Source organism: Centropristis striata, chromosome 14, assembly GCF_030273125.1.
Source record: "Centropristis striata isolate RG_2023a ecotype Rhode Island chromosome 14, C.striata_1.0, whole genome shotgun sequence".
NCBI lineage: Eukaryota > Metazoa > Chordata > Actinopteri > Perciformes > Serranidae > Centropristis > Centropristis striata.
Genome location: NC_081530.1, coordinates 32,818,169 through 32,890,257, shown reverse-complemented (window position 1 = coordinate 32,890,257; position 72,089 = coordinate 32,818,169). Strand labels below are relative to the sequence as shown.

At 39.7% G+C, this 72,089-nt stretch overlaps 1 protein-coding gene and 1 long non-coding RNA gene across 2 annotated transcripts; one reads left to right on the top strand and one right to left on the bottom strand.

The window, feature by feature from the left end:
- Positions 1-7,041: 7,041 nt before the first annotated feature.
- Positions 7,042-8,543, bottom strand: LOC131985080 (uncharacterized). The gene is made up of 3 exons (XR_009395613.1): positions 8,478-8,543; positions 7,715-7,752; positions 7,042-7,629 (listed from the first exon to the last, which is right to left on the bottom strand). It is a non-coding gene; the product is annotated as an uncharacterized LOC131985080 (long non-coding RNA).
- Positions 8,544-29,074: 20,531 nt separating this feature from the next.
- Positions 29,075-69,134, top strand: LOC131985068 (uncharacterized). Its single transcript, XM_059350105.1, has 7 exons — positions 29,075-29,124; positions 64,288-64,662; positions 64,993-65,160; positions 65,336-65,434; positions 66,667-66,704; positions 66,780-66,938; positions 68,398-69,134. Exons 2-7 carry the CDS (start codon positions 64,422-64,424, stop codon positions 68,524-68,526), a joined length of 834 nt encoding a protein of 277 aa, XP_059206088.1. The 5' UTR covers positions 29,075-29,124; positions 64,288-64,421; the 3' UTR covers positions 68,527-69,134.
- The last annotated feature ends 2,955 nt before the right edge of the window (positions 69,135-72,089 follow it).

The following is a 72,089-nucleotide window of genomic DNA, read 5'->3' as shown; positions in this document are numbered from 1 at the left end:
GCAATAAAAAACTTTTAGTGGTCAGAAACAGACCAGAATCAGTATAAAGACAGATCTTCTACAGTTTTCCCTCCTTTCTTTAATATTTTTTAAAATGTATTTATTAAATTACATAAACTGCTATAATTGCTGCATGCATCGTGCAAATACAAATAAATGGGCACATATCAACATTGACCCCTGTCAAGTCAAGTCAAATTTATTTCTAAAGTGCATTTACAGACAGCTGAGCCGCACCAAAGTGCTTCACATAAAAGTGCATAAAGTGCAATGAAATACAGGATTGACAAAGGTGAAAGCAACAAAAAGGGTTAAAAGACACTGCAAGAGTTAAAATAATTTAAAAGAGGAAGGGATACTTTTTAAAGGCACTGAGGGATTACTAGAGGACACTATTCTCTAGCACTTGCAGGAGGAAAACTTTAATCGAAGGCAAGAAAAAAGAGGTGGGTCTTCAAGTGAGACTTAAAAAACATGCAGATTAATTATATGACATTGCACCTGTAGGTGGCGCCACAGCAACACAATTAACTTTTAAAAGTCTCACTTTTCATCAGTCTGTGAGGGCTGGTTGGTTTCTAAACATGATGTCATGACAGTTGTTATGAAGAGAATATTTTCAGATAAAATCAAGCTATATTACCCTTTATCCAGGTGTTGACAGTGATGCTGATCATGATGATTAAATAGAGGAATACAATCACCGGACGAACAACCATTCTCAACAGAAAAACAGTTTCTGGAAGACAAGAAACATTCAGAATGAGACAACATTTGAACTTTTGATCTGTTTCATCTTTTTCATCAAATTGCACTTTTAGTTTCTGTGTTTCTTCAGTGTCTGTACCTGTTTCTGTCAGAGGTGTTGAAGGTTCAGTTGTTGCTGCCTGTGATGTTCGTGTTGTTGTAGCTGTGGTTGTTGTTGTGGTTGCTGCATCCTCCTTGTCACCTTCATGACCCGGGTGTGGATAATCAGTTAAGGATAATAAATTAATTAATGTCTTCTTGTTTGTCTTTGAGTTCTTTACACATTTAAATAAATCTGCCAATTTATTTAGATCTATTTCATCTTACCCTTGTTGACCTTTCCGGGTCGTTGTGACCCGGAAAGATGATGAAGTGTTAATCTTTGAGCATTGGAGCTGACTTTTCCTTACTTTAAAATTAGTTCATGACCTCATGACATTAGTTTTATGCTCTGTATTTGTCCTCTGTTTCACTCTGAAGGTGACAAGGAAGCAGCAGCAACAACCACAGCAACAAGAAGACGAACATCACAGGCAGCAACAACTGAACCTTCAACACCTCTGACAGAAACAGGTACAGACACTGCAGACTACACTGAAGAAACACAGAAACTAAAAGTGCAATTCGATGAGAAAGATAAAAAAATAAAAAAAGTATTCCTCTTTTTTTTTTTTTTTTTAACATTTAAGTTACTACTACAAATATGATCAGCATCACTGTCAACACCTGGATAAAGGGTAATATAGCTTGATTTTATCTGAAAATATTCTGCAGTTCTGCTTCTTAATGCACTCTAATAACGTCATGTTTAGAAACCAACCAGCCCTCCCAGACTGATGAAAAGTGAGACTTTTAAAAAATTAATCGTGTTGCTGTGGCGCCACCTACAGGTGCAATGTCATCTAATTAATCTGCAGGGGTCAAAGTTGATATGTGACCATTTATTTGCAGTTGCATGATGCATTCAGCAATTAAACCTCTTTAATGAAAACACACTACGGAGAGGGCTAATTAAACTAAAAAAGGCAGCCTTTTAGGTATTTTGCAGACAGAGAAAGTGGACAGTCATGTCTAATAATTACCACAAGATCACTATGAACATATTGTTTTAAATGCGGATTATTAAAAAAAAAAAAAAAGTTTTCTTCTCTCTTTTGCAGCTCGTCACATTGAAGCGACACAAAATGATCTCTGATCCTCCAACATTAGTCATTTCTTACTCTGCAGTGTAACTTTTACTATACCTGCTTTAAGTTGTTCTTATTTGAGTTCTTTGGCTCTTTAATTGTATCTAAATGTAATTTTATGTAAATCACTCTGAATTGTCTTTTTGCTGAAATGTGACATACAACCATACCTCCATCTCCGCAACATCAACCGCCTCCGCCCCTCTGTTACACCCCACACAGCTGCCATCCTGGTCCACAGTCTCTTCACTTCCCGACTTGACTACTGCAACTCTCTCCTGTTTGGACTTCCGCAAAAAACTCTTCACAAACTACAACTGGTACAGAACTCAGCAGCCCGCATCATCACAAGGACCCCATCCAGTCACCACATCACACCAATCCTCCAGCAGCTCCACTGGCTCCCAATCACACACCGCATCCAGTACAAGACTCTACTGCTCACCTTCAAGGCCATTCACAACCTCGCCCCTCCATACCTCTCTGACCTCCTCCACATTGCCACACCCGCCCGCCCACTCAGATCATCTTCCTCCACCCACCTCTCCGTCCCCCCTGCCCGCCTGGTTACCATGGGGAGCAGAGCTTTCAGTCGCTCTGCTCCCTTGCTCTGGAATTCCCTTCCCCCTTCCCTTCGCAACATCACATCTCTCAATCAATTCAAATCACAACTCAAGACATACCTGTTCAGACTCACTCACTCCATCTGATCCTCCGCACCAACCCCCCTGCTATATTGTAATCTATTTGTAAATGTTTTCTATGATATTTGAATGTATCCGATTGTATTTGGTTTAATGTATTTCTATTCTTATTTTCATCTTTATTTAACAAATTGTATGATGTTCTGCTTTGTTTTTTCCATGTTGTAAGGCAACCTTGAGTGCCTTGAAAGGCACCCTATCAAATAAAATGCATTATTATTATTATTATTATTATTATTATTATTATATTCAGCATGAAGTCAGAAGAGTTTTAGGGTTATTTTTCATGAAAACCCTGTGTACAAAGGAAACATTTTAAGAGGATCACATTTGGTGAGTTTGAACATGTGACGACAGATATTTTTCCTGTGTGAGACAAACTGTGTGTGCACAAGAATAAACAAATTAAAGAACAAAAAACAAAACAACTACAAGCGACACTGAAAATGCCTCGGTCATTTTGTGATGAGCTCAGTTAATGTAAAGGTTAAATGTCTTGTTACAAATATCATTATTTATAATACAATGTTTACTTGTAATAGTGGATATATCCTTTCAAAATAAAATCATTGGTTCATTGGGTGCCTGAGAGCGGCCCTGAACGTCTGTGACTTTTAGTGAAGCAGGTTAAATTCTTTATAAATTAAAATAAAATCAGTGACGGAAAACAACACAGAGACATGCAGAAGTACATCAGAAAGTTTATCAGCTACAGAACCAGGAAGTAAACATGAAAACACTGAATATTAAAGATAAAGTGTGATGTTACCTGATGGGATCACCGTCAGCTCCACAGCTGCTTCATTGTTACACAAATATCTTCCAGAGTCGGAGATGGAAACTCTGTGGATGTACAGGGACTTAAATATATCTACCACTACAGTGAATCGTTTAAACAGGTCGTTGTGTCTTACTACCCGGTCGCCATCAGCGATCAGTAACTCAACTTTGTTTCCATTTGTCTCTCTGCTCCACGTCACTTTACCCTCCACAGAGTGAGGACAGGGCAGAAATGGAGAATTCTTTTCTTCTACTATTTTACGGATTATTTCTGCAAAAGAAACAGATTTTACAATAAATAAGAAAGTCCACTTTTAACTGTCAAATGCCGAGATTGCACATAAATTATTACCTTGTTCATTGGTGTCATTACATTATAGGTCAAGTTGAGTAAAATATATAAATATAAGCAATAAGAATCAGATGAAGACTAACTGGTTAATATGAAAAGTTCTTACCTGCAGAGACATTAGAGCCCAGAACAAAGAGCAACAGGCAGCTGAAGATATTCACCCTCATCTTCGTACAGACTGAAATGATTCAGGACACAGAGTCACTTCTGACTTCAGCTTCTGTTTCACGTGAGAACAGGAACTGTGTGTTATATGTGTGAGTTGCTCAAACAACACCATCCCCTCAACACACCTCGTGTCTCTTTGTGGTTGACCACTGATGTTTCTCTTTCATGATGACTATAAATACATGTGCATCAGTGAGGACAGGGAGGCAGGTTTCTTTATTAGCTCTCCTGCAGCCCGGCCTGTTAGTCAGAGTGTTGTGTTGTTAGTTAAACTGATTTTATTGTCTTTGTGCTTCATGTGTCTCTGTGTATTTAATCTTTCTGTGGCTGCATTCAAGTAAGACTTTATCAGAAGTTTAGTTTATTTGTATGTCACATTTCAGCAGAAAGACAATTCAGAGTGATTTACATAAAACATAAAAGGCCACAAAAAATGCTAAAGCAAGGAATCATAAAATTACATTTAGATACAATAAAATAGCCAAAAGGCTCAAAATAAGAACAAGTTAAAGCAGGTATATTATGAGTTACAGTGCAGTGTAAGAAATGACTAATGTTGGAGGATCAGAGATCATTTTGTGTCGCTTCTATGAGATGAGCTGCAAAAGAGAGAAGATGAAAAAAAAAGTTTTCATGATCAGCGTCAACATTTAAAGCGATATGTTCAGGGTTATTATTAGACATGACTTTCCACTTTCTCTGTCTGTCTGCAAAATACCTAAAAGACTGGCTTTTTTATTTTCATCAGCTCTTTTCTTCCTGTGTTTCCATTAAAGAGGTGATCAGTTTCTGGTGCAGATCCAACAGCAGCAACAGTGCCACCATGTGGTCGTTTATAGAACAGTTGAGTTCAGCAATAAAAAACTTTTAGTGGTCAGAAACAGACCAGAATCAGTATAAACCACAGACATGTGACCCAGACAGATCTGCAATTTTCCCTCTTTAATTCATATTTTCTAAAATCTATTCATTAAATAACATAAACTGCTATAATTGCTGAATGCATCATGCAACTGCAGATAAATTGCCACATATCAACATTGACCCCTGCAGATTAATTAGATGGCATTGCACCTTCAGAGTGAGACAGAGGAAATAATACAGAGTATAAAACTAATGTCATGAGGTCATGAACTCATTTTAAAGTAAGGAAAAGTTAGCTCACACATTAACTCTTTATATCTTTATCATAAAATTATTTAGTTGAAGTCGTATCTTTGTTAGGCGACCCTCTTGCTGTGAGGCACTGTGTAACCCCTCATTACTTCAATATCTTTTAATATTATTCTCATATTTAAAAAAATGTGTTGTTGTCGTTGTTAAGCTTTATTTTCTACTGAATATAATCTACAGTCTAAGTCATGGGTCTCAAACTCATGGCCCGCGGGCCAATTGCGGCCCTCGTGACGATATTTTGTGGCCCCCACCTTGATATGAAAGTTTAATGTGAGTTTTATATGAATGGCACTTTACTGTGTTGTGTGTGGAAGGTCCCTTTAATTACTTTTTTAAATAATTTGGTGTCTTTTTTTGAGTAATATTGTGTCTTTTTTTGTCATTTTGTGTCTTTTTAAAGTAATTTCATTTAAATTTTTTCTGTCATTTTGTGTCTTTTTGGTCATTTTGATACTGCCTCCAGCGGCCCCCAGGTAATTTGAGTTTGAGAACCCTAGTAATTCAAATTATTTATTTTATTTAATTTTGAATTGCAAATCAGTTTTTGATGACTCATTTTAAACACAAAAAAATATTCTAATAATGCCAGAAAACTGCCAATGTCAATTCATGTCAAGTTTATTTTCATAAAAAATATGCATGTTATTTTTGTATGTAAGTGCAAAAGAAGATATTCAGATATCAGCAGATGCGATAAACACAAAGAGCTTATGAAGACGTCTCTTCTTCAAATATATGTACTTTTTTTTTGAGCAGTCACTATAGTTTGGCGTCAAACATTTTCAATCACACTATAAAACAATTTTAATAAAATTGGTGACCAATAACTGACTCATTTTTACTTCATTAGATGGAGAAAAACAGTTATCAAAACAACTTCGGCGCTCTAGAAAATGTGTAGGTGAGTTTACTCGAGTCGTCTTCAGTCTGCAAGAAAAATAAGAGGAAAGAGCATTTCTTATGTTGGTTCTCTAAGTTCACACACAAAGATTTATCTCCAAATCTCTCAGTTAACCCTTTGATGCTCAACATATTGACCCCTCTTCTAATGCACAACATGGGTCAAAAATGACCCTCATTCATTCCCATGTTATTTAATGCTGCTGTGTTTCTTTTATATCAACATGTTTTATGATTGAATATTCCAAGTATTCTTTTAATATCTTGTTTTTGATAACAACAGATCATTATTTCCATTCTGCCTCTCATACTTTATGAAGAAAAAACGTTTTTGTATTATTACATAGCTAACTACTTGGCTAAGTAGCTTGCTAAGCTAACTACATAGCCAAGAAGTTAGCTAAGTCGTTAGCTTAGCAAGAAACTTAGCCAAGAAGTTAGCTAGGTACTTAGCTTAGTACGCTACTTAGCCAAGAAGTAAGCTAAGTAGTTAGCTTAGCACGCTACTTAGCTAAATACTTAGCCAAGAAGTTAGCTAAGTAGCTAGCTTAGCAAGCTACTTAGCTAAAAAATGGATATGGGTCATTTTTGACCCATGTTGTGCATTAGAAGAGTCAAAAAAGGGACAAAAAGGGATTTTATTAAAAAATAAATAAAGGAAAACATAAAATTAGGATGTATGATGATCAAAAACAAACTAATTGAGGAAACCCTGGAATACTGAATGATGAAGTTAATTTATTGCAAAGATATAGAACATAAAAACTCTGTCGGGTCATTTTAGACCCATGTTGGGCATCAAAGGGTTAATATTGAACCGAGTATCTGTACGTCTCTCTGTTCACACTTAAACACCCAGTCTGAGGACTTCCTCCTTAAAAAGAAAATACTTGAGAAACAATTACAAATTGGCTTGGTTTCTCTTTTTAAAACAAGGCAGCAAGTTACTCAGAAAATGATGTCAAGGATATTTTAAGAACTGACAACATGTTTAAAAGAACGAAGAGCAATCCTTCTCTCTGTTCTTCCACAGCAAAAACATTTCAACACAACACATTATCATATTGATTCAAAACAGCAATAAGAACAAAAGACATGAAACAAATCTGTAGAAAATGTCTGCAGGGGTTTGTTCTTGTCTATAGTTTTAAAATTCTTAGAAATGATCATTTCAGGACCCGTGTCCTCTGTATAAATGTCCTGTTCTGTCTTCACTTTATGCCGTATTTCTGTTTGTTCTCGACAAGTTTCTCTTGAAAATGAGACCCCATGCCTCAACGAAATGACCTGTATAAATAAATGTTAAATACATTTTTAAAAGTCTTTAACCATAAGATTTTGACCCGGCCCACAGATAAGAGGATAAAAATGGATGGATGGATGGTTCAGTACTGGTTCAATGGTCTTCTATCTATTGTTACTCCCCTATTAGTCAAGTTATTTTTAGTAGATGAAGTGTAAAGATTTCTGAACTGAAATCCCACCACAGTTTTTACCTACTTTCTGCTGAGAACTTGCTGCAGGAAAGCTGCTAAAAAGTGTAAACTGTAGATATTTGTGCAGCAGGAGATCTGCTCCGTCTCTCCTCCTCTCTGTTCTCAGACAATCTGTTGAGCTGCAGGACAATAAAAAGAGGTTTATATTAATATCAGCTTGATTCACAAACAATAATAATAATACAAAGATTGACTCAAACTCACCTCTATAGCATTAACATATTCAGGTTCCACAGGAGGTTCTGAAAAACACACAGCTCAGAAGATTATCATCTGGAACAACAGATACAATGAGTTTTCTGGGTTTTTGGTTTGAGATGCAGATGTTCAGTTTCCTTCCTTGTGTGTTTGTGTGTGTGTGTGTGTGTGTGTGTGTGTGTGTGTTGATGTACTTCCTACATAGTGAGGACTAGAACACGTTTTTAACCAACAGAGTGAGGACATTTCGGCCAGTCCTCACTTCTTTAAAGGCTTTTTTTTGTTGAGATTTCAGACTTTGTTTTAAGGGTTAAAGGTTACATGATAATGATAATTAACTGAAACTGTATTGTGTGGTTAGAAAACTAACTAAAATTATAGTGAAAATGTCCTTCGTTTTCGTCTTTGTCAACTTTTTTCATACATAATGAAGATGGATCAGACAAAGGAAATAAAGACAAAATTTACTGTTACCTCTTTTAATCTCCCACCAACAAATACCCCATTACAAAAAACTACAACTAATAAAAACTAAACTAAAACTAAAGCATTTAAAAAAAATAAATACTAAACTAAAACTAGCAAACTTTTAAAACTAAAACTAATGAGAAATCCCAAACTACTATAACCTTGCTAGGGAATTCACTGTTACAATGAGGGTCCTCACAAAGATAGAAGTACAAGAGTGTATGTGTGTGTGTGTGTGTGTGTGTGTGTATGTGTGCGTGTGTGTGTGTGTGTGTGTGTGTGTGTGTGTGTGTGGTCTCACCTCTGTGTTTTCTCTTCCAGCAGAATATCAGAGCAGCCGCTGATGACACGATCACCACGACAACCAGAGTCAGACGCACGTAGAACGCCACTGAAAATAAAAAATAAATACATAAACAAATAAATGATGAGATATAATTCAACTGTTAAATTTATCTAAAATCTAAAATATTTTGGCTCTGAAATAAATCAACATCGGAAACAAGAATTCACCAGAAAAGAAAACATAATTAATACACTGTGACTTTAGAAACATTATTTGAAAGTTGATTTACTTTTTACTAACTATTAAAAATGATATAATTTATGTTTTATAACAGTTTTTTGTTGCTGACATTATATACTATTTTAAGAATAAGTTAATGATTCCTAAATTATTATATTTTATATAATTATTTTCCTGTAGGTGTCAACTTTCAACTGATGATGATAATATCTGGTTAGTGATGGTGGATTATGAAGCATCCAGTTACATTAATTTGGCCCGATTAAATGTTTTGTTAGTGATCTATAGAAGACTGATAATCAGTGATAATTGATATATTAAAAATACTTAACATAGAATATAAAATGTTTCAATGTGTGCGACAATAAACTGTAAAACTAACATAAATTACAGCATCATGATTAAAATACAGAACATTATTAGTTATGGTTGTTTCGAGTAAAACAAGTTTAATTTTATTTAATGTTTATTCATCCTGGTTATTACAAAGTGTGAACCAAAACTCAGACAATAAAACAGAAATGAAATGAATGATGTTTACGTATATTAAATGTTTAAATGAGGTTTGGTGGCATGTCCGACTGTGGACGTGATGACGTCAGTGACGGCAAGATGGCGGCGCGCATTGTTGCAGCGGCTTACGGCTCCCCCATTTCAGTGCTCTTCTTTCTGTTTTTTTTACTTTTGTGTGCTTTAGTTACTTCTGTGCACCATCTGTACCTGTACTGCGAGAGGACAGTACACCCGCCAGTCGCTTTTGGATATTGGGTTCCAGCACCAGATATCTGTCTCGAGCGACTTTCACAACACACACAACATCCCAGACGACATAGCGAGACCGCCGGGTTCTCCGTGGATTGTTGTCGGGCGCAGACGGAGGAGGGAGAGGAAGCAGAAGCGGGGCTGCAGGTCCGGCGTTATGCTCAGGCTACGTAAACAACCACACAAGCCACCTCTTCCTAGCCTGTATCTCTCCAACGCCAGATCCCTGGTACATAAAACGGACTACCTGGATCTACAACTTGCTGGAAACCGCTATGTTCGTGACTGCTGTGTGGTGATTGTCACCGAAACCTGGCTTCATCCGGACATACCCGACGCTAGTGTGCAGCTAGCAGGCCGCACTCTGCACCGCAGGGACAGGACTAAAGACTCCGGTAAGAGCAGAGGGGGGGGGGGGGGGGGGGCTCTGTATTTACGTGCACAACAACTGGTGTAACAACGGGACAATCATAGACAGACACTGCTCCCCAGATGTCGAGTACATGTCCGTAAGGTGCCGGCCTTTTTTCCCCCCGAGAGAGCTAACTGTTATGATCATCATGGCTGTATATATCCCACCAGACGCCAGTGTAAACACAGCGCTCTCTCTCCTGCTGAACACCATAAACAAACAACAACGGGCCCACCCCAACGGTGTTCATATTATTGCAGGGGACTTTAATAAGGCCAACTTAAAGACTGTACAACATCAAGCATGCATACAGAGCCATACCCCTCCCCCACCTCGGTCAGTCAGACCATCTCTCCCTCCTGCTTTCCCCAGCCTACACCCCCCTCAGACGCAGAGTCAGGCTCACCACAAAGACTGTTACTACCTGGCCTGACGATGCACTCTTCAAACTCCAAGACTGCTTCCAACAGACAGACTGGGACCTATTCAAACATCTGGACCTGGACACACACACAGGAACGGTGCTGGACTACATTAAATTCTGCATTGGGAATGTGACTGTGGACAAAACCATCCGGGTTTCCCCAAACCTGAAACCCTGGATGACCAGCCAGGTCCGCACACTCCTCAGGGCCCGCGACGCTGCCTTCAGGTCAGGGGACAGTGCTCTGTACAGAGCTGCTCGAGCTGACCTGAAAAGAGGACTAAAAACAGCCAAGACAGACCACAGGAGGCGGATAGAGTCTCACCTGGCCAGCAACAACGCACGGGAGGTGTGTCGGGGCATACGTGACGTCACAAACTTCAGAGGTTGTGACGCGTCAACAGCAGACATGAGCGCATCACTGGCAGAGGAGCTAAACAGCTTCTTTGCCCGGTTTGGATCACACCAGCAGCACTCATCTGTTCAAGCCATGCCCCCACCCCCATCTGGTTCCTACACCACTCCATTCACTGTACAGGAGCACAATGTCAGACGGTTGCTCCTGGCAGTGAACCCCAAGAAGGCTGCCGGCCCAGACGGAGTACCTGGCAAGGTGCTCAGAGCGTGTGCCAACCAGCTCGCCCCCACCTTCACCAGGATTTTCAACCTCTCCCTGGCCCAGGCAGTCATCCCGTCCTGCCTGAAATCCGCCACAATAATCCCAGTGCCGAAGAAGTCTCCCATCACCAGCCTGAATGATTACCGTCCAGTGGCCCTCACTCCGGTAATTATGAAGTGCTTCGAGAGACTAGTTCTCCAGCACATCAAGGACTATCTCCCCCCAGACTTCGACCCTCACCAGTTCGCATACCGGACAAACAGATCCACAGAAGACGCCATCGCTGTAGCTCTCCACACTGTGAGACTTGGCCCCCACCTCTCCTCCACCCGCACGCTGAGCATCGGCTCCCCACAGGGCTGTGTGCTGAGCCCCCTCCTCTACTGCCTCTACACCCACGACTGCAAACCGGCCCACAACAACAACCTCATCGTCAAATTTGCCGATGACACTACAGTGGTCGGACTCATCTCCGGGGGTGATGAGGCCGCCTACAGAGAGGAGGTCCTGAAGCTGGCAGCCTGGTGTTCAGAGAACAACCTCGCTCTGAACACCAAGAAGACCAGAGAGATCATCATCGACTTCAGGAAGCACAGCACCGACCCAGCCCCCCTTCACATCAACGGCGAGTGCGTGGAAAGGGTCCATACCATCAGGTTTCTCGGCGTCCTCATCTCTGCTGATATCTCCTGGTCAGTAAACACCACCACCATCATCAAGAAGGCTCAGCAGCGGCTACACCTCCTGAGAGTCCTCAGGAAGCACAAACTCAACTCCAACCTGCTGCTGACCTTCTACCACTCATCCATCGAGAGCCTGCTGACATACTGCATTACAATCTGGTATGGCAGCTGCACCGCTGCAGACAGGGAGAGGCTGCACAGAGTCATAAAGGCAGCACAAAAGATCATCCGCTGCCCTCTCCCTCCCTGATGGACATCTACACCTCCCGCTGCCTCAACAGAGCCAGAGCAATCACCAAGGACAGCTCCCACCCTGGCTCCGCCCTGTTCGACCTGCTGCCCTCAGGGAGGCGCTACAGGTGTATGAAGGCCAGAACAAACAGACTCAAGAACAGCTTCTTTCCCAAGGCCATAATCACCCTAAACTGCAGTATGAACTGATCTTCCCTCTTGTGCAATACCTCCAAACAAGTGCAATATCTCACATGTATATGGACCATATTTTTTTTTTCACTACTGCAATTCAAAGTGTGCACCTTATGTCTGTTTGTATATTATTTGTATATTATTATTATTATTTCTGAGACATTGTCTCTCGCACTGACTTGATGGTGTTTATTAATCTCATTGTACCCAGGTACAGTGACAATAAAAGTGATTCTGATTCTGATTCTGATTATGTACCTGGGCCATCAGCTGGTGTTGCAGGTTGAGACGACTCGGTGGTTTCAGGTGAGGAGCTTCCTGAAGTGGAGCCTGAACTCTGTGTTGTAGGTTCGGGAGTCCTGATTGGTTTTGGAGAGGTTGAAGCTGTGAAACATGAAACAAAACAAAAAAAACAATGAAACAAGTTTGTGTAACATTTAGATTTTCAATGCATTTCTAATAATACAGCTATATGCAGACGATAATCAATGTGTTGGGTGCAACAATATTCAAATCAGCTGTGACAGTCTGAGTTCATCAGATATTTTACAGACGAGTTGCTGGTTTTAAAGGAGCATTTTTCAGTGTTCACCATGATGAAAATATGCAGCTCTAAATATGATTGTTAGACTGAACATCAGCAGCTGTCAGTCAACAGTTCATTCTGACTCTCAGTAGAAACTCACCGTCTTTGACTTGGATCTCAAAGTCATAGTCGTTTGTGAAGAAAATTCCTGACAAACGACATCTGTACCGTCCTGAGTCAGACTTAGTCAGATCTGTGATGGTCACATACAGAGTGTCATATTCTATAATAGATCCTTCTTTATATTCAATGCTGTATCTGCCACTCTGAGCTCTGTCCTCTTCTGTCTCAACAAGAATGTCTCCTTCTCCACATTCATCTTTACAGAACATCCTCTTCCATGCAGGGAAATAGAAGGAGTAGCCAACTGTGATGTCTTCTCCTTCAGTTACTGTACGGATGTTTTCTGCATTGGAGAAACCAGTGTTTCCATCTCTCAGTGCTGTTGAAAAAATGAACAATCAATAGTTATTATCTGTTCTTTCTGTAAGATGTTGGCGTCTGGTTTGCTTCACATTTACACAGATCCACAGAGACATACTGGGAGCTGCCCAGTTTAACCAGTCTGTGACTGAAATCCATCAGATATTTTATTTGCTTTGTTTCAGTGCATCAGATTCATTCAAACATTCAGACTGATTGATCCAGTGAATATTTATTAAAACACATGGACACATTACTGTGTGTCCAGCAAGGTTATTATAGTTAACGAAAATTAACGAAATGACGAAAACTAGAATTGAAAAAACATTTCAGTTAACTGAAATAAAAATAAAAACAAGCGTTTTTAAACTGTGTTGTGTGGTTACAAAACTAACTAAAACTAACTATAATTATAGTGAAAATGTCCTTCGTTTTGTCAACTTTTTTTTAGGTAAACCTTTTTGGTTGATATGAAATCTATTTCATCTATCTGGTTTTATGACTTTTTTGAATTTCACACCCAACAAATACCCCATGACAAAAAAACTAAAACTAACATTAAAACTTATAAAAACTTAACTAAAACTAAGCATTTTCCAAAAAATAAAAACTAATGAAAACTAGCAAACTCACTCTATAAACTAATGAAAACTAACTGCATTTGAAAACAAAAATTCACAACAAAATTAAAACTAAAGCTAATGGGGCGTCCCGGTGGCTCACACCGGTAGAGCACTGACCATGTATACGGTGTGCTGCGGTGGAGCCGGGTTCGAATCCGTCCTGAGCTCCCTTTGCCGCATGTCTTCCCCTCTATCACCCCCTTTCAATCTCTCACTATCAATAAAGCAACAAAATGCCAAAAAAATAATCTTTTAAAAAAAAAACTAAAGCTAATGAAAAGTCCAAAACTATTATTAACTTGGTGTCCAGACAGAATTTTAGATTCAGTCAGTGGAAAAGGAAACAAGACAAACCACTGCCGCTAACTGATGAAAGTCACTTTTCAGGTCGTGTCAGAAGGAAAATAACAGCAAGAACTGGACTTTCTGTTCAGATTGTTTTGTGAAAATCAACATGAGCATCAAACTGGTTCGACTGACACAAGGCAAGAATTGGCTACTGTTAGTTTTACTGTACAACTGTTAAATGCACAAACAATACTGAGTGAATGGTATGTTAATGAATAAACGGATCATTTGTTTTCATTTGTGACCGACTGAAACTGGATCCCACTGACCCAACGCTGGCCTGTTATAACAAACCTACATCTAAACATCTCTCCTACAGAATTATACAATCAATAGTTTCTATCTTTCTGTAAGATCATGGATGGATTACTCAATGTGTCAAGGGCCCACTGACTTCTCCAACAAAACGTCTCTAAAATAGACTCAAACAGAGCAGGAGGGAACTAAACATGACCACAAAGAAGCAGAACGGACAGAAAAAGGCTTCAAAGATACTAAAGCAACAACGAAGAGATGCAAAACAGACAACAGACAAAAAAAATAATTACAAAAAGATCAAAGTATTTTTTTTAAATGTGGTTTCATCTCTGTGTCTTTTTGGTCATTTCCAATAGAGAGATGTGTACAGACTATAAAGAGACACAAAACAAACACAAAAATGGGTTGAACAATTTAAAAAAGTGCCTCTTGGAGGAGAGGTGGAGCCTGTCTCTCAAAAGTATAATAACAAGTTTGTTTGTTTGTGGGTGTTTGTTCCCTTTTTTTTTTTTCTTGACCACTTCTTGTTTGCTACCAAAGCTGCAAGCAACATCTTTTTGCTGCAGTTCTTTTTCTGTTTTTTTTCTTTCAAAAGATTAACAAAATGCAAGTTAACAAGCTGCATCGGCTCCGTGTCGATCTGAAAATGTTGCCATTTATTTTGGTTTCTCTATTACTCTGTAAGAAATCTTTTGGGTTTATTTGTTTTTTTTTTTGCTAAATCTATAATACAGGTAGTTTCCTGCTTTCAGGTTCAGTTACAGTCAGACTGAAGCAACAGAAAAAATAACTGTACAACAGTTGATTAAAAAAACAACTATAAATAGAGACAATATTACAAATAGTGACTAAATGTACTCACAGAGGAAGAAGAAGAAGCAGATCAAAGTGTGACGGGCGTCCATGTTTGATGCTCTGATAGTTTAACGCTGCCTCTCTCTTCTGTCTTCTGTCAAACCAGGAACTTGTCACTTCTTTAAATGATGGAGCCCCTCCTCCAAACACGTCACACACTGAGCGCTACTCTCCTCCCATCTTTATTCATTTTATTTCCTCTGCAGAAACAATTACCTGCAAGTTTGTGTTGTTTTTACATAAAAGCTAGACTAAGGTTCATGTACCAGCATTAATGTTTTGTTTATAAAAATAACTTCAGTGTCTATACTTAAGTAACATGTACAGTATATACTGTCTCTCTTATATGTCTTCCAAAAATCTGTCACTTTCACAAGCATCAAATACTAATCAACTTTCAATAATTCCTGAAAAACAAAACTGAGCATTTCAGAATAAAAGCTACACCATAAACAGCAAAATGTTACAATTTCAGTTGATTTTGCTGTTTTAACTCAGGTGTATTCTTGTATGAGAATAAACTCTTTTTGCCTTCAACTCAATTTCTTGAGCTTTATTCCTCCAGAAATAAGTAGCTAATCTTTTCTGATAGAGGCTGAATGTTGGGGGCCCACAGGTCTATGCACGCAGTTAATCTCTCTAGAGCCTCTTTACTTTAAAAACACACAAAGGTTCAGTTAAAATAACAGGGTTGGGCATACATTTTTTATTTTATTTCAAACAGCAGTACAGAGAAACACTCCTTTCGGACAAAACTTCAGTTTCAGAGTCATGATAATTGACTGTTCGAGAACGCTCCGCCCCCTTAGTTACTGTTGTAATACCTCTGACAGGTAGGCCGCCCATTCACAAAATGCTCCAAAGATTAAAATAAAATTTAGTTCAAAATGTCCTGTTGGGACGTTATGTTCAACATTGATATATACAATACAGGGCTGTACATTAACTGTTTTTGCTTATAGCACTGGTGCTACAGACAATTGATAGTTTGGTAGCATCATCCGCAAAATCTCCATCATTGGTATGTAACTGTAGTTACAAACACCTCATCTGTAGGCTACACTCTAGAAAACATGTAAAACAAGATTAATCATCCATAGCACAGACTGATGTAGCATGTGCTATAGGCTACATCTGTATTTTTACTGTACTGTGACTTATTGTGAAGGACTGAATAAAACCGGAACCAGACCGGGTGTGTTGATAACGATGGTTGATAACAGTGATAGTTATTTGGCTTACCCAGAATCCAATTTCCCCCGAAAAACTCAGCAGCTCATTGTTTTACAGAGAAGAGATGCAAGTGACCGATCCATGAAAACGATAGCGCTAGGCTAATTCACCAGCGTTAGCGTCCTTTAGCCGACGCCGGTAAACAAAGGCTAACGTACACAGTTAAAAATATATACGGTTTGAAAGATAAGAAACTAGACTCTAGTTTCACACCACTTAATTAATTGGAAACATAACATAAAAATGTAAATTAGAAGTTCATGTGACATTTTGACAGAATGTTAGGCAATAGCTGGCCGATGTGGGATTCGGTCATGCTAGCTATTAGCACTGTTCAGCCCTGTATTATGTTAAGCTCCTAGCAACATTGCTAGCTAGCTTAGCATGCTAATTTTACAGACGGTGTCATTAACATTAGTTTGTTGGAATAGTTCTGCCCTAGTTGACAGGAACCATAGCTGGTAAATCCGGTTTGGGTTATCTCATGTAACAGCTCGACAATCATTAGTTAGCTCATGTTTGCTAGCTAGCAGCTTAACTCTGAGCAGACATTTGTGTGTCTGTTGATCTTTGAGATATGAAGTTGGGAGTGGGCTCTCCCACACTGTTTGATCCACAGCCAGCAACGACTCCTCCTGCTAAACTCTGAGGGTACCTGGTGTCAGACCGTTTCACCTTGTTGCTCAGAGCTCAAAGCTTGAAGGACCTTCTTCTCTTAGTAACGGTTGCTAAGGTACGATTGGACGAGGAGCGTTCGGGGGAGAAGTTTTGCGAACTTTCAATCAATGTCAAGTTCATTGACTATTTGGTATCAAAAGATCAGGAATTCAAACATTTAGAGGCCATTGTTTTTATAAAGAGTATATTTATTACCTGAACAAACAAAATATAGTAAAAAAATATACAAAATAAATATAGTATATAACTTCAATTTTTGCAAATGCAATTAACATAACGAGCTTATAGAAACATCTAAAAACGTGAGTATTTGTACTTTTTTTTTTTCTGAAGTCGGTACAGTTTGGCTTTTGTTTTTTTGTTTCTTAAATCAGTGAGAACAAGTTTGAGCTATAACTGAATTATTTAAGATAGTAGCTATCCAAATAACTTAATTTCTCAGAAATGTATGAATAAATGGAAATAAAATATGTGAATGTTACTCATTCTAACAATTCTAACATCTCCTCTTCCACCAACATGCATCTAGATCTGTTCTGCTTTTCAAACAAAAATTAATAGCATCACAACTACAAAAATCTGTTTTTCTTCAGCCTGAAGTGGGAACCAAAGTGGACGTGGTTGGAAGGAGAGAAAGGGGCCTTGCACATTATAGTTTTCTTATTATTAATATTTGGTTTAAATATCTGTTATAGCAGAACAAAAGCTTACAGGTAATTAATGCTGACTGCTTACAACTGGTGGAAACGTGGGCTGGCACCAGTATAAGAGAGTAAATCAACGGTGTTTAAGCTTTTCTATTGCAGAGTAACAGTGGAGTACAGAGGAGGGGAAGCATCGTTTTTGTGAGTGTCGTCCCAGCTCTACTCTACCCGTGGGACAGAGTAGACGACGTTATCTGCGTCACCACGGGGGGCGCTGTGGAGCGAGGCAGCTGCATCGCTGGGAAAACCCACCGTAGAGTAGGTGAGTTTACTGGAGTCGTCTTCAGTCTGCAAATAAACAGAGAGAAGTTTGTTATTTAGCACATCAGGACCTAAGTCTGCCTAGAAAAACTTCCTCTGAAACCTCAGCATTGTTTTCTGAAAAACTGCACAGAATGTCAACGTGTCCTAAATCATTTATTTCTCAGCCTCTGTAGCAGATAGAGACATGAAATAAAAAAAACATTTTCAAAGCTTAAACCCTTAACTTTAACTGTAGAGCATAACCTTTGCCCTATAATCCATTAAGATTTTTTTTTTTTTATCTTTGAACCTCATAAAAAATATGAAGAATTATCAAATTTCTCAGTTTCTGTAGCACATAAATCACCTGAAAGCTTAAAAAATGGGCTTTAACTGTAACTCGTTGCCTTGTCCTAGAAAGAATCAACATTTTCTTTTAAACATTAAAAAAAAATAAAACAAACAATCAGTGTTAGAGCAATAACAATATGACAGTTTGTTCACAGTGTAGCAGTTAGTGTACATCATTATCACCGTCAATCAATCAGCAGTATTCAGCACAGGAGAGCAAGTGTAACAGCTGGATTCAAACTCGCCACAGCAAAAATAACAAGCAATGAAGCGAGCGACACGCCACTCGAGGTCCTCAGTCTTTGTTATCTTTCTTATGAGAATATCTCTCCACTACATATAGAATAAATGTTATAGGATGTCAGCAATCCCATAACATATTCTATATGTAGTGGAGAAATATTCTCTACTCAGAGAACCAGGGTTACCTTGTAACCCAACGTTATCTCGACGTCAGCATCCAGGTAACATTTTGTTTTTGTCGATCTCGTTTGGAGGGTAGAATTTTTCAAGATTTTACTTCCAAAATTCCTACTTTGTACAAGTGTTTGATTAACTGTTGATGATTGAGGAAAAGTTGTTTCACCTGCCTTATTCTTTTATTCTTTAACTGCCTGATTAGCTGCTGAACTGCTCCATCCTGATTATGACATTGTTGAAATATAAATGTTTAAAGAAGTATTTTCACAAGACGAGAGAGGTAGCACTGCCAGTATAGTCTGAGTAAGATCGTCACTGTTTAAAAGTATTTATTAGTCCAATGTGCTTCATATCAGGCTAATGAGGTGGTAAATATGACAGTAGCCTCTGTCAAGAAAGAGGCAGAGAGAGAGAAACTTGATAAATATGTTTGAGAATTTTGCTGTAATGAAGTTTTCACTTATACAGCAATATTCTCTCTCTCTCTCTCTCTCTCCTCAAACAACTTCTTCCTCAAAACAACGGAAGCTTCTGTCTGTAGATACGATCATTAACTGGCCTGTTTCCTGTTTCTTAAAAGGTTAGTCATCTCTCTTGATGAGCAAAGTAGACACATATGGAGCTCACTCTCCTGTACTATTAAATAAGGTTGTTGGGCGTTGCCTGAAAGCCTTCCACAGGTTTAACTTACATTCTTCTGAGAAGTGGCTGCAGTGGCAAAGCTGTATGTATCATCTGAGGTTTCGGCTTCATTTGGTTTTGCGTACTTGGCGTAAGTGTAAACTGTAGATATTTCTACAGGAGATCTGCTCTCTCTGTCCTCTCTGATCTCCTCATACACTCTGTTGGCCTGCAGCAGGAGAACAAACGTTTCTATTAATATCAGCACAAATATAACACATGTTCCAAAATTACTCAAACTCACCTCTGTGACATCAGCGTACTCAGTTTCCATAGGAGGTGCTGAAAAACATGGAGTTCAGAGGTTAAAGATCTCTCTTGATACAAAATGTTCCAGTAACTCTGAACCACAGGAGCCAAACTCAGGAACTAAAAGTCAGATTTGTTGTTAGATTTGGCAACTTAGCAACACTTTTTATTTGGACTTTTATTTAGACGGGCAATTGGGTCAGGAATCTAGTTTCCCAAAGTCAATTTTTACTTACTTATACACTCACTGACCATTTATTTAGGTACACCTGTTCAACTGCTTGTTAATGCAAGTATCTAATCAGCCAATCATATGACAGCAGCTCAATGCATTTCGGCATGTAGACATGTTTAAGAGGAGCTACTAAAGTTCAAACTGAGCATCAGAATGGGGAAGGTGAAAGGGCCACGGGGGCTACTGCCGGTGTGTGTACACTATGATGAGATTCTTCAGAGGTTTCTAACAATTAATACTAGTAATGTTATGATTCTGTGTGTGTGTAACCCGATCAAACTGCACATTTGTAGCGGGACGAGATTGTGTCCGGAAGAGGAAGAAGAAAAAAATCCACAGTATAACAATAGTGCTCGATGCGATTGCCCCGTGGCCCTAACTAAGGCCCTAAAATTCATAAAAACAGACACCAGACATTGCAATAAATAGACAATAAATAGATGACATACATAAGTGTGAGAGAGGTGGCGTGGGGGAGGAAACACCATAAATTAACTGCTCATGCCTGTTGATGGTTCTTGAGTACATTGTAGCCTCACCTTTGGGGCGTCTGTCTCTCTTCCTGCAGTATATCAGCAAAGCTACTAAAAATACGATGAACATGACGACCAGAGTCAGACCCACATACAGCAGGACACCTGTTGGAGCAGGGGAACAAGTTTGTTTTATTCATTATGAAATATATCTGAGTATAAAGGTTATAAAAAGATTATAAAAGAAAAAATGTGCTGTAAAAGCACAAACATTCATGTTCTTGTATAAAGACAGTAAACAAACTAAACATACCATCATCAGCTGGTTGTTCCTGCTGAGACTGTGTGGTGGATTCAGGTGAGGAGCTTCCTGAACTGGAGCCTGAACTCTGTGTTGTAGGTTGAGACGACTCAGTGGTTTCAGGTGAGGCTGATGAAGGTGAGGAGCTTCCTGAAGTGGAGCCTGAACTCTGTGTTGTTGTCTCTGTGGAGGCTGGTGGGACTGAAGGAGGTCGGGGAGTCTGCTTTGGTTTTTCAGAGGTTGGAGCTGTGAAACACAAAACAAAAAACAATGAAACAATCAAATTAAGATTGAACAGAGACAAAAAGGTTTGTGGTTTTTAGATTTTTACATTTCCAATGCATTTCTAATAATACAGCTATATGCAGACGATAATCAATGTGTTGGGTGCAACAATATTCAAATCAGCTGTGACAGTCTGAGTTCATCAGATATTTTACAGATGAGTTGTTGGTTTTAAAGGAGCATTTTTCAGTGTTCACCATGATGAAAATATGCAGCTCTAAATATGATTGTTAGACTGAACATCAGCAGCTGTCAGTCAACAGTTCATTCTGACTCTCAGTAGAAACTCACCGTCTTTGACTCGGATCTCAAAGTCATAGTTGACTGAGAAGAACGGGGCAGTTCTGACCAAACGACATCTGTACCGTCCTGAGTCAGACTTAGTCAGCTCTGTGATGGTCACATACAGAATATAAGAGTCTAGAAAAGATCCTTCTTTATATTCAATGCTGTATCTGCCACTCTGAGCTCTGTCCTCTTCTGTCTCAACAAGAATGTCTCCTTCTCCACATTCGTCTTTACAGAACATCCTCTTCTTTCCAGAGAAAAAGAAGGAGCAGACAACTGTGATGTTTTCTCCTTCAGTTACTGTACGGATGTTTTCTGCATTGATGAAACCAGTGTTTCCATCTCTCAGTGCTGTTGAAAAAATGAACAATCAATAATTATTATCTATTCTTTCTGTAAGATGTTGGCGTCTGGTTTGCTTCACATTTACTCAGATCCACAGAGACATACTGGGAGCTGCCCAGTTTAACCAGTCTGTGACTGTGTTGTGAACATTTAAATCCATCAGATATTTTATTTTCTTTCTTTCAGTGCATCAGAATCATTCAAACATTCAGGCTGATGTTCCACGATTGATCCAGTGAACATTTATTAAAACACATGGACACATTACTGTGTGTCCAGCAAGATTATTATAGGTAACGAAAACTAACGAAATGACGAAAACTAGAATTGAAAAAACATTTCAGTTAACTGAAATAAAAATAAAAACAAGAGTTTTTTTTTAAAAATGATAACTAACTGAAACTGTATTGTGTGGTTACAAAACAAACTAAAACTAACTAAAATTATAGTGAAAATGTCTTTCGTTTTCGTCTTTGTCCACCTTTTTTTTTAGGTAAACCTTTTTGTTGATATGAAATCTATTTCATCTATCTGGTTTTATGACTTAATAAACTTATTGGGGCTGAGATGGATCAGACAAAGGAAATAAAGGAAACATTTATTGTGACTTTTTTAAATCTCACACCCAACAAATACCCCATTACAAAAAAAACTAAACCTAACATTAAAACTAAACTAAAACTAAGCATTTTCCCAAAAAATAAAAACTAATGAAAACTAGCAAACTCACTCTATAAACTAATGAAAACTAGTTGCATTTGAAAACAAAAATTCACAACGAAAAAAATGAAAACTAAAACTAATGAAAAGTCCAAAACTATTATTAACTTGATGTCCAGACAGAATTTTAGATTAGGTCAGTGGAAAAGGAAACAAGACAAACCGCTGCCGCTAACTGATGAAAGTCACTTTTCAGGTCGTGTCAGAAGGAAAATAACAGCAAGAACTGGACTTTCTGTTCAGATTGTTTTGGGAAAATCAACATGAGCATCAAACTGGTTCGACTGACACAAGGCAAGAATTGGCTCCTGTTAGTTTTACTGTACAACTGTTAAATGCACAAACAATACTGAGTGAATGGTATGTTAATGAATAAACGGATCATTTGTTTTCATTTGTGACCGACTGAAACTGGATCCCACTGACCCAACGCTGGCCTGTTATAACAAACCTACATCTAAACATCTCTCCTACAGAATTATACAATCAATAGTTTCTATCTTTCTGTAAGATCATGGATGGATTACTCAATGTGTCAAGGGCCCACTGACTTCTCCAACAAAACATCTCTAAAATAGACTCAAACAGAGCAGGAGGGAACTAAACATGACCACAAAGAAGCAGAACGGACAGAAAAAGGCTACAAAGATACTAAAGCAACAACGAAGAGATGCAAAACAGACAACAGACAAAGAAAATAATTACAAAAAAATGTGGTTTCATCTCTGTGTCTTTTTGGTCATTTCCAATAGAGAGATGTGTACAGACTATAAAGAGACACAAAACAACCACAAAAATGGGTTGAACAATTTAAAAAAGTGCCTCTTGGAGGAGAGGTGGAGCCTGTCTCTCTAAAGTATGAGAACAAGTTTGTTTGTTTGTGGGTGTTTGTTCCCTTTTTTTTTCTTGACCGCTTCTTGTTTGCGACCAAAGCTTTAAGCAACACCTTTTTGCTGCAGTTCTTTTTCTGTTTTGTTTTCAAAGATTAACAAAATGCAAGTTAACAAGCTGCATCGGCTCCGTGTCGATCTGAAAATGTTGCCATTTATTTTGGTTTCTCTATTAATCTGTAAGAAATCTTTTGGGTTTGTTTGTTTATTTTTGTTGCTAAATCTATAATACAGCTAGTTTCCTGCTTTCAGGTTCAGTTACAGTCAGACTGAAGCAACAGAAAAAACAACTGTACAACAGTTCATTAAAAAAACAACTATAAATAGAGACAATATTACAAATAGTGACTAAATGTACTCACAGAGGAAGAAGAAGAAGCAGATCAAAGTGTGACGGGCGTCCATGTTTGATGCTCTGATAGTTTAACGCTGCCTCTCTCTTCTGTCTTCTGTCAAACCAGGAACTTGTCACTTCTTTAAATGATGGAGCCCCTCCTCCAAACACGTCACACACTGAGCGCTACTCTCCTCCCATCTTTATTCATTTTCTTTCCTCCGCAGAAACAATTACCTGCACGTTTGTGTTGTTTTTACACAAAAGCTAAAAGTGTTAGATTTCCAGTGTTGGTGTTGTATGTTAAAAATACAGTGTTGATTCAACACTTGCTTAGTTTAATTCAACTATGTGAGAGTTAAATCCTCAAAAGGGTTGGTGTTAATCCAGGGAGTTAAATCCAAACAACTCTGTTAAGTGTTGATTTTAAAATCAACACTTAACAGAGTTGTTCCCAGAATTTCAACGGATCTGTGACGTGTTTGCCTAAAGAGCGGGACGACTGACTGCAGCATGGACAGTGTGGACTACGACTCTGTGCTCCCTTCGACTTCACTGAGTATCTTTTGGTAAGTAAATGGAAGACAGCATGCCTATTTAATAATAGTTCCTATGCAGTAGTATTTTATGTGTCTATAATAAGTCTCACGGAGTCCTGTCTGTAGCTGATATCATGACAAGGTAGGCTAAGTCCCATTAGTATGGTTGTTCTATGCTATTTTTTTAAGTGTGCATTTTAGTTCCTTTTGCACTTGTGTACAAAAGGAACTAAAAGGAAAGAAACAAGTGATAACACATTATCACTTGTTTCTTTCCTTTTAGTTTCTTTTGTACACAAGTGCATATACATTTTTATATATATATATATATATATATATCTATGTACAACTGCTAATTTTTTGTGAGAGGTTAACGTTTAAGCTAGCTAAAGTAATGTAGCATGCGCACGAGGCGTCCTGTTAATTGAATATTCTCTGTCGGAAAAATCTTTAGGCCATGAAGTGCGCAGTGACGGTGTTGGCTTTACACCTCAAAATGTCTAGCGATGGAATAGAGAGCCGGGGCTGAGCCGGGGGTTGGGCTCCTGCTTGCCCAGGGACAGCTGCCAAAAGCTGCCCTGTGAGCCGGGTGGCATGTTGCTGCTGGAGGACTGTTACAGCTGTAGGCTTCCTGGAGAAATACACACCAAGCTCTGCTTTAAACACAGCTTTTTTACGGGCAGGAGTAGTTTAAAAAAAAATCTTTACTTTAGCTTCTCAATTTAACATTAGCCGCATCTAATACTGGAGTCATCTGCATCAGTGTTGGTAATACTACTACTTGACAGGAACCATAGCTGGTAAATCCGGTTTGGGTTATCTTATGTAACAGCTAGACAATCGTTAGTTAGCTCATGTTTGCTAGCTAGCAGCTTAACTCTGAGCAGACATTTGTTTGTCTGTTGATCTTTGAGATATTAAGTTGGGAGTGGGCTCTCCCACACTGTTTAATCCACAGCCAGCAACGACTCCTCCTGCTAAACTCTGAGGGTACCTGGTGTCAGACCGTTTCACCTTGTTGCTCAGAGCTCAAAGCTTGAAGGACCTTCTTCTCTTAGTAACGGTTGCGAAGGTACGATTGGACGAAGTTCGTTCAGGGGAAGGAGTTTTGCGAACGGTCAACTAATGTCAAGTTTATTTATAATTTTTTAAAAATGTGTTAATTGTTCCATGACTATTTGTTATCAAAGGATCAGGAATTCAAACATTTAGAGGCCAATGTTTTATAAAGAGTATATTTATTACCTGAACAAACAAAACATAGTAAAAAATATACAAAATAAATATAGTATATAACTATAATTTTTGCAAATGCAATTTGCAAAGAGCTTATAGACACAAATGCAATTTTTGCAAAGAGCTTATAGAAGCAGCTAAAAACATGAGTATTTGTACTTATTTATTTCCTGAACAGTCGGTGCAGTTTGGCTTTTGTTTTTTTGTTTTTTAAATCAGTAAGAACAAGTTTGAGCTATAACTGAATTAATTGAAGATAATAGCTATTAAAATAACTTCAGTCCTCTGAAATGTATAAATAAATAGAAATAAAATATATGTGAATGTTACTCAATCAAACTATTCTAACATCTCCTCTTCCACCAACATGCATCTAGATCTGTTCTGCTTTTCAACCAAAAATAAATAGCATCACACCTTAAAAAAATCTGTTTTTCTTCAGCCTGAAGTGGGAACCAAAGTGGACGTTTAGTTTTCTGCGTGTTCTTATTATTAATGTTTGGTTTAAATATCTGTTATAGCAGAACAAAAGCTTACAAGTAATTAATGATGACTGCTTACAACTGGTGGAAACGTGGGCTGGCACCAGTATAAGAGAGTAAATCAACGGTGTTTAAGCTTTTCTATTGCAGAGTAACAGTGGAGTACAGAGGAGGGGAAGCATCGTTGTTGTGAGTGTCGTCCCAGCTCGCCTCTACCCGCGGGACAGAGTAGACGACGTTATCTGCGTCACCACGGGGGGCGCTGTGGAGCGAGGCAGCTGCACCGCTGGGAAAACCCACCGTAGAGTAGGTGAGTTTACTGGAGTCGTCTTCAGTCTGCAAATAAACAGAGAGAAGTTTGTTATTTAGCACATTAGGACCTAAGTCTGCTTAGAAAAACTTCCTCTGAAACCTCAGCATTGTTTTCTGAAAAACTGCACAGAATGTCAACGTGTCCTAAATCATTTATTTCTCAGCCTCTGTAGCAGATAGAGACATGAAATTAAAAAAACATTTTCAAAGCTTAAACCCTTAACTTTAACTGTAGAGCATAACCTTTGCCCTAAAATTCATTAAGATTTTTTTTTTAAACTATGAAACTCATAAAAAATATGAAGAATTACCAAATTTCTCAGTCTCGGTAGCAGATAAATCACCTGAAAGCTTAAAAAATGGGCTTTAACTGTAACTCGATGCCTTGTCCTAGAAAGAATCAATATTTTTTTAAACCTTAAAAACAATAAAACAAACAATCAGTGTTAGAGCAATAACAATATGACAGTTTGTTCACAGTGTAGCAGTTAGTGTACATCATTATCACCGTCAATCAATCACCAGTATTCAGCACAGGAGAGCAAGTGTAACAGCTGGATTCAAACTCGCCACAGCAAAAATAACAAGCAATGAAGCGAGCGATACGCCACTCAAGGTCCTCAGTCTTTGTTATCTTTCTTATGAGAATATCTCTCCACTACATATAAAATATATGTTATAGGATGTCAGCAATCCCATAACATATATTCTATATGTAGTGGAGAGATATTCTCTACTCAGAGAACCAGGGTTACCTTGTAACCCAACGTTATCTCGACGTCAGCATCCAGGTAACATTTTGTTTTCGTCGATCTCGTTTGGAGGGTAGAATTTTTCAAGCTTTACTTCCAAAATTCCTACTTTGTACAAGTGTTTGATTAACTGTTGATGATTGAGGAAAAGTTGTTTCACCTGCCTTATTCTTTTATTCTTTTACAGCCTGATTAGCTGCTGAACTGCTCCATCCTGATTATGACATTGTTGAAATATAAATGTTTAAAGAAGTATTTTCACAAGACGAGAGAGGTAGCACTGCCAGTATAGTCTGAGTAAGATCGTCACTGTTTAAAAGTATTTATTTGTCCAATGTGTTTCATATCAGGCTAATGAGGTGGTAAATATGACAGTAGCCTCTGTCAAGAAAGAGGCAGAGAGAGAGAAACTTGATAAATATGTTTGAGAATTTTGCTCTGATGAAGTCTTCACTTATACAGCAATATTCTCCATAGCACCTTGTTTCTCTCTCTCCTCAAACAACTTCTTCCACAAAACAACGGAAGCTTCTGTCTTTAGATACGATCATTAACTGGCCTGTTTCCTGTTTCTTAAAAGGTTAGTCATCTCTCTTGATGAGCAAAGTAGACACATATGGAGCTCACTCTCCTGTACTATTAAATAAGGTTGTTGGGCGTTGCCTGAAAACCTTCCACAGGTTTAACTTACATTCTTCTGAGAAGTGGCTGCAGTGGCAAAGCTGTATGTATCATCTGAGGTTTCGGCTTCATTTGGTTTTGCGTACTTGGCGTAAGTGTAAACTGTAGGTATTTCTACAGGAGATCTGCTCTCTCTGTCCTCTCTGATCTCCTCATACACTCTGTTGGCCTGCAGCAGGAGAACAAAAGTTTCTATTAATATCAGCACAAATATAACACATGTTCCAAAATTACTCAAACTCACCTCTGTGACATCAGCATACTCAGTTTCCATAGGAGGTACTGAAAAACATGGAGTTCAGAGGTTAAAGATCTCTTTTGATGCAAAATGTTCCAGTAACTCTGAACCACAGGAGCCAAACTCAGGAACTAAAAGTCAGATTTGTTGTTAGATTTGGCAACTTAGCAACACTCATGTTGTTTTATTTGGACTTTTATTTAGACGGGCAATTGGGTCAGGAATCTAGTTGCCCAAAGTCAATTTTTACTTACTTATACACTCACTGACCACTTAATTAGGTACACCTGTTCAACTGCTTTTTAATGCAAGTATCTAACCAGCCAATCACATGGCAGCAGCTCAATGCATTTCGGCATGTAGACATGTTTAAGAGGAGCTACTAATGTTCAAACTGAGCATCAGAATAGGGAAAGTGAAAGGGCCACGGGGGCTACTGCCGATGTGTGTACACTATGATGAGATTCTTCAGAGGTTTCAAACAATTAATACTAGTAATGTTATGATTCTGTGTGTGTGCAACCCGATCAAACCGCACATTTGTAGTGGGACGAAATTGTGTCTGGAAGAGGAAGAAGAAAAAATCCACAGTATAACAATAGTGCTCGGTGCGATTGCCCCGTGGCCCTAACTAAGGCCCTAAAATTCATAAAAACAGACACCAGACATTGCAATAAATAGACAATAAATAGATGACATACATAAGTGTGAGAGAGGTGGCGTGGGGGAGGAAATGCCATAAATTAACTGCTCATGCCTGTTGATGGTTCTTGAGTACATTGCAGCCTCACCTTTGGGTTGTCTGTCTCTCTTCCTGCAGTATATCAGCAAAGCTACTAAAAATACGATGAACATGACGACCAGAGTCAGACCCACATACAGCAGGACACCTGTTGGAGCAGGGGAACAAGTTTGTTTTACACTTTCACACATTCATTATAACATATATCTGAGTATAAAGGTACACACAGTGAGGAAAAATAATAATTAAATCAATCTGTTATAAAAGAAAAAACATTTTAAACGGCAATGAATACATTTTCTGTAATAGCACAAACATTCACGTTATTGTATAAACACAGTAAACAAACTAAACGTACCTGAGCCATCAGCTGGTGTTGCAGGTTGAGACGACTCGGTGGTTTCAGGTGAGGCTGATGAAGGTGAGGAGCTTCCTGAAGTGGAGCCTGAACTCTGTGTTGTTGTCTCTGTGGAGGCTGGTGGGACTGAAGGAGGTCGGGGAGTCTGCTTTGGTTTTTCAGAGGTTGGAGCTGTGAAACACAAAACAAAAAACAATGAAACAATCAAATTAAGATTGAACAGATACAAAAAGGTTTGTTGTTTTTAGATTTTTAGATTTCCAATGCATTTCTAATAATACAGCTATATGCAGACGATAATCAATGTGTTGGGTGCAACAATATTCAAATCAGCTGTGACAGTCTGAGTTCATCAGATATTTTACAGATGAGTTGTTGGTTTTAAAGGAGCATTTTTCAGTGTTCACCATGATGAAAATATGCAGCTCTAAATATGATTGTTAGACTGAACATCAACAGCTGTCAGTCAACAGTTCATTCTGACTCTCAGTAGAAACTCACCGTCTTTGACTTGGATCTCAAAGTCCCTGTTGGATGAGACGAACGGGAAAGTTCTGACCAAACGACATCTGTACCGTCCTGAGTCAGACTTAGTCAGATCTGTGATGGTCACATACAGAGTATCAGATCCTTCTTTATATTCAATGCTGTATCTGTCACTCTGAGCTCTGTCCTCTTCTGTCTCAACAAGAATGTCTCTTTTTTTACATTTGTCTCTACAGAACATCCTCTTCCATCCAGATAAAGAGAAGGAGCAGACAACTGTGATGTCTTCTCCTTCAGTTCTTGTAAGGATGTCTTCTGCATCAGAGAAACCAATGTATTCTTCATCAAGGAGACCAGTGTTTCCATCTCTCAGTGCTGTTGAAAAGATGAACAACCAATAGTTATTATCTGTTCTTTCTGTAAGATGTTGGCGTCTGGTTTGCTTCACATTTACACAGATCCACAGAGATATACTGGGAGCTGCCCAGTTTAACCAGTCTGTGACTGAGTTGTGAACATTTAAATCCATCAGAAATTTTCCTTCAGTGCATCAGAATCATTCAAACATTCAGATTGTGACTTGATGTTCCACGACTGATGTGAATATTTATTAAAACACATGGACACATTAAAGTGTGCACTGCAAATTATTTGGTTCTTACCAAGATAAAAAAAAAAAGAGATTTATAAGTGTTAGATAATTTTTCTTGTTTTAAGAGTTAATTTCTTATTTTAAGCGTTCAACATGCTTATTTCTAGATTTAACAATATTAATTTAAGAAAGCTTGTCAAGTAAAATTATCTGTCCATGCAGCAAGATCATTTCCCTCAGATTTAGTCTTTTTATCTTGTTTTTAGACATCCTTTATTTGCAGTGTGTGTCTAGAAATAATTCTTATCTCGTACACTGACTTCTTCCTGTTCTCACTTTATAGATATTTACTTTGGTCAGAGCCTCTGCAGCCCTCCCTCCCTTCCTCCTTCATCATTTTCATGAACTTACATCATGTGAGGTTTCCTGTACTGTAAAGTTACAAAAAACCGCAGCAGAACAGTGCAACAAACAACGGCTTTGCATTTGGTTACTTTGAAAGAAAGAGCAGCAGAACAACAGCTATGTAAATATGGGATTATTTACAGAGGAGGATATTTAAATGAAGTAACTCCATTGGGGGAAAGTATCTTTACATTAAGTGCAAATTTGAGGGACGTCTGCTGCTTTATACTTCTACATCACTACATTCATTTGATAACTGAAGTTGTTCTGCAGATTCAGATTAATACGAAACATAATCAACAAATAAATCATGGTGTAATATAGATTTAAACAAAACTTAGTACCACCTTTACCAGCTGCAACATTAAAGGGATTTACACATGAATGCATCATTAATTATATTCCAGTATTATAATATATATTTTTCTGAAACAGGACATTCTGCATAATAATTCCTCTAACTTTTGGTATTTTAGGCATATTTTGATGATATTACTTTTCTTATAATTAAAAGTCCTGCATTCAAAAGTATTTCTACACTTTAACCACAGAAACCAACCAGAGTTTGTCGGACTGATAGATGTGTGAGTTCACTCATGAGAAACTGTTTCTCCATCTGCTGCAAAGTTAAACTACCAACTGTAAGTAAATCAAGAGAAAGACAAAGAAACAAAACAGTGAAAATAGTAGACAGAAAAGACACAGAATGATAGAAAGAAGAAGTAAATGTACTCACTGAGAAGGAAGAAGCAGATCAAAGTGTGACGGACGTCCATGTTTCAGGCTCTGATGGTTTCACGTTGCCTCCCTTCCTCGTTGTGACAAACCAGGAACTTCTCACTTCTTTAAATGATGGAGCTCCTCCTCTAAGCACATCCTACTCTCCTCCTCCTCTCCTCCCTTTTTTAAAAAGTGTTTTTTTTCCACTGCAGAGGCAATAACCTGCATGTTTAGTAGGGCTTTGACTTTTGCCCAAAAATCATATTAGAAATGTTTGTATATTAATATTAATATTTGAATATATTTGAATATTTATTAATAATATTTTGACCAATAAATGCCTTCAGTAAGACTGCAACAGAGGGCAGTGTATGTAATGGCAATAGGCAGGCAATGATGTTTTCAGAAGAAAAACACACTGTCACGACTGTTTTTCTTTCTTTTTTTTTCTTAAAGTCCGACCCTGGATTAAACACAAACAGAATGCTTTCGACAGATTTTTTCTCCTCAAAAATAAATAAAAATAAGCCAGTCAGGCTAAGTACTGAAAAGACAAAATAAATAAAGGTAGGCCTTATTTGGTAGACCTATTCCAATGTCCGCATTAAAATACAAAACATAATATATACATTTTTGTGATGATAGAATCTTACTCTTAATAGGACACAGAACGTTTAGGCAGATAAAATAAATGTATCTAGAGTAATCATAGTTTTAAAACAATATCAGTACATGATCATTGTATCATGATTAATCTATAAATGCATGGAGAGGGCACACACACAGTTAGCTAGCATTAGCTAACATTAACTAGGCTCATGTGTTACTTTGTAAACAGTAATGTTAACATTATGGACATAATATTAATTAGACCCAACATAATTATCAAGCCTTACTGACCTTCTCCATCAGGGTCCGATCCACACTGCTGAGCTCCAGACGGCTGAGTTTCTTTTCCATCATCACCGCTGCAACAGGGACTTGTTGTTCAGCTGCCCGGCACATCATGTAGTAGGTACTGTTCCAGCTTCCAAGCTTAGCTAGCTAGCGAGCATGCTATACTGCTAGCTAATAGGCGCAGTTAGGCTATGTGAGCCACTTGACGTTATACAAAATACAAACTTAGTTTAGCTAACGTTCACTCGTGTTAGAAATAATATTATTCTGTTTCTGTGTGACGAGTGTCACTATCTATGCATGCGTAATTCACTATGTGTGTGTGTGTGTGTGTGTGTGTGTGTGTGCCCTCTCTGTGCATGCAAGATGCTTTGATACAATGATCATGTGCTAATATTGTTTTTAAACTATGATTAAACTAAATAAATGTACTGCATCTGCTTAAACTTCAATTGCCCTATTTAGAGTAAGATTCTATAATCACCAAAATATATTTTTTATGTTTCATATTTTATGTGGACATTGCAAAATCTGTGTCTCCAATAATATCTCTGCAAGTCAGAATCCAATTTCCCTCCTAAAAAATCAGCAGCTGATTGTTTTACAGCCAGGAGATGAAAGTGATCAATCCATGAGAACGATAGCGCTAGGCTAATTCACCAGCGTTAGCGTCCTTAAGCCGACTCCGGTAAACCCGAGGCTAACGAACAAGGTCAAAACGATATACGGTTTGAAGATAAGAAGCTAGACTCTAGTTTCACAACAATTAATTAATTAGAAACATATCATAACATAACACAGCCCACTGATGTGGGATTCAGGCACGCTAGTACTAGTAGTGGTAAGAATACTAGTTGACAGGACCCATCACTGTTAAACCCGGGTTGGGTTATCTCATGTAACAACTAAACAATTGTTAGTTAGCTCATGTTAGCTAACGTTATCTAGCAGCTTACCTTGGAGCAGACAGATGTGTGTGTGTTGATCTTGGAGATATTAAGTTGGGAGAGGAGTCTCTGTTTAATCCACAGCCAGCAACGACTCCTCCTGCTAAACTCCTACCTGGTGTCAGACCATTTCACCTTGATGCTCAGAGCTCAAAGCTTGCTAATGGTTGCTAAGGTATGATTGGACGAGAAGCATTCGGGGGAGGAGTTTTTGCTAACCTTAATTCTGAGAGATTAAAATGACAAAAAAGATCAAAAGACACAAAATGACCAAAGAAAGACACAAAATGACCAAAGAAAGACACAAAGTTACCAAAAAAAAGACTCAAGATGACCACACGAGACAGAAAATTACAAAAATGACTGGAGAAAGACAGAAAATGACATTGAAAAGACACAAAATGACCAAAGAAAGACAGAGAATGACCAAAAAAGACACAAACATTAACATTAAAAAGTCCAAAAGACCAAAAAATCTCCTAATCATTTCGTCTCTCCATCCTCAACATGCGTTAAACTTTCTGAACGCAGATGTTTATTTGTGTGTCTTTGTGTGTAAAGTGTAAATAAAGTGTGTCACTCTGATGAGATCTGTTTATCTGACGTATAAAAAATCTACAGATGATGTGATGGACCGTCCAGTTCTGAGAGTTTAATCACTTCTAATAAGAGGAAGCTTCACTAACCACAGGAGGGAAATGTGAGAGGAACACACGTAGACAGTTCCTGTTGTCGCTGCAGATAGAAACTGTGGTGGGTGCTCAGACAGCTCAGTCTGAGGGACGATGAGGCTCAGCAGCGTCCTGCTGGTCCTCGTGCTGGGCTGCACCGCCACTGCTGCAGGTAAGACTTGATCTCTTCTGCTGTCTTATTGATGATGATAAGGATTTAGTTTAGAGTTTTCTAAATGTTGGTGAGAAATGCAGCAGCAGATAATCAGTGTGAGGTTACACTTAACTTCAGGAAGTCTCGATCGCTCTCGATCATCCAACAGCAGAAAAATTAGCTTTATTAAAGAGGATGGAACATATTTGTTATTATTATTATTATTATTATTATAATTATTATTATAGTGTGAAGATGAGACTGTGGGCGCAACACTTACCATCTTATTAAAGTTAAAAACAACTTTAGTTATTACTACTACAACAGATATACATTTTTCTAAATACAGATATTCACTGTAAATTGTCTCTAAAATAACTTACATCTGTTTACTGTTATTTGATAAGTTTTTTGCTGACATTACAATTTAGATTTTTACGCTTTTAGCAAGAAAACTACAGTAGTGACAGTTTCCTGGTTAAAGCTGCAGCTCCTCAGTATAGTTAGGGGAAGTGAAAAGGTAATAAATGTTTTTTTTTTTCAATGGAGGAAATAGAGCTCGAGTCAACTCTTTCATTTAGTTATTTTAATATTGTTGAAAAAAATTATATTTTGATTCCTATTACACTTGTGTTATTTTTATTTTATTTATTATTTTTCTAATTTATTCCGGGTTGTTTTGGTCGATACTACCATAGACTGTATATAAATAATGGACGTAGTCACCGTGACGTCACCCATTGGTTTGTGGACTGCCCGTTGGAAGCCTCGAGTTCAGCGTTACACTCGTCGCCATCTTGTTTCCGATACGCGGAGTAGACCATAATTGAACTGTGACGGAGCGCGAGGGATCTGACGACACTGACTACATCCTCTCTACACCGGCAACCCGACTGAGAGAAGCCGCTGCTAATTCATGTTAGCATTAATTGGAGCATTAACTGGGATGTTAGTTTGGCTAGCAAAAAACATAAACAAAATGTATCTTTCTTACCTCAGAAAACTGAGCAGCGACTCCTTGGAGTGTCTGTTAGTCCAACCAAACGCTGAACAAGACATTTTAACTGAACAAAACATTCAAATAAACTGTCATTAAGTGAAAATACAGTGTGAAAGGGTCAAAGTTATGAGACCAAATCGGTAAACGTCCTCTTTTGTAGCTATATAACGTTATATATAACTTTATTGACACGTTGCCGTGGATACGCATTGCTCTGCTTCTCTCCTGATGACGGCTCGCCTTGTTAGTGACCTGTCAATCAAAGGTAGCCCCGCCCCAAATCATACGATTCTTTATCTTCTATTTTCTTCTAAATGGGGCCATTATTAGAACTATTGACATCAAATTGTCTTGAAGATGATTTTTTACTAGCGATTGAGACCATATTGTTGTCCTGAAAATTTTTTCTGAGGTAATAAATCAAGTCAGAAGTTTTCAAATTTTGCACTGAAATGAATGGGCAGATTTTTTTTGCAGCCAAACTTAGCACCCCCTGCAGGAATTTTCGGTAGATTGCAGGCTTAAGGCACTTCCTGGTTGGCCTCCATGCTCAGACACGGAGATTGCCGCCTGGATACTACAAGCTTTGAAGAATAATATAAACCATCTCCATGCACTTGAACAGACATGAAAGAAATATAATAATAAAAATAAATACATACATACATCTCTAAGTTTTATTGTATTTGCATTTGTTAAAATAAATGTATAAAGTATTTTTTTAAATGAAAATAATGCTGATATTCATGTTGGCAGCAACAACTGTACCATCGACACCTCTGACAGAAACACAGCTGATAATCACTGTGGAGAATTCCCTGGGTAGATGAAAGGGACCTAGGGTCATCGTCAGCATCTCCACCTCTGGTGTGCATATCCTTTTGTGGACTTTGATGTTTTCACACCATCTGCTGTTAACGTAGATGCAGATCCCACCACCTCTCTCTTTGCCTGACTGACGGGTCCTGTGAGCTCTTACGATGGAAAAGTTATCGAGACTGACCTCGGACTCTGGAACTTCATCGTCAAGCCAGGTTTCTGTGAGAGCGATGATCCAGGCGATGTAGGCTCTCTCCACCAGGCACTTGGCGTGCAGCAGCTCCATCTTGTTCTTTAGAGAGCGGACATTCGCTAGGATGATGGAGGGGAGAGGGGGCTTGAATGGACGACTCCGGAGTCTTGTTCACACACCTCCCCGTCTGCCTCTACGTCTTCGTTGGATCTCTGGTGGAAGTCCAACTGGTGGTCTTTGGTTGCAGTGTGCGGAGGCCCGGAGATGTAGGAGATCCGCCCGGCTGTAGGTGAGCGATCCCTTGTCGCTGACTAGTAGTGCCAGCGCCGGGCTGTTAGTCATTTAGCAAGACGCTTTTATCCAAAGTGACTTACAGGAAGAATAAAAACAAACAATCAAGGTATCGTGCAATAAGAGGTATTAGTGCATCAATAAGTGCTAATGACAATTATTTGAGGAGTAGAATTATCGTGTGGTGCTAGGAGAGATGCGGGCTGCAACAGGTAGCGAGTGGAGCTCAATGAGCAGCGGTGTGACATGTGACCCTTTTGGCTGGTTGTAGAGCAGGCGCACCGCCGCGTTCTGGATCATCTGCAGTGGTTTTATTGTGCAGGCTGGCAGGCCTGTCAGGAGGGCGTTACAGTAGTCAAGTTTTGAGATGACAACAGCTTGTGTCAAGAGTTGAGTGGCATGTTGAGTTAGGTAAGGCCTGATTTTTCTGATGTTGTAAAGTGCAAAGCAGCTTGACCGGGTAACTGAGGCGACATGACTGGAAAAGGTGAGTTGGTCATCAATCATCACAGCTAAGTTTCGCACCACCTTGGTGGGGGCAAGACACAGGGAGTCAATTTTGATGTTGATGTTGTGGTGTATTGTAGGTTTAGCAGGGAGGACCAGCAGTTCAGTTTTTGAAAGGTTCAGCTGGAGGTGATGTGCCTTCAACCAAGTGGCTATGTCAGAGAGGCAGTCAGAGACCCGTGCAGAGACCGATGGGTCATCAGGAGGAAATGACAGATAGAGCTGCGTGTCATCTGCATAGCAGTGATAGGAAAAGCCATGTGAGCGGATAACCTGACCCAGAGAGGTGGTGTAGATAGCGAAAATAATGAATGCGATGTCAAGTATTTTGTGTAGATCTGGCATTGTAGACATTAGACAGACAATAGATAAGACTAGACACAGTTGACACAGGGACGAGACTTCATAATACGTGGATTAGACACTATACAAACAAGCTGACGAGAGACAGATGTGACGCCGCCATTGAACACTGACTGACTGTGTGCCGTCGCAGCAGAGCATGCGCCGTAGAGTTCGTTTTGCAAACGGTCAATTAATGTGAAGTTTATTATTTATTTTTTTAAATATGTTAATTGTTCCTTGACTATTTCGTATCAAAACATCAGGAATTCAAACATTTAGAGGCCATCGTTTTTATAAAGAGTATATTTATTACCTGAACAAACAAAATATAGTAAAAAAATATATATACAAAACAAATATAGTATATAACTGTATTTTTTGCAAATGCAATTAACACAAAGAGCTTATAGAAACATCTAAAAACATGAGTATTTGTACTTATTTATTTTCTGAACAGTCAGTGCAGTTTAGCTTTTGTTTTGTTTGTTTTTTAAATCAGTAAGAAGGAATTTGAGCTAAAACTGAATTAATTGAAGATAATAGCTATCCAAATAACTTCAGTTATCTGAAATGTATAAATAAAATATGTCTGAATGTTACTCATTCTAACTATTCTAACATCTCCTCTTCCACCAACATGCATCTAGATCTGTTCTGCTTTTAAAACAAAAATAAATAGCATCACAGCATCACACTTCAGCCTGAAGTGGGAACCAAAGTTGGAAGTTGGTTGGAAGGAGAGAAAAGGGCCTTGCACGTTATAGTTTTCTTATTATTAATATTTGGTTTAAATATCTGTTATAGCAGAACAAAAGCTTACAGGTAATTAATGCTGACTGCTTACAACTGGTGGAAACGTGGGCTGGCACCAGTATAAGAGAGTAAATCAACGGTGTTTAAGCTTTTCTATTGCAGAGTAACAGTGGAGTACAGAGGAGGGGAAGCATTGTTATTGTAAGTGTCGTCCCAGCTCGCCTCTACCCGCGGGACAGAGTAGACGACGTTATCTGCGTCACCACGGGGGGCGCTGTGGAGCGAGGCAGCTGCATCGATGGGAAAACCCACCGTAGAGTAGGTGAGTTTACTGGAGTCGTCTTCAGTCTGCAAATAAACAGAGAGAAGTTTGTTATTTAGCACATCAGGACCTAAGCCTGCCTAGAAAAACTTCCTCTGAAACCTCAGCATTGTTTTCTGAAAAACTGCACAGAATGTCAACGTGTCGTAAATCATTTATTTCTCAGCCTCTGTAGCAGATAGAGACATGAAATAAAAAAACAGTTTCAAAGCTTAAACCCTTAGCTTTAACTGTAGAGCATAACCTTTGCCCTAAAATTCATTAAGATTTTTTTTTTTAAATCTATGAAACTCATAAAAGATATGAAGAATTACCAAATTTCTCAGTCTCTGTAGCATATAAATCACCTGAAAGCTTAAAAAATGGGCTTTAACTGTAACTCGATGCCTTGTCCTAGAAAGAATCAATATTTTTTTAAACCTTAAAAACAATAAAACAAACTGTCAGTAGTAGAGCAATAACAATATGACAGTTTGTTCACAGTGTAGCAGTTAGTGTACATCATTATCACCGTCAATCAATCACCAGTATTCAGCACAGGAGAGCAAGTGTAACAGCTGGATTCAAACTCGCCACAGCAAAAATAACAAGCAATGAAGCGAGCGATACGCCACTCGAGGTCCTCAGTCTTTGTTATCTTTCTTATGAGAATATCTCTCCACTACATATAGAATATATGTTATAGGATGTCAGCAATCCCATAACATATATTCTATATGTAGTGGAGAGATATTCTCTACTCAGAGAACCAGGGTTACCTTGTAACCCAACGTTATCTCGACGTCAGCATCCAGGTAACATTTTGTTTTCGGTCGATCTTGTTTGGAGGGTAGAATTTTTCAAGCTTTAGGGTTTGATTAGTGTGTTTGATTAACTGTTGATGATTGTCGATGATTGAGGAAAAGTTGTTTCACCTGCCTTATTCTTTTATTCTTTTACAGCCTGATTAGCTGCTGAACTGCTCCATCCTGATTAAGACATTGTTGAAATATAAATGTTTAAAGAAGTATTTTCACGACGAGAGAGGTAGCACTGCCAGTATAGTCTGAGTAAGATCGTCACTGTTTAAAAGTATTTATTCGTCCAATGTGTTTCATATCAGGCTAATGAGGTGGTAAATATGACAGTAGCCTCTGTCAAGAAAGAGGCAGAGAGAGAGAAACTTGATAAATATGTTTGAGAATTTTGCTCTGATGAAGTTTTCGCTTATACAGCAATATTCTCCATAGCTGACCATGTTTCTCTCTCTCTCTCCTCAAACAACTTCTTCCTCAAAACAACGGAAGCTTCTGTCTTTAGATACGATCATTAACTGGCCTGTTTCCTGTTTCTTAAAAGGTTAGTCATCTCTCTTGATGAGCAAAGTAGACACATATGGAGCTCACTCTCCTGTACTATTAAATAAGGTTGTTGGGCGTTGCCTGAAAACCTTCCACAGGTTTAACTTACATTCTTCTGAGAAGTGGCTGCAGTGGCAAAGCTGTATGTATCATCTGAGGTTTCGGCTTCATTCGGTTTCGCGTACTTGGCGTAAGTGTAAACTGTAGGTATTTCTACAGGAGATCTGCTCTCTCTGTCCTCTCTGATCTCCTCATACACTCTGTTGGCCTGCAGCAGGAGAACAAAAGTTTCTATTAATATCAGCACAAATATAACACATGTTCCAAAATTACTCAAACTCACCTCTGTGACACCTGCGTACTCAGTTTCCATAGGAGGTGCTGAAAAACATGGAGTTCAGAGGTTAAAGATCTCTTTTGATACAAAATGTTCCAGTAACTCTGTACCACAGGAGCCAAACTCAGGAACTAAAAGTCAGATTTGTTATTAGATTTGGCAACTTAACAACACTCATGTTTTTTTATTTGGACTTTTATTTAGACGGGCAATTGGGTCAGGAATCTAGTTGCCCAAAGTCAATTTTTACTTACTTATACACTCACTGACCACTTAATTAGGTACACCTGTTCAACTGCTTGTTAATGCAAGTATCTAACCAGTCAATCACATGGCAGCAGCTCAATGCATTTCGGCATGTAGACATGTTTAAGAGGAGCTACTAAAGTTCAAACTGAGCATCAGAATAGGGAAAGTGAAAGGGCCACGGGGGCTACTGCCAGTGTGTGTACACTATGATGAGATTCTTCAGAGGTTTCAAACAATTAATACTAGTAATGTTATGATACTGTGTGTGTGTGTGTGTGTGTGTGTGTGTGTGTGTGTGTGTGTGAGAAACATGTGTATCTTGAGGAGTGTGCACGCTCAGGCACGCATGTGTGTGCGTGCGTGCATGTATATCTGTAATTGTAATCACATCAAAAGATCAAAGGCGTTGGGGTTGACCAATCAGAGCAGAACAATCAACAGAATTAACTGCAGCTGTAGAATGTTCCGACACAGTGACAGCAGCCAGAAGTGGACAGACTGGAATTTCTGGCCTCGAACAGAAAGCATTTTTGGCAAAACCATAATACCTATCATTGATCCGACTTCACTTTGAGCGTCCTGAGTTCTTCCTGAACGTCTACATATGTTTTTTGTGAAGAAAGATGAAGAAATAGCTTTGTTAGAGCGATCTGAAAAACTGTTAAATATGCTTTTCTACAGAAATCTTCCTGCGTTTTTAATATGGGAGCCAATGGGGCTGTTGGTGCGTGTTGGTGGCGCATCTGTGAGTCCTACGCCCAAACTATAACTCTGACAGCTTTACCAGAGGATTGTGAGTGAGAAGACAAATTTTCCTATGTTTCTATGTATAAATTATTTCTGTAGAGTGGAATTCGTGGCCTGGAGCGCAGTTTTCAAATTTATTTTTTGACAATTTTTTCTCTCTCTCTACACTCTGCGCGATGATGTCACAAACTGTGACATGAACATTCCATGCAATACACACGCATTATAATCTCAGAATTTCTCCAGAAATTATCATGGTCATTGAACAGGGATTGACAAAAAACGATATGACCTATCGAAGTCTCTAGGTGAAATTATGCCGGAGAAGTAGACGTTTGAAAATCTCCAATTATTGTTCTTTTTCGCTCATTTTTTGTTCGGTCGTCCCATTCACTTTAATGCAAAACAAACGTCACGAAAAATTCATGTTCCATAGAGAAAAGTAATAGCACACCGATCCCGATCAAACCGCATGTTTGTAGCGGGACAAAATTGTGTCCGGAAGAGGAAGAAGAAAAAATCCACAGTATAACAATAGTGTTCAGTGCGATTGCCCCGTGGCCTAACTAAGGCCCTAAAATTCATGAAAATAGACACCAGACATTGCAATAAATAGACAATAAATAGATGACATACAGAGGTCAAGGTCAAGGTCAAGGTCACGTTTATTTCTAGAGCACCTTATACACAACCAAGGTTGACCAAAGTGCTTTACATAACTGAATAACAACAAGAAATCCAAAAGATACTTAAATGAATAACAATAAACTCAAAATTCAAAATATAAAGACAATTTCATCTAGTAATATATGATATGAGATGTACAATACAACATACAGAAACAACTTTCTTCTCACGCAGGTTTGAAAGCCTGGGAGAAAAAATGAGTTAAAAGAGAAGATTTAAAAATGTCCAAAGTCTTTGACGACCGGATATGCAGCGGTAAACTGTTCCCCAGCTTAGGGGCAGCCACTGCAAAAGATCGATCGCCTTTAGTTTTTAGCCTGCATTTAGACACATCCAGGTAGGACTCATTTGCAGACCTCAGAGCTCTGGTCGGTCTGTGAACATGTATGAGTTCAGCCAAATACGCTGGAGCCAATCCGTTTAAAATTTTAAAAACAAACATCAGGATCTTAAAATCAATTCTGGGAGTCACGTGGTTACGCCGAACAAGATGGCTGCGCAGTAGACAAGCTCCGCTCACCCACCGACATTTATGTTATTTTACTACATGATAACCCACAACTTTTTGTAAATAATTTTCCTTGGCGTTCACGACTTAGACCTGAGCAGTCGACAGTGTTTATTGGGTCCCTAATGTCGACCACGTCAAAGTATTTTAAGGACACGTCCCGCATGCCTACCAGGAAAAACCCGCCGCCGTCTGAAGGCAGGGCAAGTCCGGACTCGCCACCGCTGGCGCAGTTGGGACAGCCACCTGTCGAAACATACGGGACGAACGGCACGATGGAGAGCTGCATGAAGAAAATGTTGAGGGACGGGCTCGGACTTGATGTTGACGGTGAATTTGAAATAGAAGAGCACACCGGGCACTAGCTCCCATCCCCAGCGAGGACCAACCACCCAGACCAGTGTTGATCAGATTCCTCTGGCAGTCAGCGAGGGAGAAAGTTTTGAAAGCTGTCAGAGAAAAATGAGGCATGGAGTGGGAAGGAGCGAAACTTTCCATGTTTCCCGACATGTCGAGGGAATTGGCCGAGAAGAGGAAAACCTTCATGGACGTGAAGAAAACACTGCGGCGGCTTGATGTGAGATACGCGCTGGCTCACCCGGCGACTTTGCGATTTACCTGGAAGGGGAAAAACCGGAGCTTCACGAGTGCCAAGGAGGCAGAAAAAATCATCAGGATGAACTGCAAGGTGGATGGGTAAGCATAAATGCTCCATCTTAAAGCGGAAATAATGTATAACATTGGGTGATTTGGACAATGTGAAATTGACTGATTTAAAAGTGGACAATGCGTTACAGACATCGGTGGGTGGGTGGGTTTGACCCTGTACTGCCTGAGCAGAAAGCCAGACAGAGTGGCCGAAGGTGTAATACCCCGCAGACCAAAATGTCAGTTTTTTTTCTTTCTTGTTTTTATTTTCTTTTGTTTTAATACGGCTGGAGAAAAGCCAGAGGCCTCAGCTAAGCATATCTGGGGCTATTTTAAGTTTAGTTTAGTTTAAGTTTACACTACTGTTCATAAGCTGGTTTGTATTAAGTTGCACTTGGTGATGACAGACAAAATTAAAAGTGAGTCAAGTGAGATGTTGAGATTACATGAAACATTAGTAAGGGACATAGCCAATATTGATTTAAACAAAATCTCACAAGGTATTTTTTCTTTTTTTTTTACAATGTAAAACATGACTAGGAATTATGTCACATGCATAAGCTGGAACATCAATGGATGCGGGAATCCTGTAAAAAGAGGGAAGGTGTTAACCTATCTGAAGCATAACAAAGCTGACATCGCTTTCATACAAGAAACACATTTTGTAAAGGGAGAAGCAGATAAATTGAAACGGGACTGGGTTGGTCATATTTTTAACAGTTATTTCTCTAGTCAGCGGAATGGGGTAATTATACTGGTGAATAAAAACCTGAACTTTGTATTACTTAAGGAGGTCAAAGATGATGAGGGCAGAATGATATGCATACAGGCACTGATAAATGGGACTAAGATGACACTGTGCAACATCTATGCGCCAAACAAAGGAGATCCAAATTTTTTTCATGAAGTAAATAAGACACTGGGTGAGATGGAGGGTCAGGTAATACTGGCAGGAGACTTCAATCAAGTTTCAGATCCCTTTTTAGATCGGAGCAAATTTAGTGGTCCGAAAATGTCTAAGGATAGAGCTGCAATACATATGATCAGTGAGGATATGGGCTTAGTGGATATATGGAGATTGGTAAATCACAGTGAAAGGGAATATGCCTTCTTCTCACACTGCCAGCAATCCTATTCCAGGATCGATATGTTTTTGATTTCAAGAACTATAATAAAACAAGTGGTAAATTGTAAAATTAACGCAATGGCTCTCTCAGATCATGCAGCAGTAGAGCTCAATATTGATATAAATTCTGACACTGAGAAAACGGGCAGATGGAGAATGAATACATCGCTATTACAGAATCCTTCAACCTGATGTTGAGTAATGATCTTATTTCTTTTTTTGAAATTAATGCTGGTAGCACAGATACTAGAGCAATGGAATGGGAAGCATCAAAAGCCTACATCAGGGGGAAAATTATAGCACATTCATCAAAAAAAAAAAAAAGGATATGAAGAGGATAAAGGATTTGGAAATGGAAATTAGAAACCGGGAAATAGAATTAGCAAAGCATTTTTCAGAACAATTATATCGAGATATATGTAAGCTTAAGTTTCAACTGCAAGGAATCTATAATAAAAAAGTGGAATATGCCTTATTCAGACTGGGGACAACTTTCTATGACGCTGGAGAGAAGGCAGGCAAATTACTCGCCAGACAACTAAATCAGAAAAATTCCCATAGTGTAATTCCAGCGATTAAAAAAGGTGATAAAATAGTTTCTTCAACAAAGGAGATAAATGAGGTACTGCAACAGTTTTAAAAGGAATTATACACATCAGACATCGATCCTACACAAGGGGAATTTACAGAGTTTTTCTCTAACATTAATCTTCCTAGACTGGCTGCTGAACAGGTGGAATTATTAGATAACCCAATAACAGAGAATGAAATCAGGAATGCGGTTTCAGGAATGAAATCAGGAAAGTCACCGGGCCTAGATGGATTCCCTGTAGAGTATTACAAGCAGTACATAGACATTTTAGCACCAATATTACAAGAGATATACAATGAAGCTTTTAAATTAGGATCCCTCCCTTCGACATTCAATGAGGCCCTAATATCAGTGATACCTAAAAAAGATAGAGACACAACAAATCCTGCTAACTACCGTCCTCTAAGTCTTATTCATTTGGATTGCAAGATTTAACTAAGATCCTGGCAATGCGTCTGGAGAAGGCTTTGCCAAGTATCATACATCCAGACCAAGTAGGATTCATGAGAAATAGGTCTTCCACAGACAACATGAGGAGATTACTACATTTGATCTGGCTGAATCGGACAGAAAAAGACCCAGTCGTTGCCCTCTCGCTCGATGCCGAGAAGGCATTCGACCGAGTTCACTGGGAGTTTTTATTTGCAGCTTTGTCACATTTTGGATTTGGAACAACCTTTATCAAGTTGTTTTAAATCCATATACAAAAATCCCAAGGCAGCAGTTATAACCAATGGTGTAATCTCACCTCCTTTTAACCTCACTAGGGCTACTCATATCACCATTGTTATTTAATATTGTATTGGAGCCGCTGGCCATTGCTATCAGATCCAATGCAGCTATCAAGGGGGTGGAAGGAGGTGGGAAAGAGCACAAATTGTTGCTATACGCGGATGCCATTTTGTTGCTGTTGAAAGAACTATTGAATTCGATACCAAATCTGATGAACACAATTCAATCGTATTCCAAATTATCAGGGTATAAAATAAACTGGACAAAGTCAGAAGCTATGCCTATATCTGGACTGTGCAATTCAAATTACTATACTGACAAATTTTGGGTTTAAATGGATGTCAAAAGGGATGACATACTTGGGAATCAAACTAAGCAGAGAGGTGGAAGAAATGCCTGCACTAAACCTGGAGCCAGTGCTACAAAAAATTAATTAACTAATTTAGATAAATGGGGGAAACTTAAGCTTACATTATTGGGAAAGGTCAATATCATAAAAATGGTGATTGCACCGCAATTTAATTATGTGCTTATGATGTTGCCAGTAACCATATCTCCTCAGATTTTTAAACAGTATGATACAATAATTAAAGAATTTTTATGGGGAAAGAAAAGACCCAGGATTAAACTCAATAAAATGTGCTCTCCCAGAGACAAAGGACGCCTGGCATTGCCAGACCCAAGATTATATTATATCTCCTTTGAAATGGCTAAATTAGCCAAACATTACAACAAAGACGACCAACTAGAGTGGATTACTATTGAAAATAAACTGTCATCTCCATTCACCCCTATTGATAGGTTATCCCAGTGCTCGCATAATGTACTGAATCCCATTTTGTCTCATTCCAAAGAGATTTGGACCAAAATACACAAAATGCATAAATTATCACATTATAAACAGGTATATTCTTCCCTGTGGAATAACTCTGTGATCAGCATTGGTAAGACTTCAGTTTACTGGAAGGATTGGCATCTTTATGGGCTGTGTCATGTTGCTGATTTGTATGAAGAGAAGGTGTTTCTGTCGTTTTCTGATTTAAAAAGAAAGTACAACCTGAAGGGAAAGGAACAATTTTGGAAATATTTGCAGATCAGGGACTGTGTCACCACCAGGATTCAATATCAGGATGGAAAACCCCATCATGGACTACCTCACATCACCTGCAAAGTGCCACCGAGCTTCTATATTTTATAGAACGACCAACCAACGACTCAGTGATGACTGCCGGAGCCTGAAAACAACATGGGAGAGAGACCTGGGATTTGTGATGGAGGATGAGGAATGGCTGAAAGTCATATCGGACAATGGGAAATACATTAGGGAAGCGAGAGGGAAGTTTACACAATACAAACTAATCCACAGGTATTATTGGACACCACAAAGGCTCAACAGAGCAGGTATAATGGATAATAATATGTGTTGGAAATGTCAGAAAGACATTGGTACTCTGTTACACTGCATCTGGGAATGTCCAGTAATTCAACCTTTCTGGAAAACAATCGTGGACAATTTGAGTAAGTGACTGGGAAGGGACATACCATTATGTCCCAGACTATGCCTGTTAGGGGACAGAACTCAGGCTCTCAACATAACAAATGGAGAATTTGCTGTAATCATGACGGGCATCACAACAGCTGCAAGGACAATACTTAAACATTGGAAAACACCTAAACGCCCAGACCTGAAAGAGTGGGCAAACGCCATGATTAAAACAGCCTCATATGAACTCATGCTCAACAGGATGAACAACAGAAACAAAAATAAGGCACCAATCTGGGACCTTCTCTGGACTCATATTACACTGCCTGAGGAGCCTGTGGCATGAACACTGAACACCCTCCTTTGAATGTCTCCAATAATATAACATAATATCTGTTGTATGGGCCTTCTTCCTAGCTATCTCGTTATTGATACGTCCCTTTATACTAATGTTTCTGTTTACACTTGTATTACTATGCTACTGATGCTACAGGTAATGTGTACAAAAATGTCTCACAATGTCAAATGTTGTACTGTCATAGACCAAGGATAAAAGAAATAAAGACTTGAATTACAAAAAAAAAATAAAATCAATTCTGAAACGGACAGAAAGCCAGTGCAGAAAGGCCAGAACTGGGGATATGTGTTCCCGTTCCTTTGTACCTGTTAAAAGACGAGTTGCAGCATTTTGTAGGCGTCGCAATGAACGCTGGTCTAAACCTACATACAACGAGTTGTAAAAATCCAGTTTTGTGGAAATGAAAGCATGAATAACCTTCTCCAGGTCACTAGGAGAAAGGTACGGTTTTACCCTGGCCAGAAGTCGCAGCTGGAAAAAGGCGCTTTTGACCACATAGCCAATTTGCTTGTCAAGTTTGAACTCACTGTCGAAAGTGACACCAAGGCTCTTAATGACAGAGCAGTTTTTTGAACCCAGTGAGGGGGGCAGAGCACCAGCACAGTCGCTGTAATGTTTATGACGCCCAAAAACAATGACTTCTGTCTTGCTGTCATTCAGATTTAAGAAGCCGAGGCTCATCCAAGTCTTGATGTCAGTTATACAGGCAAGTAAAGTTTGTACAGAGTCTTTACAATTCATTTGTAAGGGGAGATAAATCTGAACATCATCAGCGTCGCAATTAAAAGACACATTATGTTTGCGGAGAATGGAACCAAGGGGCAACATGTACAGTGTGAACAGTAAAGGGCCTAGAATAGACCCTTGAGGCACCCCACAAGTAAGAGGGTTCACACTAGAAGAAAAATCTCCCAAATGCACCGAGAAGCTCCTATCAGTAAGGTAGGACTGGAGCAGCAAGAGGGCAGCACCCTTGATACCAACATGATGCTCCAGGCGTGAGAGAAGGGTCCTGTGATCTACCGTGTCAAATGCAGCAGTTAAATCTAATGTCACCATGATGGCAGCACATCCAGAATCAACAGTTAAAGTAAGATCATTAAAAACTCTTGAAAGGGCAGATTCTGTACTATGTGTCATAGTCTGCTCCAGCCTTTCCCCATGGACTCAGTAATTTTCCACTGCTCTACTCTCACCACACCCATTGACTGATCACACACCTGCTCACACTCACTGATCACACACACCTGCTCACACTCACTAATCACACACCTGCCCTCACTCACCAATCAGCCCCTCCTGCCTGCTCAGTATATATTCTCCAGCCTCACACTCACTCAGTGCCAGATTGTTCTTTGCCATGCGAGACTTTCCAGCATTCATCTGCCTGTCTTCCCGGTTCCGACCCTGCCTGACTTCGACCTGCCTGTTCTGCCTGCCGCCTGGTAAATTACCTCTACCCTTTGTTCCTGACTACGAGCTCTGCCTGCCCCCCTTCGGATTGTTCGCCTGGACTGCCTGCCTTCTGGTTTACGAACTTTTGCCTGTCCTGACCAAGCCACCTGCCAAGCCATTGAACTGTGTGTTTGCCGGATTGCAGTTAATAAAACCATTAACTGACCTTCGTTTCTGGGCCTTGTTTGTACTGCGTTTGGGTTCGCACATTACCCGTTACAGTACAATCTGGCCAGTCATGGACCCAGCAGAACAAGCGTCGCCGCAGAATCGATTTGAAAAAATCGAGGGAGTGCTCATGTTTCATGAGCAACGAATGGAGCATGCTGCTGCCCAGACCAGACTAGCTGTGGAAGCCCAAGCCAGCGCCATCACCACCCTCACGGCTCAACTGCAACAGCTAACCTCCACTCTTTCCCCTCCACCGGCACCTCCACTTCCTGCTCCTGCTCCAGCTCCAGCACAGCCGAGGATGATTCCAGAACCCCGGCTGGGGCCCCCGGAGCGCTACAATGGGGATCCCAAGCTCTGCCGTCCTTTCCTGACTTCCTGTTCGCTACTCTTCAGTCTGCAGCCATACACGTTTGCCACAGAGGAGGCTAAGGTGGCCTACGTCATCAGCAACCTGACGGGGAGAGCTCTCCTCTGGGGCACAGCAGAGTGGGAGAGACAGACTTCCGCCTGTGCTTCATTCCAGGCCTTCTCGGAGGAACTACGCAAGGTCTTCGGTCTGGGAGCTACGGGTCCAGATGGCACGTCCGATCTTCTCTCCATACGGCAGGGTAATCAGTCCGTGGCAGATTACTCCATCGACTTCCGGACGAAGGCCCGTCAGAGCGACTGGAACACTGCTGCACTCCGGGATGCCTTTCTGCATGGGCTAGCAGAATACATCAAAGATGAACTGATTTCCTATCCTCTACCCCCCACACTGGATGAACTCATTGAACTCAGCACCCGACTAGACCTCCGTATCCGGACCCGGAGAAGAGAGAGGAAACAGAATCCTGTACCATCCACTGAATATCATCGCCTGACTTCTCCACCTGCTCCTGCCCTGCTCTCACCTGCAGACCCAGAACCGATGCAACTGGGTCGCACCAGACTCACGCCAGAGGAGCGACAGCGCCGCCGGGTGGGGAACCTTTGTATGTACTGTGGACAAGCTGGACATTTTATCTCACTCTGTCCATTAAAAGACAGCTCACCAGTGAAGGAGGAAGTCCTGGTGAGTTCGGTGGCAGTGATATCTTCCTCTCTGATTAAACGTCCCCTGTTTCAAGTCAAGCTTCTCCTCCCCGATGACGCACACACCCTGGCCACTTTCATTGACTCTGGTTCCGATGGCAATATTATGGACGAGTGCCTGGCTAGGCAACTCGGGCTAGAGAGGATCCCCCTCAACCCACCGATTCCTGCCAGGGCCTTGGATGGCCATCTTCTGGGAACTGTTACCCACCAGACTTCCCCTGTTCACATGCTGATTTCTGGTAACCATCATGAAACCATCCAGTTTCATCTCCTGCCCTCAGCTGACCTCCCTCTGATCCTGGGTTTCCCATGGCTCCGCAAACACAATCCACACGTCGACTGGACCACAGCCACCATCCTCGGCTGGAGCAGCTTCTGCCACCAGGCCTGTCTTCGGGATGCATCGGCGCCTCGCCAGACTATGCGCCCCAGCACTTGCCCGGACCTGATCAGAATCCCTGCTGAATACCACAACCTCCGGGAGGTGTTCAGTAAGGCCAAAGCAACCTCTCTATCCCCTCATCGCCCTTATGACCGTTATTCCTCTGCTGCCAACCGTCGTCGCTCACAAGCCCCAGAGTATCAGGTGGGCCAGAAGGTCTGGCTCTCCACCCGTGACCTTCCACTGCGGGTGGAGTCCAACAAGCTGGCTCCCAAATTCATTGGACCTTTCCCCATCGAAACGATCATCAATCCTGTGGCAGTCAGGCTCAAGCTTCCCCGGTCCATGAGGGTTCACCCAACCTTCCACGTGTCCAAGGTCAAGCCAGTCCGCGAGAGCCCTCTGGTGCCTGTGACTCCTCCACCGCCTCCGCCTCGCCTCATCGATGGGGGACTTACCTATGCTGTGCGCCGCATCATCCGCTCCCGTGTACGTGGTAGAGGCCTACAGTACCTCGTGGACTGGGAGGGCTATGGCCCAGAGGACAGATCCTGGGTTCCTGCTCGACACGTTTTGGACCGACAGCTCCTCCGTGACTTTCATCAGCAGCATCCTGACCAGCCCTCTCGCTGCATGGTAGGGGGCTCTTCTCGTCGTGGGGCGCCTGCTGTCGGTCCTGTTGACCCTCCGGCTGCAGAGCCTGAGGATGACCTTGTCTTCCTCTCAGGAATTCTAGCCCGCCTCCCAGTTTCCCCCTCCTCCCGCCCTGGCACGTTGGACATGTTTTGGGGACGTCGGGTGCCGTCCCTTGAGGGGGGGGTTCTGTCATAGTCTGCTCCAGCCTTTCCCCATGGACTCAGTAATTTTCCACTGCTCTACTCTCACCACACCCATTGACTGATCACACACCTGCTCACACTCACTGATCACACACACCTGCTCACACTCACTAATCACACACCTGCCCTCACTCACCAATCAGCCCCTCCTGCCTGCTCAGTATATATTCTCCAGCCTCACACTCACTCAGTGCCAGATTGTTCTTTGCCATGCGAGACTTTCCAGCGTTCATCTGCCTGTCTTCCCGGTTCCGACCCTGCCTGACTTCGACCTGCCTGTTCTGCCTGCCGCCTGGTAAATTACCTCTACCCTTTGTTCCTGACTACGAGCTCTGCCTGCCCCCCTTCGGATTGTTCGCCTGGACTGCCTGCCTTCTGGTTTACAAACTTTTGCCTGTCCTGACCAAGCCACCTGCCAAGCCATTGAACTGTGTGTTTGCCGGATTGCAGTTAATAAAACCATTAACTGACCTTCGTTTCTGGGCCTTGTTTGTACTGCGTTTGGGTTCGCACATTACCCGTTACACTATGTCGAGGTCTAAAACCAGATTGGAATTTTTCAAAAATTGACATTTGACAGCAGCTGGGTAGCCATTATTTTCTCTAACACCTTGGACAGAAAGGGGAGTTTAGAGATAGGCCGAAAATTAGCAAGGATGGATGGGTCAAGGCTAGGTTTTTTGATTAGTGGCTGCACTATGGCATGCTTAAAATGAGCTGGAAAACAGGCTGAGCTAAAACAAGCATGAAACAATAATAAAATGAATGAGCCCACAGAATTAAAAACCTTTTTAAAAAGACGAGGGGGAATGCTATCTGAAGCGGAAGTTGTGGGGCGTAGTTTCTGCACTACGTCCAACAGCTGAGACAGCAGGGCACATCGGGGAGCTGCAGGGGTCTGAGGCAACAAGAGGCGGTACTGATCGCAGAGCAGAGATTTTGTTGACAAAGAATTCAAGAAAACTGTTACAGAGAGCAGGTTTGAGAGGTAACCTGCTTTGGCAGCTTTAACAGCATTCTGATATTCCAATAGACAGTCTTTCATTATTCCACGAGATACGTGTAGCTTATCCTTCTTCCACCTCCTTTCAGCACGCCTACAGGAGCGCCTGAGAGTTCAGATAGAGTCATTTATCCACGGTTCAGAAAGGGCCTTGACGGATTTTTTCCTAATAGGAACGATAGAGTCAAGGATGCTAGTACATTTTGAGTCGCTAGGTAGCTACAAGCTCTTCAGGACAAAGAGAACCAAGATCATCCATATGTGAAATTACAAAATCATCGAAAGCCATGGAAAACATCAGTGTAGTATCCGAATTTATAACACGGTAACAACGAGGAGCAGGACGAGTTTCAACAACAGAGCAAGGGACAGTAGCAGAGAACAACACAGACAGGTGATCAGAAATGCAAGCGCTACTACAGATCTCGTCCACATAGACAGGCACCCCTAGAGACAACACCAAGTCTAATGTGTGACCTTTTTCATGTGTTGGGCCAGAAACCCACTGGGTCAGGTTAAAAGAGTCAATCAGAGATAGGAAGTCCTTTACCAGAGGTTTGGTCTCACAACACACATGGATATTCAGATCACCTTGAATTAAAACATGTTCATAGTCAACCATAACACCAGAGAGGAAATTTTCAAAATCCTGTACGAACTCCTGATTATGTTTCGGAGGACGGTACACCACTGCAAACAACATAGGAGGAGAGCAATTAAGTTCAAAAAGCTGCAGCTCAAAACTGGAAAAGGTGACAGATGGAATCTGCCGACAGTGGAAACTGGATTTATACACACAAGCTACTCCACCACCCTTCCCAGTGGTCCGCGGAGAGCTAAGAAAAGTACAGCCAGGAGGGAGAATTTCTGAGAAGGCTATGGACTCACCAGCATGTATCCATGTCTCCGTCAGGCACATAAAATCCAGCTCACGGAATGTGAAAAAGTAATTCAACAGAAACGTTTTGTTTGCTAGCATCTCTCTAGCATTTATCAGAGCTATCTTCAGTGTGACCTGGGGAGTCACGGTGGTCGGTGCCGACATCAGGCCATGGACGGCTGGAGCCATCGGGCGTCCGGGTGAAGCAGCAGGGAGGAGCAGCGGACTGGGCGCCAGCCTCAGACCGGGAGAAGAGTAGCTTTGCATCGGTAGCAGGCCCTGAGGTGGAGAGATCATTTGCGGGCCGGCAGAAAACGTCAGTTCGGAGGCACCAGCAGGAGGCCTGGGAGCTACAGCTCTTATCCAGGGACTCCTGGGCTGCAGTGAACATCTCACAGCAGAGGAATAACACAGACCTTCACGTCTGAGGCGAGGGTCGGACACACCGACCGGAAGCTGACAGGTAAGCCTTGACTTTCACCAGCACACCGGCCCGTTTCCCTCGTCTTCTTCGCCACTTCTTCCAGGGAGTGGCGCAAGGTGTACGGCGCAGGTGAGCTGGGATATCCGCCAGCAGGGGAGGGAGACTTGGCGATCATAAATAAGTAGAGCCGACACATTAGGACAGCAGAAAAGAGATGAACAGGGCAACAGCAAACAATACAACCAACAGCGTATGATGCGACAGACGAGCTGCCAAACATACTGGCGCCATCTTGGTGTGTGTGTCAAAATGACCCGATTCGCAGAGCAAAAATAGTGTACACCTATTAAGAGGTGGTGTGGGGGAGGAAACACCATAAATTAACTGCTCATGCCTGTTAATGCCTGTTCTTGAGTGCATTGTAGCCTCACCTTTGGGTTGTCTGTCTCTCTTCCTGCAGTATATCAGCAAAGCTACTAAAAATACAATGAACATGACGACCAGAGTCAGACCCACATACAGCGGGACACCTGTTGGAGCAGGGGAACAAGTTTGTTTTATTCATTATAAATATCTGAGTATAAAGGTACACACAGTGAGGAAAAATAATAATTAAATCAATGTGTTATAAAAGAAAAACATTTTAAACAGCAATGAATAAATGTTATGTAATAGCACAAACATTCATGGTATTGTATAAAGACAGTAAACAAACTAAACGTACCTGGGCCATCAGCTGGTTGTTCCTGCTGAGACTGCGTGGTGGATTCAGGTGAGGAGCTTCCTGAACTGGAGCCTGAACTCTGTGTTGTAGGTTGAGACTGCGTGGTGGTTTCAGGTGAGGCTGATGAAGGTGAGGAGCTTCCTGAAGTGGAGCCTGAACTCTGTGTTGTTGTCTCTGTGGAGGCTGGTGGGACTGAAGGAGGTCGGGGAGTCTGCTTTGGTTTCACCGTGGTTGGAGCTGTGAAACACAAAACAAAAAACAATCAAACAATCAAATTAAATTGAACAGATACAAAAAGGTTTGTGGTTTTTAGATTTTTTGATTTCCAATGCATTTCTAATAATACAGCTATATGCAGACGATAATCAATGTGTTGGGTGCAACACTATTCAAATCAGCTGTGACAGTCTGAGTTCATCAGATATTTTACAGATGAGTTGTTGGTTTTAAAGGAGCATTTTTCAGTGTTCACCATGATGAAAATATGCAGCTCTAAATATGATTGTTAGACTGAACATCAGCAGCTGTCAGTCAATAGTTCATTCTGACTCTCAGTAGAAACTCACCGTCTTTGACTCGGATCTCAAAGTCATAGTCTTTTGTGAAGACAATTCCTGACAAACGACATCTGTACCGTCCTGAGTCAGACTTAGTCAGCTTTGTGATGGTCACATACAGAAGTGTGTTAAATGCTGGAAAAGATCCTTCTTCATATTTAATGCTGTATCTGCCACTCTGAGCTCTGTTCTCTTTTGTTTCAACAAGAATGTTTCCTTCTCCACATTCGTCTTTACAGAACATCCTCTTACTTTTAGAGAAAGTGAAGGAGCAGACAACTGTGATGTCTTCTCCTTCAGTTACTGTACGGGGGTTTTCTGCATTGGAGAAACCAGTGTTTCCATCTCTCAGTGCTGTTGAAAAAATGAACAATCAATAGTTATTATCTGTTCTTTCTGTAAGATGTTGGCGTCTGGTTTGCTTCACATTCACACAGATCCACAGAGACATACTGGGAGCTGCCCAGTTTAACCAGTCTGTGACTGAGTTGTAAACATTTAAATCCATCAGAAATTTTCCTTCAGTGCATCAGAATCATTCAAACATTCAGATTGTGACTTGATGTTTCATGATTGATGTGAATATTTAATAAAACACATGGACACATTAAAGTGTGCACTGCAAATTATTTGGTTCTTACCAAGATAAAAAAAAAGAGAGATTTATAAGTGTTAGATAATTTTTCTTGTTTTAAGAGTTAATTTCTTATTTTAAGTATTCAACATGCTAACCCTTAATTCAAGAAAGCTTGTCAAGTAAAAGTATCTGTCCATGCAGCAAGATCATTTCCCTCAGATCTAGTGTTTTTATCTTGTTTTTAGACATCCCTTTTCTGCAGTGTGTGTCTCACCATAATTCTTATCTCGTACACTGACTTCTTCCTGTTCTCACTTTATAGATATTTACTTTGGTCAGAGCCTCTGCAGCCCTCCCTCCCTTCCTCCCTCATCATTTTCATAAACTTACATCATGTGAGGTTTCCTGTACTGTAAAGCTTCAACCAACCGCAGCAGAACAGTGCAACAAACAATGGCTTTGCATTTGGTTACTTTGAAAGAAAGAACAGCAGAACAACAGCTATGTAAATATGGGATTATTTACAGAAGAGGTCATTTAAATGAAGTAACTCCATTGGGGGAAAGTATCTTTCCATAAAGTGCAAATTTGAGGTACCTCTGCTGCTTTATACTTCTACATCACTACATTCATTTGATAACTGAAGTTGTTCTGCAGATTCAGATGAATACAAAACATAATCAACAAATAAATCATGGTGTAATATAGATTTAAACAAAACTTAGTATCACCTTTACCAGCTGCAACATTAAAGGGATTTACACATGAATGCATCATTAATTATATTCCAGTATTATAATATATATTTTTCTGAAACAGGACATTCTGTATAATAAGTCCTCTAACTTTTGGTATTTTAGGCATATTTTGATGATAATACTTTTCTTATAATTAAAAGTCCTGCATTCAAAAGTATTTCTACACTTTAACCACAGAAACCAACCAGAGTTTGTCGTACTGATAGATGTGTGAGTTCACTCGTGAGAAACTGTTTCTCCATCTGCTGCAAAGTTAAACTACCAACTGTAAGTAAATCAAGAGAAAGACAAAGAAACAAAACAGTGAAAATAGTAGACAGAAAAGAGACAGAATGATAGAAAGAAGAAGTAAATGTACTCACTGAGAAGGGAAAAGCAGATCAAAGTGTGACAGACGTCCATGTTTCAGGCTCTGATGGTTTCACGTTGCCTCCCTTCCTCGTTGTGACAAACCAGGAACTTCTCACTTCTTTAAATGATGGAGCTCCTCCTCTAAGCACATCCTACTCTCCTCCTACTCTCCTCCCTTTTTTAAAAAGTGCTTTTTTTCCACTGCAGAGACAATAATCTGCACGTTTAATAAGGCTTTGACTTTTGCCCAAAAATCATATTAGAAATGTTTGTTTATTAATATTAATATTTGAATATATTTGAATATTTATTAATAATATTTTTGACCAATAAATGCCTTCATTAAGACTGCACCAGAGGGCAGTGTATGTAATGGCAATAGGCAGGCAATGATGTTTTCAGAAGAAAAACACTGTCACAACCGTTTTTCTTTTTTTTTTCTTAAAGTCCGACCCTAGATTAAACACAAACAGTATGCTTTCGACAGGTTTTTTCTCATCAAAAATAAATAAAAATAAGCCAGTCAGGCTAAGTACTGAAAAGACAAAATAAATTAAGGTAGGCCCTTATTTGGTAGACTTATTCCAGGGGTCGGCAACCATTGTTGACACAGATTTTGCAATGTCCGCATAAAATATATATATTTTGTGATCATAGAATCTTACTCTAAATAGGACACAGAAAGTTTAGGCAGATAAAATAAATGTGTCTAGAGTAATTTTTTTAAACAAGTTTTAAAACAATATCAGTACATGATCATTGTATCATGATTCATCTATAAATGCATAGAGAGAGCACACACACAGTTAGCTAGCATTAGCTAACATTTACTAGACTTATGTGTTACTTCATTTGTAAACAGTAATGTTAACATTATGGACATAATATTAATTAGACCCAACATAATTAGCAAGCGTTACTGACCTTCTCCATCAGGGTCCGATCCACACTGCTGAGCTCCAGACGGCTGAGTTTCTTCTCCATCATCACCGCTGCAACAGGGACTTGTTGTTCAGCTGCCCGGCACATCATGTAGTAGGTACTGTTCCAGCTTCCAAGCTTAGCTAGCTAGCGAGCATGCTATACTGCTAGCTAATAGGCGCAGTTAGGCTATGTGAGCCACTTGACGTTACACAAAATACAAACTTAGTTTAGCTAACGTTAACTGGTGTTAGAAATAATATTATTCTGTCTCTGTTCTCTGTCTCTGTGTGACGAATGTCACTATCTATGCATGCGTAATTCACTATGTGTGTGTGTGTGTGTGTGTGTGTGTGTGCCCTCTCTGTGCATGCAAGATGCTTTGATACAATGATCATGTGCTAATATTGTTTTTAAACTATGATTAAACTAAATAAATGTACTGCATCTGCTTAAACTTCAACTGCCCTATTTAGAGTAAGATTCTATAATCACAAAAATATATTTTTTATGTTTCATATTTTATGTGGACATTGCAAAATCTGTGTCTCCAATAATATCTCTGCAAGTCAGAATCCAATTTCCACCTAAAAAATCAGCAGCTCATTGTTTTACAGCCAGGAGATGAAAGTGATCAATCCATGAGAACGATAGCGCTAGGCTAATTCACCAGTTAGCGTCCTTAAGCCGACTCCGGTAAACCCGAGGCTAATGAACAAGGTCAAAACGATATACGGTTTGAAGATAAGAAGCTAGACTCTAGTTTCACATCACTTAATTAATTAGAAACATATCATAACATAACACAGCCCACTGATGTGGGATTCAGTCACGCTAGTACTAGTAGTGGTAAGAATACTAGTTGACAGGACCCATAACTGTTAACCCCGGGTTGGGTTATCTCATGTAACAACTAAACAATTGTTAGTTAGCTCATGTTAGCTAACGTTATCTAGCAGCTTACCTTGGAGCAGAGAGATGTGTGTGTGTTGATCTTGGAGATATTAAGTTGAGAGAGGAGTCTCTGTTTAATCCACAGCCAGCAATGACTCCTTCTGCTAAACTCTGAGGGTACCTGGTGTCAGACCGTTTCACCTTGATGCTCAGAGCTCAAAGCTTGTCGGACCTTCTTCTTTTAGTAACGGTTGCTAAGGTATGATTGGACGAGAAGCTTTCGGGGGAGGAGTTTTGCTAACCTCAATTCTGAGAGATTAAAATTACAAAAACGATCAAAAGACACAAAATGATCAAAGAAAGACAAAGAAATTACCAAAAACAGACACAAAATGATTTAAAAAAAAGACTCAAGATGCCCGCACGAGACAGAAAATGACAAAAATTACCGAAGAAAGACACAAAATGACATTGAAAAGACACAAAATGTCCAAAGGAAGACAGAGAATGACCAAAAAAGACACAAACATAACCAAGATTAAAAATTCTAAAAGACCAAAAAATCCCCCTCTCCTCATCATTTCGTCTCTCCATCCTCAACATGCGTTAAACTTTCTGAACACAGATGTTTATTTGTGTGTCTTTGTGTGTAAAGTGTAAATAAAGTGTGTCACTGTGATCAGATCTGTTTATCTGACGTATAAAAAACCTACAGATGATGTGACGGACCGTCCAGTTATGAGAGTTTAATCATTTCTAATAAGAGGAAACTTCAGTAACCACAGGAGGGAAATGTGAGAGGAACACACGTAGACAGTTCCTGTTGTCGCTGCAGATAGAAACTGTGGTGGGTGCTCAGACAGCTCAGTCTGAGGGACGATGAGGCTCAGCAGCGTCCTGCTGGTCCTCGTGCTGGGCTGCACCGCCACTGCTGCAGGTAAGACTTGATCTCTTCTGCTGTCTTATTGATGATGATAAGGATTTAGTTTAGAGTTTTCTAAATGTTGGTGAGAAATGCAGCAGCAGATAATCAGTGTGAGGTTACACTTAACTTCAGGAAGTCTCGATCGCTCTCGATCATCCAACAGCAGATAAATGAGCTTTATTACAGATGGAACATGTTTATTATTATTATCAATATTATTACTATAATTATTATTATAGTGTGAAGATGAAACTGTGGGCGTAACACTTACCATCTGATTAAAGTTAAAAACAACTTTAGTTATTACTACTACTACAGATATACATTTTTCTAAATACAGATATTCCCTGTAAATTGTCTGTAAAATAACTTACCGCTGTTTACTGTTATTTGATGTTAAGTTTTTTGCTGACATTACAATTTAGATTTTTAAGCTTTAAGCAAGAAAACTAGTGACAGTTTCCTGGTTAAAGCTGCAGTTCCTCAGTAGCCTATAGTAAGGGGAAGTGAAAGGTAATAAATGTATTTTTTTTAAATGGAGGAAATAGAGCTTGAGTCAACTCTTTCATTTAGTTATTTTAACATTATTATTGTTGGAAAAAAAAACTATTTTGATTCCTATTACACGTGTTATTTATTTATTATTTTACTTATTTATTTCGGGTTGTTTTGGTCGATACTACAAGCTTTGGAGAATAATATAAACCATCTCTGCACTTGAACAGATATGAAAGAAATATAATAATAAAAATAAATACATACATACATCTCTAAGTTGTATTTGCATTTGTTAAAATAAATGTATAAAGTTCGTTTTTTAAATGAAAATAATGCTGATATTCATGTTTGCAGCAACAACTGCACCATCGACACCTCTGACAGAAACAGACAGACGCTGCAGACTACACAAACACAGAAACTAGTTGCAATTCAATGAAAAAGATGAAACTAATCAAAATTTCAAACATTTTCTCTTTTTTTTACATTTAAGTCACTACTACAAATATATCTGTACAGTTGTTGGATGAGCGTTTGATTCTGATTGTTTCTTGTCTTCCAGAAACTGGTTTTCTGTTGAGAATGGTTGTTCGTCCGGTGATTGTATTCCTCTATTTAATCATCATGATCAGCATCACTGTCAACACCTGGATAAAGGGTAATATAGGTTGATTTTATCTGAAAATCTTCTGCAGTTATGTTTCCTAATGCACTCTAATAGCACTCTGTAGCACTCTGCCACAGGACCATGCTTGGTAAAATAACAAAGCTGTACGACACAACCAAAGATGGCATAAGGGAAATGCTGCATGGAGAATAAAACGCACACTACGGAGTCCTATGTTACTGTCACAGCCCATTTAATGGACGAGGACTGGGAAATGAGAAATGTCGTCCTGGACACGTCTGAGCTTCAAACTGCACCACATGCATTGACAATATTCTACGAGAATACTGCATGGAGCGGGAGTCTGTGCTTGCCATCACAACAGACAATGCGACCAACTATGTCAATGCTGTAGGGAGGTACTTGGAGATCACAGATATCCCGTGCATGGCTCACACAATCAACCTGGCAGCAAGAAAAGGACTTGCAGAGCGTTTCGTTGCATCAACAGTCAGTCGCCTGAAGGCTGCCGCTCAGCATATCAAACACTCTCCTACAGACATCGACCTCCTCGAGTCCAAGCAGAAGCTCCTTGGTTTCAAACCAGTCCAGCTCATCAATGAGTGCCCCACCTGCTGGAACAGTACCTAGGACATGATGTGCCAGGCAGCTGAACAACAAGCCCCTGTTGCAGCGGTGATAATGGAGAAGAAACTCAGTCGCCTGGATCTCAGCAGTGTGGATTGGACCCTGATGGAGAAGGTCAGTAACGCTTGCTAATTATGTTGGGTCTAATTAATATTACGTCTGTAGTGTTAACATTACTGTTTACAAATGAAGTAACACATAAGCCTAGTAAACGTTAGCTAAGCTAAGTTTGTATTTTGTGTAACGTCAAGTGGCTCACATAGCCTAACTGCGCTTATTAGCTAGCAGTATAGCATGCTCGCTAGCTAGCTAGCTAGCTAAGCTTGGAAGCTGGAACAGTACCTACTACATGATGTGCCGGGCAGCTGAACAACAAGAACCTGTTGCAGCGGTAATAATGGAGAAGAAACTCAGCCGTCTGGATCTCAGCAGTGTGGATTGGACCCTGATGGAGAAGGTCAGTAACACTTGCTAATTATGTTGGGTCTAATTATGTCCATAATGTTAACATTACTGTTTACAAAGTAACACATGATCCTAGTTAACGTTAGCTAAGCTAAGTTTGTATTTTGTGTAACGTCAAGTGGCTCACATAGTCTAACTACACTTATTAGCTAGCAGTTTAGCATGCTCGCTAGCTAGCTAGCTAAGCTTGTTATTAATTGTGTGTTTGTCCCGCAGGTGAAAGACGCGCTGAAGCCGTTCAAAGTAGCCGCCCAGGTGCCTTCAACAGAAAACTACCCAACAGCATCAGCGGTCCTCCCCTGCAGCATGTGCTTCTAACACGACTCAAGCCCTTCACAGATGACCCGGCACGACTGAAAGAGATGAAAAAAATGATGTCAACTGATCTGAAGGTGCGATATGGCCCCGACAAAGATGCATTCTTGCTACTGAACACAGCCAGCTACCTCAATGATGATTTTATTATCAATAATAACTAAGACAAAAACGTTAAAATTATCGAGTGCGTTTCATAACAACTTGCTATACAGCCCTACATTGGAAATATAGAAAGTGCATGATAAAACGAAGCCTAAACAACACATTAACAAAAACTATTTTATTTTTAACAGTCAGACCGAATGACGATGCACTCCCAAGAGAAATGATGGCCTATGACAGTGAGCCCCCACCCCCGTCTGACAGCAACAACCTGTCCTGGTGGAAGGAAAGAAGTCCCAAGTACCCCCATCTCACCCAGCGAGCACGCGGCTACCTGGTAATATGCGGGATTATCCGTGAGGGCGGAACAAGTGTTTTCCACCGTGGGCAACATAGTCACAAAGCAACGCTCTTCTCTAGAGCCAAAAAATGTAATCACCTTGTCTTTTTGCCGAACAACCTAAAAATGTTTGCAGCCAGATCAACTGCAGCCAGCCAGATAGCCCACAATGCCAAGTTCTTATTTAGCCCTGGCTTCTTGTTAGATTGTTCTAATTAACATCTCAATGTGCCTTGTTCTTGGTAATTGCTGTCATATCGCTAAATAATGTGTCAATACTCTCATGGCTGACTGGTAGAAAATGTGAGCAAAACAACCTGTTAATGGGCCGTAATGGCTGGTGCTATGTGCTTGTTTTGAATGGGTCTACCAAATAAGGCCTATACCTTTATTTATTTAGTCTTTTCAGTACTTAGTCTGACTGGTTTATTTTTATTTTTTATTTTTTTAAAACCTGTCAAAAGCATACTGTTTGTGTTTAATCCAGGGTCGGACTTTAAGAAGAAAAAAAAGCAAAACAGTCGTGACAGTGTGTTTTTCTTCTGAAAAACATCATTGCCTGCCTATTGCCATTATATACACTGCCCTCTGGTGCAGTCTTAATGAAGGCATTTATTGGTCAAAATATTATTAATAAATATTCAAATATATTCAAACATTAATAATAATAAAACAAACATTTCTAATATGATTTTTGGGCAAAAGTCAAAGCCTTATTAAACGTGCAGGTTATTGCCTCTGCAGTGGAAAAAAAGCACTTTTTAAAAAAGGGAGGAGAGTAGGATGTGCTTAGAGGAGGAGCTCCATCATTTAAAGAAGTGAGAAGTTCCTGGTTTGTCACAATGAGGAAGGGAGGCAACGTGAAACCATCAGAGCCTGAAACATGGACGTCTGTCACACTTTGATCTGCTTCTTCCTTCTCAGTGAGTACATTTACTTCTTCTTTCTATCATTCTGTGTCTTTTCTGTCTACTATTTTCACTGTTTTGTTTCTTTGTCTTTCTCTTGATTTACTTACAGTTGGTAGTTTAACTTTGCAGCAGATGGAGAAACAGTTTCTCATGAGTGAACTCACACATCTATCAGTACGACAAACTCTGGTTGGTTTCTGTGGTTAAAGTGTAGAAATACTCTTGAATGCCAAAAGTTAGAGGACTTATTATGCAGAATGTCCTGTTTCAGAAACATATATATTACTGGAATATAATTAATGATGCATTCATGTGTAAATCCCTTTAATGTTGCAGCTGGTAAAGGTGATACTAAGTTTTGTTTAAATCTATATTACACCATGATTTATTTGTTGATTATGTTTTGTATTAATGTGAATCTGCAGAACAACTTAAGTTATCAAATGAATGTAGTGATGTAGAAGTATAAAGCAGCAGAGGTACCTCAAATTTGCACTTAATGTAAAGATACTTTCCACCAATGGAGTTACTTCATTTAAATATCCTCCTCTGTGAATCTTTTAATTTAAACTTAAGTAACAGCTCTTGAAAAATGTCCTCATCGTCAACATTTTTTTTATCATTATCTGTAAATAATCCCATATTTACATAGCTGTTGTTCTGCTGCTCTTTCTTTCAAAGTAACCAAATGCAAAGCTGTTGTTTGTTGCACTGTTCTGCTGCGGTTTGTTGTAGCTTTACAGTACAGGAAACCTCACATGATGTAAGTTTATGAAAATGATGAAGGAGGAAGGGAGGGAGGGCTGCAGAGGCTCTGACCAAAGTAAATATCTATAAAGTGAGAACAGGAAGAAGTCAGTGTACGAGATAAGAATTATTTCTAGACACACACTGCAAAAAAGGATGTCTAAGAACAAGATAAAAACACTAGATCTGAGGGAAATGGTCTTGCTGCATGGACAGATAATTTTATTTGACAAGATTTCTGAAATTAAGATTATTAAATCAAGAAATAAGCATGTTGAACACTTAAAATAAGAAATTTACTCTTAAAACAAGCAGCGATGAATGATGAGCGATGTTTTTTTACCAAGATAAAAAAAACTTTTTGCATCTTTTTTGGTGGTGGTTTTTTTTTTGTCTTTTTGTGTCTTTTTATGGTAAATTTTTTTGTCTTTGTATGTGTTTTTTGTGATTTTACGTCTTTTTTTTTCTTTTTTTGGTCATTTTGCGTCTTTTTGTGTCTTTTTTTGTGGTCTTTTTGTGTCTTTTTACATCTTCTTTTGGTCACAAATATTGAATACTTAAAATAAGAAATTAACTCTTACAACAAGATAAATTATCTAACACTTCTCAGTTTGTTGGTTTTTTATCTTGGTAAGAACCAAATCATTTGCACTTTAATGTGTCCATGTGTTTTAATAAATATTCACATCAATCGTGGAACATCAAGTCACAATCTGAATGTTTGAATGATTCTGATGCACTGAAGGAAAATTTCTGATGGATTTAAATGTTCACAACTCAGTCACAGACTGGTTAAACTGGGCAGCTCCCAGTATGTCTCTGTGGATCTGTGTAAATGTGAAGCAAACCAGACGCCAACATCTTACAGAAAGAACAGATAATAACTATTGATTGTTCATTTTTTCAACAGCACTGAGAGATGGAAACACTGGTCTCCTTGATGAAAAATACATTGGTTTCTCTGATGCAGAAGACATCCATACAAGAACTGAAGGAGAAAACATCACAGTTGTCTGCTCCTTCTCTTTCTCTGGATTGAAGAGGATGTTCTGTAAAGACGAATGTGGAGAAGGAAACATTCTTGTTGAGACAGAAGAGGACAGAGCTCAGAGTGGCAGATACAGCATTAAATATAAAGAAGGATTTTATCCAGCATCTGACACACTTCTGTATGTGAGCATCACAGATCTGACTAAGTCTGACTCAGGACGGTACAGATGTGGTTTGGTCAGAACTGTCTCGTTCCTCTCAGCCAACAGGGACTTTAAGATCCGAGTCAAAGACGGTGAGTTTCTACTGAGAGTCAGAATGAACTGTTGACTGACAGCTGCTGATGTTCAGTCTAACAATCATATTTAGAGCTGCATATTTTCATCATGGTAAACACTGAAAAATGCTCCTTTAAAACCAACAACTCATCTGTAAAATATCTGATGAACTCAGACTGTCACAGCTGATTTGAATATTGTTGCACCCAACACATTGATTATCGTCTGCATATAGCTGTATTATTAGAAATGCATTGGAAATGTAAAAATCTAAAAACCACAAACCTTTTTGTCTCTGTTCAATCTTAATTTGATTGTTTCATTGTTTTTTGTTTTGTGTTTCACAGCTCCAACCTCTGAAAAACCAAAGCAGACTCCCCGACCTCCTTCAGTCCCACCAGCCTCCACAGAGACAACAACACAGAGTTCAGGCTCCACTTCAGGAAGCTCCTCACCTTCATCAGCCTCACCTGAAACCACCACGCAGTCTCAGCAGGAACAACCAGCTGATGATGGTACGTTTAGTTTGTTTACTGTCTTTATACAAGAACATGAATGTTTGTGCTTTTATAGAACATTTTTTCTTTTATAACACAATGATTTAATTATTATTTTTCCTCACTGTGTGTACCTTTATACTCAGATATATTTTATAATGAATAAAACAAACTTGTTCCCCTGCTCCAACAGGTGTCCCGCTGTATGTGGGTCTGACTCTGGTCGTCATGTTCATCGTATTTTTAGTAGCTTTGCTGATATACTGCAGGAAGAGAGACAGACAACCCAAAGGTGAGGCTGCAGGAAACACACACACACACACAACAATATTGTCTATTTATTACAATGTCTGGTGTCTGTTTTTATGAATTTTAGGGCCTTAGATTTTTTATTGAAGTGTTCTATTCTTTGTTATCTTTGCTCCCTCACCTGGACCTGAGTCCATCATTTCAAAAAAAAACATTTCTAACGGTCAAAGTCACTTAAATCACGTTTCTTCCCCATTCTGATGCTCAGTTTGAACTTTAGCAGCTCCTCTTAAACATGTCTACATGCCTAAATGCATTGAGGCCCCGTTTACATGAGGACGCTTGCGGGTAAAAACGACAAAATATTTTATCGGAAGTGCCTTTCATTTAGACGGTGACGGCGTTTTTGGGGCTTAAAAACGCAAAAATCTGAAACCACCTCCCAAAGTGGAAAAGTTGAATCCTCTCCTCCGTAGCGTGTCGTCTACACTGACAAGACGCAAAACTCCGTCACATACATGCTCCAGTACAGGAAAATAAACAAACGTGGGATTATTTCCATGCGTCGGACCTTCAAGCTGCTCTGGCAGCTCTAATAAACTTACAGGAGTCTTTCCACTAAATGTACAGGATATGTACAGATAGTATTAGTGAACAGAGAAGGATCTGGAATTACCTCCATCACATTTTGGATGCACCGATTAGTCGGATGCGAGCCAGACGGCTTTGGACGAGACCTGGGAGATCTAGTGATGGTGGAGAACTTTGTGGAAGGAGTAGCTGATGAAAATACGTGGTGTGAAAACTTCCACATGCCCAAAGATGCTCTTATCGCTTTAAGTGATGCCGCCTGACATGCATACAATCCAATTCCACACACTTTTGCGTCACCGTATGCAGCAGATTTCCTCCTGAAAACGCTCGTCTAAACGCGGAATAAAAAGTGAAGACTTAACGCCACTTTTGCGTCTTCTGTTCAGACCGTCATCATGTAAACGTAACAAAACGTTGCATTAAAAAGCAGTTGAACAGGTGTGCCTAATTAAGTGGTCAGTGAGTGTATAAGTAAGTAAAAATTGTCTTTGGGCGACTAGATTCCTGACCCAATTGCCCGTCTAAATAAAAGTCCAAATAAAAAAACATGAGTGTTGTTAAGTTGCCAAATCTAACAACAAATCTGACTTTTAGTTCCTGAGTTTGGCTCCTGTGGTTCAGAGTTACTGGAACATTTTGTATCAAAAGAGATCTTTAACCTCTGAACTCCATGTTTTTCAGCACCTCCTATGGAAACTGAGTATGCTGATGTCACAGAGGTGAGTTTGAGTAATTTTGGAACATGTGTTATATTTGTGCTGATATTAATAGAAACTTTTGTTCTCCTGCTGCAGGCCAACAGAGTGTATGAGGAGATCAGAGAGGACAGAGAGAGCAGATCTCCTGTAGAAATATCTACAGTTTACACTTACGCCAAGTACGCAAAACCAAATGAAGCCGAAACCTCAGATGATACATACAGCTTTGCCACTGCAGCCACTTCTCAGAAGAATGTAAGTTAAACCTGTGGAAGGTTTTCAGGCAACGCCCAACAACCTTATTTAATAGTACAGGAGAGTGAGCTCCATATGTGTCTACTTTGCTCATCAAGAGAGATGACTAACCTATTAAGAAACAGGAAACAGGCCAGTTAATGATCGTATCTACAGACAGAAGCTTCCGTTGTTTTGAGGAAGAAGTTGTTTGAGAGAGAGAGAGAGAGAGAGAGAGAGAGAGAGAGAGAGAGAGAGAGAGAGAGAGAAACAAGGTGCTATGGAGAATATTGCTGTATAAGTGAAAACTTCATCAGAGCAAAATTCTTAAACATATTAATCAAGTTTCTCTCTCTCTGACTCTTTCTTGACAGAGGCTACTGTCATATTTACCGCCTCATTAGCCTGATATGAAACACATTGGACTAATAAATACTTTTAAACAGTGACGATCTTACTCAGACTATACTGGCAGTGCTACCTCTCTCGTCTTGTGAAAATACTTCTTTAAACATTTATATTTCAACAATGTCATAATCAGGATGGAGCAGCTCAGCAGCTAATCAGGCTGTAAAAGAATAAAAGAATAATGCAGGTGAAACAACTTTTCCTCAATCATCAACAGTTAATCAAACACTTGTACAAAGTAGGAATTTTGGGAGTAAAGCTTGAAAAATTCTACCCTCCAAACGAGATCAACAAAAACAAAATGTTACCTGGATGCTGACGTCGAGATAACGTTGGGTTACAAGGTAACCCTGGTTCTCTGAGTAGAGAATATCTCTCCACTACATATAGAATATATGTTATGGGATTGCTGACATCCTATAACATATATTCTATATGTAGTGGAGAGATATTCTCATAAGAAAGATAACAAAGACTGAGGACCTCGAGTGGCGTATCGCTCGCTTCATTGCTTGTTATTTTTGCTGTGGCGAGTTTGAATCCAGCTGTTACACTTGCTCTCCTGTGCTGAATACTGGTGATTGATTGATGGTGATAATGATGTACACTAACTGCTACACTGTGAACAAACTGTCATATTGTAATTGCCCTACTACTGACAGTTTGTTTTATTGTTTTTAATGTTTAAAAAATATTGATTCTTTCTAGGACAAGGCATCGAGTTACAGTTAAAGCCCATTTTTTAAGCTTTCAGGTGATTTATGTGCTACAGAGACTGAGAAATTTGATAATTCTTCATATTTTTTATGAGGTTCATAGATTTAAAAAGAAATCTTAATGGATTTTAGGGCAAAGGTTATGCTCTACAGTTAAAGTTAAGGGTTTAAGCTTTGAAATGTTTTTTTATTTCATGTCTCTATCTGCTACAGAGGCTGAGAAATAAATGATTTAGGACACATTGACATTCTTTGCAGTTTTTCAGAAAACAATGCTGAGGTTTCAGAGGAAGTTTTTCTAGGCAGACTTAGGTCCTGATGTGCTAAATAACAAACTTCTCTCTGTTTATTTGCAGACTGAAGACGACTCCAGTAAACTCACCTACTCTACGGTGGGTTTTCGCAGCGATACAGCTGCCTCGCTCCACAGCGCCCCCCGTGGTGACGCAGATAACGTCGTCTACTCTGTCCCGCGGGTAGAGTAGAGCTGGGACGACACTCACAACAACGATGCTTCCCCTCCTCTGTACTCCACTGTTACTCTGCAATAGAAAAGCTTAAACACCGTTGATTTACTCTCTTATACTGGTGCCAGCCCACGTTTCCACCAGTTGTAAGCAGTCAGCATTAATTACCTGTAAGCTTTTGTTCTGCTATAACAGATATTTAAACCAAATATTAATAATAAGAACACGCAGAAAACTATAACGTGCAAGACGTGCAAGCTCTCCCTCCAACCACGTCCACTTTGGTTCCCACTTCAGGCTGAAGAAAAACAGATTTTTTAAAGTTGTGATGCTATTTATTTTTGGTTGAAAAGCAGAACGGATCTAGATGCATGATGGTGGAAGAGGAGATGTTAGAATTGTTCGAATGAGTAACATTCACACATATTTTATTTCCATTTATTTATACATTTCAGAGGACTGAAGTTATTTGGATAGCTATTATCTTCAATAATTCAGTTATAGCTCAAACTCGTTCTTACTGATTTAAAAAACAAAAAAACAAAAGCCAAACTGCACCGACTGTTCAGAAAATAAATAAGTACAAATACTCATGTTTTTAGATGTTTCTATACGCTCGTTATGTTTATTGCATTTGCAAAAATTACAGTTATATACTATATTTATTTTGTATATTTTTTTACTATATTTTGTTTGTTCAGGTAATAAATATACTCTTTATAAAAACAATGGCCTCTAAATGTTTGAATTCCTGATCTTTTGATACCAAATAGTCAATGAACTTGACATTGATTGAAAGTTCGCAAAAATCCTCCCCCGAACGCTCCTCGTCCAATCGTACCTTAGCAACTGTTACTAAGAGAAGAAGGTCCTTCAAGCTTTGAGCTCTGAGCAACAAGGTGAAACGGTCTGACACCAGGTACCCTCAGAGTTTAGCAGGAGGAGTCGTTGCTGGCTGTGGATCAAACAGTGTGGGAGAGCCCACTCCCAACTTAATATCTCAAAGATCAACAGACACACAAATGTCTGCTCAGAGTTAAGCTGCTAGCTAGCAAACATGAGCTAACTAACGATTGTCTAGCTGTTACATGAGATAACCCAAACCGGATTTACCAGCTATGGTTCCGGTCAACTAGTATTATTACCACTACTAGTGGAGAACTATTCCAACAAACTAATGTTAATGACACCGTCTGTAAAATTAGTACGCTAAGGTAGCTAGCAATGTTGCTTGGAGCTTAACATAATACAGGCTGAACAGTGCTAATAGCTAGCATGACTGAATCCCACATCGGCCGGCTATTGGCTAACATTCTATCAAAATGTCACATGAACTTCTAATATAGATTTTTATGTTATGTTTACAATTAATTAAGTGGTGTGAAACTAGAGTCTAGCTTCTTATCTTTAAACCGTATATTGTTTTAACTGTGTACGTTAGCCGTTGTTTACCAGAGTCGGCTAAAGGACGCTAACGCTGGTGAATTAGCCTAGCGCTATCGTTTTCATGGATCGGTCACTTGCATCTCTTCTGTGTAAAACAATGAGCCGCTGATTTTTTCGGGGGAAATTGGATTCTGGGTAAGCCAAATAACTATCACTGTTATCAACCATCGTTATCAACACACCCGGTCTGGTTCTGTTTTTATTCAGTCCTTCACAATAAGTCACAGTACAGTAAAAATACAGATGTAGCCTATAGCACATTATACATCAGTCTGTGCTATGGACACTGGCGTAGCCAGAAAAAAGACATTGGGCGTGCACCAGCAATACTGGGTGTGCCAAATTTATTACACCTCCACAAACATTCAAAAGAATGTGTCTCTGGAATACAACATTATTAACACAACAAGAACAACATATCCACACATTCTCTTCAGTAATAGTCAACAGTTAGTTCACAGCAGGTCTAAACATGGACGTGCTCTCAAATAAATCGATAATGCTACCTATACACCAGAAGACTTTGAAAAGATTTGGAAAAGACTCCTGGAAGACTATCAGCTCACACCTAAAGATAAGTGTTTAGAGTTTTTAGTCCCAGCCTAGGCTCAGACTGAGATTCTACAAAGACTGTCAATCTTTCAGGGTCACTATGTTCAAGACTACAACTAGATTCTTTTAGCATTTTTTACCTACCATGCATTTTTTTTTCCTCATCATGCTCTAAGTAAAAATTGACTAAATGGAGGAGAAGCAGTTTTTGGCTCCAGCTGCTCTAGTGTGTGCAGTGGTTTGTGTTGAAAAAAACAAAAACAATAAAAAGATGAATAGACGCCACAAAATGCCCCTCACAAAGCTGAAAAAGGGTTTCTGTTTTTCTGACATGAAAAGTTGACTATTTTACAGTAAACAAAATAGATATAAGGTAGAATAAAGGAAAGGAAAATTTATAAATTAATTAATTCAATATACATTTATGCCCTATTTAATTATGTGTTTAATTGAATATTTATATATATCAGCTCTTTCAACTCTCATTTAGTTAATCATACATTAATTATCGATTATTTATTACTTATTTATGTATAGGCCTACATTTATTTATACATTTTCACTGGGTCTCCTTACTGTTCTCTTTACTAAGAAACAGCGCCCCCAAAATCCCGCTTGTGGCCGTAAATATATGACATCACTATATTTGTATTGAGGACTGAGCTTAATAACATTATTGTGATGTTCCTTTTTCCTGTGGAAGTGGTTTTACTGGCCGGTCTGGAACCGGGGACCTTTTCCCCGCTCATATATTGGTTGTTGATTGTGTTACATCACTGAGAGTTGCGCCAAACCCAAGACTAGTTAAAGACTGATATGAAACAGAGCAGATTACTACCTTACACTTAACGATGGAGATGACGGGAGCGCCGTGGCTCCAGTAAAACTCCTAGATTTACTAAAGACTTTCAGTTTTTAGTCTGGGACCGGGGAAATCGTTTGGTGTAAGCCCAGCATAACAAAATAATAGGAAAAGCACACCGCAAAAACACAACACACACACAGACATTGCGTGCCCAATGAGATGAACATAGTGAAATATAACATTCATGCACTTACTCATGCACGGAGCCATAACGTATCCACATTACGTGTGATCAAAAACACTATTTAACCATCTGAACACATTGGCTTAGCAGCAGAGTAAAGGACACAATGATACTGCGCAGCTCTCAATGTACAGGGCAAGACGGCGTGGCTTGGCCTTGAACGCATTTATTATTTCATCGGAGTCCAGTTTCTCCGCAAGCTCTTTTTCAAACATGAGCAACGAAATGCTGTTAAGTCTCACTGTGAGCATTGTAGTTCTGCTGGTGGATTTAATCCTGTTCACAACCGAAAACAGGCGCTCCACAGAGCAACTTGTGACAGGCAGTGACAACAGAATACGCAGTAAACCGTTCATGTTGGGAAAAAACATCTTTGTCACATGAATCCAAGACTTCAATAAGGGACGGGAACTGATGTCCCCCGTCAACTTTACGCGTGATGAGTTGCCCAAACACAGTGAGTTCAGAGGCCTCCACATGAAGTCCATAATGCCTGCACGGCGCGCGCAATGCGTCCAGCTGGCAAATTGCGTC

Excerpts from the sequence above, each read along its gene's own strand:
- LOC131985068 (XM_059350105.1), top strand. The coding sequence starts at position 64,422 with ATGTTCTGTAAAGACGAATGTGGAGAAGGAAACATTCTTGTTGAGACA. Across the intron at positions 66,705-66,779 it reads AGTATGCTGATGTCACAGAG|GCCAACAGAGTGTATGAGGA; the intron begins GTGAGTTTGAGT and ends CTCCTGCTGCAG. Across the intron at positions 66,939-68,397 it reads CAGCCACTTCTCAGAAGAAT|ACTGAAGACGACTCCAGTAA; the intron begins GTAAGTTAAACC and ends GTTTATTTGCAG.